This window comes from Salmo salar, chromosome 19, assembly GCF_965601325.2.
Source record: "Salmo salar chromosome 19, fSalSal1, whole genome shotgun sequence".
Lineage (NCBI taxonomy): Eukaryota > Metazoa > Chordata > Actinopteri > Salmoniformes > Salmonidae > Salmo > Salmo salar.
In genome coordinates, this window is record NC_138309.1 from 4,435,524 (window position 1) to 4,507,612 (window position 72,089).

The 72,089-nt window shown below is 41.7% G+C and overlaps 1 protein-coding gene and 1 pseudogene across 1 annotated transcript in view; one reads left to right on the forward strand and one right to left on the reverse strand.

Moving 5' to 3' along the window:
- The window catches only part of LOC106578297 (V-type proton ATPase 16 kDa proteolipid subunit c), a 22,152-nt gene extending 16,763 nt beyond the window's left edge, over positions 1–5,389 (forward strand). The window contains exons 2-3 of the mRNA XM_014156968.3: positions 4,001–4,184; positions 4,502–5,389. Of these exons, the coding sequence (XP_014012443.1) occupies positions 4,001–4,184; positions 4,502–4,706 (389 nt within the window). The 3' untranslated portion in view covers positions 4,707–5,389. The remainder of the gene's footprint in view (positions 1–4,000; positions 4,185–4,501) is intronic.
- A 9,240-nt stretch (positions 5,390–14,629) lies between these two features.
- On the reverse strand, positions 14,630–44,791 carry LOC106578318 (TBC1 domain family member 24-like; annotated as a pseudogene).
- Positions 44,792–72,089: the final 27,298 nt, after the last annotated feature.

Below are 72,089 nucleotides of genomic sequence, written 5' to 3' on the forward strand. Positions count from 1 at the left end.
CGAAGTCCACGATTACCTCCTTTTTTCTTTTGTTGAGTGAGGTTGTTTTCCTGACACCACTCCGAGGGCCCTCACCACCTCCCTGTAGACTGTCTCGTCGTTGTTGGTAATCAAGCTTACTACTGTTGTCTGCGAACTTGACGATTGAGTTGGAGGCGCGCATGGCCACGCAGTCATGGGTGAACAGGGAGTACAGGGTGGGGATTGAGCACTCAGACCCAGGGCCTTGATCTTAATGATGAGCTTGGAGGGTACTATGGTGTTGAATGCTGAGCTATCGTCAATGAACAGGATTCTTACATGGGTATTCCTCTTGTCCAGATGGGATTGTGCAGTGTGAAGGTGATTGCATCAAATGTGAACCTATTTGGGTGGTAAGCAAATTGAAGTGGGTCTAGGGTGACGGGTAATGTGGAGGTGATATGATCCTTGACTAGTCTCTCTCAAAGCACTTCATGATGACAGTGAGTACTATGGAGCAATAGTCATTTAGTTCAGTTACCTTTGCATTCTTGGGTAAAGGAACAATGGTGGCCATCTTCAAGCATGATGGGACAGCAGACTGAGATAGAGATTGAATATGTCAGTAAACACACCAGCCAACTGGTCTGCACATGCTCTGAGTACGCGGCTAGGGATGTCGTCTGGGGCGGCAGCCTTGCGAGGGTTAACACATTTAAATATCTTACATCGGCTACGGAGCAGGAGAGCCCACAGTCCTTGGTAGTAGGCCGCCTCGGTGACACTTATCCTCAAAGCAGGCAAAAAAGGTGTTTAGCTTGTCCGGAAGTAAGACGTCAGTGTCCGACGTGGCTGGTTTTCCTTTTGTAGTCCGTGATTTGTCTGTAGACCCTGTCACATATGTCTCGTATCTGAGCCGTTGAATTGTGACTCCACTTTGTCTCTATACTGATGTTTTGATTGCCTTGTGGAGGGAATGACTACTGTTTTTGTATTTTGCCATATTCCCAGTCACCTTGCCGTGGTTAACCTCTCTGGGCTAGGCGGGACGAATTCGTCCCACCTACGTAACAGCCACTTGCAGCCTGTGGCGCGATTTTCAAAACATTAAATCCTATTACTTCAATTTCTCAAACATATGACTATTTTACAGCTATTTAAAGACAAGACTCTCGTTAATCTAACCACACTGTCCGATTTCAAAAAGGCTTTACAACGAAAGCAAAACATTAGATTATGTCAGCAGAGTACCAAGCCAGAAATAATCAGACACCCATTTTTCAAGCCAGCATATAATGTCACCAAAACCCAGAAGACAGCTAAATGCAGCACTCACCTTTGATGATCTTCATCAGATGACAACCCTAGGACATTATGTTATACAATGCATGCATGTTTTGTTCAATCAAGTTCATATTTATATCAAAAACCAGCTTTTTACATTAGCATGTGACGTTCAGAACTAGCATACCCCCCGCAAACTTCCGGGGAATTCGCTAACATTTTACTAAATTACTCACGATAAACGTTCACAAAAAGCATAACAATTATTTTAAGAATTATAGATACAGACCTCCTCTATGCACTCTATGTCCGATTTTAAAATAGCTTTTTGGTGAAAGCACATTTTGCAATATTCTAAGTACATAGCCCAGGCATCACGGGCTCGCTATTTAGACACCCGGCAAGTTTAGCACTCACCATAATCATATTTAGTATTATAAAAGTTTGATTACCTTTTGTTGTCTTCGTCAGAATGCACTCCCAGGACGTCTACTTCAATAACAAATGTTGGTTTGGTCCAAAATAATCCATCGATATATCCGAATAGTGGCGTTTTGTTCGTGCGTTCCAGACACTATCCGAAATGGTAAAGAAGTGTCGCGCGCATGGCGCAATTCGTGACAATAAAATTCTAAATATTCCATTACCGTACTTCGAAGCATGTCAACCGCTGTTTAAAATCAATTTTTACGCCATTTTTCTCGTAGAAAAGCGATAATATTCCGACAGGGAATCTCCTTTTCGGCAAACAGAGGAAAAAATCACAAAGGCGGGGGCGGTCGGGTCACGCGCATAAGCCCAGAGTCCCTTGATCGGCCACTTGAGAAAGGCGATAATGTGTTTCAGCCTGGGGCTGGAATGACGACATTCTGTTTTTTCCCGGGCTCTGAGCGCCTATGGACGACGTGGGAAGTGTCACGTTAGAGCAGAGATCCTTAGTAAAAGATAGAGATGGAAAAGAAGTTCAAGAAATGGTCAGACAGGCCACTTCCTGTAAAGGAATCTCTCAGGTTTTGACCTGCCATTTGAGTTCTGTTATACTCACAGACACCATTCAAACAGTTTTAGAAACTTTAGGGTGTTTTCTATCCATATGTAATAAGTATATGCATATTCTAGTTACTGGGTAGGAGTGGTAACCAGATTAAATCGGGTATGTTTTTTATCCAGCCGTGTCAATACTGCCCCCTAGCCCTAACAGGTTAAATGCGGTGGTTCACGCTTTCAGTTTTGCCATCTATCCACAGTTTCTGGTTAGGATAGGTTTTAATAGTCGCAGTGGTTACATCTCCTATACACTTTCTGATAAAACTCGGTCACCGTCTGTATTCGTCAATATTATTTTTGGAAGCTACCCAGAACATATCCCAGTCCACGTGATCAAAACAATCTTGAAGTGTGGATAACGATTGGTCAGACCAGCATTGACTAGTCCTTAGCAAGGGTACTTTCCTGTTTTCAGTTTCTGCCTATAGGAAGGGAGGAGCAAAATGGAGTCATGGTTTGATTTGCTGAAAGGAGGGTGAGGGAGGGCCTTGTATGCATCCCGGAAGTTGGAGTAACGGTGATCGGGTGTTTTTCCAGCACGAGCACTACAGTCGATATGCTGATAGAATTTAGGCAGCCTTTTCCTCATTTGCTTTGTTAAAATCCCCAGCTACAATAAATGCAGCCTCAGGGTAAATGTTTTCCAGTGAGGGCCATCGTTGTTTCGGATTGGGAGGTGTAATACACGGCCTTGACTATAACCAAAGAAAATGTCTCTTGGGAGGTAATACGGTCGGCATTTGATTGTGAGGAATTCTAGGTCAGGGGAACAAAAGGGGGGGGGTGGTGTATTGTCATGCTGAAACAGGAAAGGGCCTTCCCCAAAGCACAGAATCGTCAAGATTGACATTGTATGGCATTGGCCATGGTGATCTTAGGTTTGTGTGCGGCTGCTCAGCCATGGAAACCCATTTCATGATGCTCCCGATGAACAGTTCTTATGCTGACATTGCTTCCAGAGGCATTGTGGAACTCTGTAGTGAGTGCTGCAACCGAGTAGTTTTACGTGCTCCAGTACTCAACTGTCCTGTTCTGTGAGCTTGTGTGGCCTACAAGTTCGTGGCTGAGACGTTGTTGCTTCTAGACGTTTCCACTTCATAATAATGTCACTTACAGTTTACCGGGGCAGCTCTAGCAGAGCAGAAATCTGAAGGACTGACTTGTTAAGGTGGCATCTTATGATGGTGCCATGTTGAAAGTCACTGAGCTCTTCAGTAAGACCATTCTACTGCCAATGTTTGTCTATGGAGACTGCATGGCAGTGCGCTCGATTTTTATACAACTGTCAGTGGCTGAAATAGCCGTATCCACATTTGAAGGGGTCTCCATACTTTTGTGTGTATATGTGTGTGTGTGTGTGTGTGTGTGTGTGTGTATATATATATATACACACACACCTGTCTGTACTTCAGTGGATGTTAAACATTTCCACTGTCAAATTAACTAATTTCTAGTGGCGAATGTGTTAAATTATAGCCATTGTATGACGGGGGATAATCAACTCGGGGCTCTGTGTTCTTTGGAAAATGTAACTCCTTGGAAGGTCAGTTCCACTCGGTTAGTGCATCGTGGAACACACCTTCCACATCGTTCATTATTTTCCATAGAACGCATAGCCCCTTGTTGATTATCCCTTGTGTTTAATTATTTACTTAGAATTAGATCCATAGAGATACAATCTTTCTTTTTTCTCTTCTCCCCCCACCAGCCTTGGGAGCAGCCTATGGCACGGCTAAGAGTGGAACAGGGATTGCTGCCATGTCAGTGATGAGGCCAGAGCTCATCATGAAGTCCATCATTCCCGTGGTCATGGCGGGTATTATAGCCATCTACGGCCTGGTAGTAGCAGTGCTCATCGCTAACAACATCTCTGAGAAGGTCACCCTCTACAAGTGAGTCTGACATTTCCCACGTCCCTTTATTTCTAGAAATTGGCTCTATTTGCATTTCCCCTCGATTCCTATTACTTCAAGGTGAGGAACTTCTATCAGGCTCTGAGGCAACTGGTCCATCAGTCCATTACGCCTGACATTAATATTAGATCAAATCTATATACCATTAAAAAAAAAAGTTTTGTTGCCCAATATTTTGTTCGTTTTTAATTGAAAACATCTCATCTTACTATTGTCATTGTTCATTCGGTATCACATAGTAACCCTGTCCACTGTATTGATACTATGGTAATCCTCTGTCCCTCTCTGTGTTGTAGGAGTTTCCTCCATCTTGGTGCTGGGCTGAGTGTGGGCTTGAGCGGGTTGGCAGCTGGCTTTGCAATTGGTATTGTAGGTGACGCAGGGGTTAGGGGCACGGCCCAGCAGCCCCGGCTGTTCGTGGGCATGATCCTCATCTTAATCTTCGCCGAGGTCCTTGGGCTCTACGGTCTCATCGTGGCCCTCATCCTATCCACGAAATAAACCACCAACCTCTCCACCAAAATCTGTCTTTTTATGTTGCTGAAGGAGAAATAAAAAATGTACGGAATACTGGATAAAAAATAAAGCGAATGAGAATAAAAAATGGCTCCATAAATATGGTCTTCTCTACAATGTGTACAGTTGTCCCAATTTCATAGTCAAATGCAATGTAGTGATTTGTCTGTCCTGTGTGTTGTAAAATGTATGAAGATCCGCTTTCCCCCCCACTGGTTTTACAGCCTCCAGGCTTGCCAGGTTTCTTGCTGGTTTCTGCCTCTGGTCTTAGAGAGCTGACCAAAGGGCCCCACTGCTTTTTCTCCTCCTGCATTGATTTGGCTGTTTACATGATTTCTGTATTTAATGTCTGAGGATCTATTTGTAAAGAAAAAAATGTATGGACAAGTTTTATTTTTTCATTTTATTTATAAATGTTTAAATGGGGCATAAATCTTTAATTCCCCATGAATTCTATAGATTTAATGCACTGTGGGTTAATTGTGATGTGGTTGGAGTTCCTCTGGACGTATTATTTGGTTTAAAATTAAGGTTGCCTTTAGTGTGGGAGTTGTGTGTAACTGTATTTGTCAGAATGAAAACATTGAAATGTTTTGATGTAGTACCGCTGTTTGATTGCATTAAAGGTTGTTGCCCAGTGTTGGGTCTCACAAGTGTAACTTTGAAAACATCTCTCCCTCCAGCTTCTTCATCCCCGCTCATCTGTAGATTTTCCACCACACATCGCTTCCAGTAAACATGCCTGGAGTTAGTTTTTGGTTGCAAGTTCCTTGTACTTTGCCATAGTGTAATTCAAATAGGTAGCCAGGTGATGTTTTGGTGTAGGAATTTGTTTTCACAGGTAATTTGCTTGAGATATGGGTTATTTTCAAGGTGAAGTTGGTTTTTAAAAGGGTACCATTTAGCTCAATTCATTGTTTAGAAATGTTCTTTATTTTTTTTAATAACCTTTGAATTAGAATAAATTAATTGTCTCACATTGATCAATCCATTAAAGGATGTGGCTGTTTTATTGTATTATAAGTATGATTTAAAACTAACGTTCAGCATCCAAAGAAAGCCTCTGTCATCAAATATTCACCTCTGGAGAGGACACCGGAGAGCAACTGACAGCTGAGTGTACTTTAAAGCAACAGGTGGCAGTCCTCTTGCCTCTGACCAGAAGATCGGTGGTCACTTTCAAATCATTTCCCAACGATTCTACATGTTGAATCGTCACCGTTTGACATGCGTACACAACAAATATTGGATTTAAGTAATTATTTGGTGGCTCAACCGGGAGAAATCAAATCGGAAGTCTGGAATTTTGTAAAACGATTTGCAGCTGTATAGATACTGTTCAGCTACCCATTTGTTTATAACGGGTGTCAAAGTCATTTCCATGGAGAGTCTAGTGCCAGCTGGTTTTTCCTTTCAATTAAGACCTAGACAACCAGGTGAGGGGAGTTCCTTAATCTATCACGTACAGGGGAGGAGTGAAAAGCCACAGAATCTCGGCCCTCCGTAGAATGAGTTTTACACGTGGTTTATACAGTAACATAACCTGAATGTGCTGGCAGTTGGGTTGTGGTGAAGCAGATTGCACTGACAGTTCTGCTCTCTATTCAATATCAGCAGTTTCTCAGACTTGAAGTGTTATGTGGGTAGATTTCTGAAGTACATACCAGTCTTATGACCAGATCCAATGTAAAAATGTATTGTGAAGTTGTACAAAGGCTCAATGCTACAATGTATTGCTATTGAATCTGCAATGTCCATTGCATGCTCAGGGATTCTGTATGCTTGTCAGGAGGGTCTGTGTAATGCTGTTGATGGCACTGAAGGTGGCACTGTCTGGATTAACTCTTTGCTCTCCTTTATACTGGTATTGAGAAGAGGGTACAGGGGAGCGCACACTCTTAACCTGAGGCCTCCCAACCACACATTAGCAGTGAACACACTGGCCTATTTTACAAAACACCAACGTATGTCTTAATATTTTCAGGTGCTGACTTCTAAGCGCTTTTAATATTGCATGTATAGTCTACTACATATGTCTACCCAATAGTCTTCACACAGTCAACATTAGCCAGTCAATAGTACACAGTTCTAACAACCTCTCCGTCAACAGTCATAGCAATGCTATAGTTGGCTGGGAACAAGGCTGCTGCAGAAGATATGGCTTACCGCTCTGGGAATTAGTTCAATTAGCAGCTTCGTTACTCAGTGATAGCTTTCAACTCGTATAAAGCAGATGATCGTTAAGTGTTAATGGTGAAATGGTCAATAATCTACCGCTTACTTTGACCTCTATCGCTTTGACTGAAATGTATCATTTCTTCTCCCATCTCTTCCCCTGGGGTGGCAGGTAGCCTAGTGGTTAGAGCAGTGGACTAGTAACTGAAAGGTTGCAAGATTGAATCCCTGAGCTGACAAGGTAAAAATCTGTCGTTCTGAACAAGGCAGTTAACCCACTGTTCCTAGGCTGTCATTGAAAATAAGAATTTGTTCTTAACTGACTTGCCTAGTTAAATAAAGGTAAATAAAATCTTACAAGCACTCCACTGCAATGAAGACCAACCATTTTATCAGTGTAGCGCTACTGTAAAATGCCTGCTAAATGATAACAAGGGCTGGAGTCAGTTGGATTGTGCAAGGTTCCAAAACTGGACACATGCAGGATGAATTTGGCCCATGGGTGATAGTCTAACCATGGCCCTTCTCCCCCAGTTGCTCAGTTTGGCCGGGTGGCCAGCTCTAGGAAGAGTCTTGGTGGTTCCAAACTTCTTCCATTTAAGATTGATTGAGGCCACTGTGTTCTTGGGGACCTTCAATGATGCAGACATTTTTTGGTACCCTTCCCCAGATCTGTGCCTCGACACAATCCTGTCTCGGAGCTCTACGGACAATTCCTTCGACCTCATGGCTTGGTTTTTGCTCTGACATGCACTTTCAACTGTGGGACCTTATATAGACAGATGTGTGCCTTTCCAAATCATGTCCAATCAATTGAGTTTACCACAGGTGGACTCCAATAAAATGTAGAAACATCTCAAGGATGATCAATGGAAACCGGATGCATCTGAGCTCAATTTTGAGTCTCAATAGCAAAGGGTCTGAATACTTATGTAAATAAGCAATAAAAAAAAATACAATTTCAAAGATTTCTTAAAACCTGTTTTCACTTTGTCATTATGGAGTATTGTGTGTAGATTGATGGGGGGGGGGAATAATTTAATTCACTTTAGAATAAGGCTGTAATGTAACAAAATGCTGAACAATCAACACCTTTTTTGTGTGTGAATTTTTATTGTATTTATTTTTTATTCAGATTTCTATCTTAAAAAAAATCATCAAAACAAAAAATGTGGATTGTTCTCCATCCTCCCTTGATTTTGAATACTGAATATCCAATATAAAGCTAACTTTATCTCAGTGCCGAACCGAATCATCTACTACTGGCTCTCTAAAAAGTTTGGTAGACTATACTTTCCTGTGGATATTTTGTCTCAAATTTTGAGCAACTGAAGCACAAACTGCATAGACAACCGGTAGAGTAAGTTTAAATGTAATTTGATAAAAAAATTCTGGCTTGGACATGTAAAATCAGCTAATCCCTCCATTTAGATATTATGACATTTACAAATTATGTCCATTAAACCTCTCATTACTGTGTGTTCATTGACACAGATAGATTCTAAGGGCCAAGTCACGTTTTATCATATGACCCTGGCCTGAGGCAACTGTTCAAGTTCACTATTTTTAAGTAGTCAAGTGCAAGTATTGCATTGCCAGATCATGACTTACACTAGCCTAGCCAAAAATGTAGTTTACAAACGTTCAATCAAAAAAAAAAAAACTATACCTTATTTACAATAGGCAGGGTGGGGCTCAACAGGAGGTGTGCATCCAAAGGGCACCCTATTACCTATAACTTTTCCCTGTATAATGTACTACTTTTGACCAGAGCTCTATGAACCCTGGTCAAAATTAGTGCACTATGTAAGGGGAATAGGGTGCAATTTGGGACACATTCCATCTGTTGATGAAGCCACCTGAAATCAATGGCTGCATACCAATTGTCCATCCCTCTCCTCATGGATATCCAAGTATTGAATAGGTGTAAGAATTGGCTTGAGCTAAATCCCTAAGATGAGAAGAAATGTGCAAGTCCACACTTTGGGAGAAGGACAATGTATATGCAGCCAATGTTAATAGTTACACACATTTGAGGGGCAAATAATTGAGAAGTTGTTGCAGTAGTAGGTAAGACAATGGAGCCAGAGTACAGGTTAATTATGGATATTTCCAGAAAATTGCAGTAAACAGCGACACACTCAGGCAGGAAGCCAGGCTCATCTTTTCAAAGAAAACACCATTTAATTATACCTCTATTTGTATTTTTTATGTATTCCAAATACAGGTGGTAACCAGATGGTCCCAATAATATAGGTAGGCTAGTAAACGATGTCCCCCTCTGGTATGTTCTATTGTGAACTGCCTGGGACTCATCGTTTGGGCCTACTACTCAAAGATCTTAAGTAAAAGACAAAATTAACTGCAATTTCTTTTTATTTACTAGGCAAGTCAGTTAAGAACAAATTCTTATTTTCAATGACAGCCTACAAACAGTGGGTTAACTGCCTTGTTCAGGGGCAGAACGACAGATTTTTACCTTGTCAGCTCAGGGATTCAATCTTGCAACCTTTCAGTTACTAGTCCAATGCTCTAACCACTAGGCTACGCTGCCGCCGCAATAGACTGGCCGCAAATAAACTCAGCAAAAAAAGAAACGTCCCTTTTTCAGGACCCTGTCTTTCAAAGATAATTCGTAAAAATCAAAATAACTTCACAGATCTTCATTGTAAAGGGTTTAAACACTGTTTCCCATGCTTGTTCAATGACCCATAAACAATTAATGAACATGCACCTGTGGAACGGTCGTTAAGACACTAACAGCTTACAGACGGTAGGCAATTAAGGTCACAGTTATGAAAACTTAGCACACTAAAGAGGCCTTTCTACTGACTCTGTAAAACACCAAAAGAAAGTAGCCCAGGGTCCCTGCTCATCTGCGTGAAAATGCCGTAGGCAGGACTGCAGATGTGGCCAGGGCAATAAATTGTAATGTCTGTACTATGAGACGCCTAAGACAGCGGTACAGGGAGATAGGACGGACAGCTGATCGTCCTCGCAGTGGCAGACCTCGTGTAACAACACCTGCACAGGATCGGTACATCCGAACATCACACCTGCGGGACAGGTACAGGATGGCAAGAAACACTGCCCGAGTTACACCAGGAACGCACAATCGCTCCATCACTGCTCAGACTGTCCGCAGTAGGCTGAGAGAGGCTGGACTGAGGGCTTGTAGGCCTGTTGTAAGGCAGGTCCTCACCAGACATTACCGGCAACAATGTCACCTATGGGCACAAACCCACCGTCGCTGGACCAGACAGGACTGGCAAAAAGTGCTCTTCACTGACGAGCCACAGTTTTGTCTCACCAGGGATGATGGTCGGATTTGCGTTTATCGTCGAAGGAATGAGTGTTACACCGAGGCCTGTACTCAGGAGCGGGATCGATTTGGAGGTGGAGGGTTCGTCATGGTCTGGGTCGGTGTGTCACAGCATCATCGGACTGAGCTTGTTGTCATTGCAGGCAATCTCAAAGCTGTGCATTACAGGGAAGACATCCTCCTCCCTCATGTGATACCCTTCCTGCAGGCTCATCCTGACATGACCCTCCAGCATGACAATGCCACCAGCCATACTGCTCGTTCTGTGTGTGATTTCCCGCAAGACAGGAATGTCAGTGTTCTGCCATGGCCAGCGAAGAGCCCGGATCTCAATCCCATTGAGCACGTCTGGGACCTGTTGGATCAGAGGGTGAGGGCTAGGGCCATTCCCCCCAGAAATGTCCAGGAACTTGCAGGTGCCTTGGTGGAAGAGTGAGGTTACATCTCACAGCAAGAACTGGCAAATCAGCTACAGTCCATGAGGAGGAGATGCACTGCAGTACTTAATACAGCTTGTGGCCACACCAGATACTGACTTTTACTTATGATTTTTACACCCCCTTGTTCAGGGACACATTATTCCACTTCTGTTAGTCACATGTCTGTGGAACTAGTTCATGTTAATGTCTCAGTTGTTGAATCTTATGTTCATACAAATATTTACACATGTTAAGTTTGCTGAAAATAAACACAGTTGACAGTGAGAGGACATCTCTATTTTTATTGAGCTCATGTTGTGACAGAATAGTGCCTGTTTTAGCAATGGAACCAAAATAAGCTCTTTGCTCTCCTTGTATCAATCTCATTAAAACTGCAGACCGGGCAACATGCAAGTTTATGGTATATTAAAAGCATACAACATGTTAAATAAAAATGTACCCACGGTTTGTCCAAACAGAATTAACCCAAGGTCACGCCTCCAACAAGCCACACCTAGATCTGCTAATAGGCTGCTACCACTACATTACCCCCACCTAAGGGGTCAGTCATCCCCAACAACCCCCGAAATCCAACATAAAGTCCTGAAATATGCTCAGGGGTCTTCGGTGATGAAATATCATTAAGTCTGGTTAAGAAGATTGTAACAATAGATGTGGAAAACAGCTTTTACATTGCAGAACCAGGTTATTGGTTGTTAATTGCCAATTGGGTAATTGAATGGTCCTGGGAGGGACCAAGCACTTATACAGTTGAAGTCGGAAGTTTACATACACCTTAGCCAAATACATTTAAACTCAGTTTTTCATTGCTGACATTTAATCCTTGTAAAAATTCCCTGCCTTAGGTCAGTTAGGATCACCACTTTATTTTACCGAGTGAGTCTGCCTACAGTCCGGAACCGAGTGAGTCTGCCTACAGTCCGGAACCGAGGGAGTCGGCCTACAGTCCGGAACCGAGTGAGTCTGCCTACAGTCCGGAACCGAGTGAGTCTGCCTACAGTCCGGAACCGAGGGAGTCGGCCTACAGTCCGGAACCGAGTGAGTCTGCCTACAGTCCGGAGATCCCAGAGTCGGCCTACAGTCCGGAGATCCCAGAGTCGGCCTACAGTCCAGAGATCCCAGAGTCGGCCTACAGTCCGGAGATCCCAGAGTCGGCCTACAGTCCAGAGCTCCCAGAGCCCAGTCCAGGGTCTTCAGTGACTGGCCTCTGGCAAAGGTATGCAGTGGGGGTGGTTTGGTCAGGTAGGGGATTAAGGCCTGAGCCTAAGCCACCTCCACTGTAGGAGGTTTGGGGAGGGGGGGGTGTAACACAGGAGCCATCGGTGACGGCAGCCACCCTCCCTGGGGTGTACTGTCACGTCCTGACCAGTAATAGGGGTTATTTGTTATTGTAGTTTGGTCAGGACGTGGCAGGGGGTGTTTGTTTTATGTGGTTCAGGGTGTGTTTTGTGTATGTGTTTAGGTAGAGGGGTATTTGATTTATTAGTCCGGGGTTTGTTAGTCTATGTTCTATGGTAGTATATTTCTATGTTCGATCTAGTCTTTCGTAGTTCTATGTTTAGTTAATTGGGGTTGGACCTTCAATTGGAGGCAGCTGGTTATTGTTGCCTCTGATTGAGGGTCCTATAATTAGGAGTTTGTTTTTCATGGGTTTTGTGGGAGATTGTTTCTTGTTTAGCTGTGTGCCTGACGAGACTGTCTAGTTCGTTTGTTTTTTTGTAAACGTTGTTTGTGTTTTCCTTCTTCACCTAATAAAAAGAAGATGAGTATACATTATTCCCACTGCGTTTTGGTCTACACCCTACGACACCCGTGACAGATATAGATACTTATGTACCTGTTTCCTCCACCATCTTCACAAGGTCCTTTGCTGTTGTTCTGGGATTGATTTGCACTTTTCGCACCAAAGTATGTTCATCTCTAGGAGACAGAACTCGTCTCTTTCCTGAGCGGTATGACGGCTGCGTGGTCCCATGGTGTTTATACTTGCATACTATTGTTTGTACAGATGAACATGGTACCTTCAGGCGTTTGGAAACTGCTCCCAAGGATGAACCAGACTTGTGGAGGTCTACAATTTTTATTCTGAGGTCTTGGCAGATTTCTTTTGATTTTCCCATGATGTCAAGCAAAGAGGCACTGAGTTTGAAGGTAGGCCTTGAAATATATTCACAGGTACACCTCCAATTGACTCAAATGATGTCAATTAGCCCATCAGAAGTTTCTAAAGCCATGACATCATTTTCTGGAATTTTCCAAGCTGTTTAAAGGCACAGTCAACTTAGTGTATGTAAACTTCTTACCCACTGGAATTGTGATACAGTGAGTTAATTAAAAGTGAAATAATCTGTAAACAATTGTTGGAAAAATGACTTGTGTCATGCACAAAGTAGATGTCCTAACTGACTTGCCAAAACTATAGTTTGTTAACAAGAAATTTGTGGAGTGGTTGAAAAACGAGTTTTAATGACTCCAACCTAAGTGTATGTAAACTTCCAACTTCAACTATATCTACACACAATAACCCATAATGACAAAGTCAAAACATGTTTTTATAAATGTTTGCAAATGTATTGAAAATGAAAATTTAGAAACACCTGTGAGTGAATACATGTTTGAATACATGTCACCTTTGGCAGCTATTACAGCTAAGAGCTTTCCACACCAGGATTGTACAATATTTTCACATGCTCTGTCAAATTGGTTGTTGATCATTGCTAGACAGCCATTTTCAAGTCTTGCCATAGGTTTTCAAGCTAATTTAAATAAGTCAAAACTCTAACTAGGCCACTCAGGAACATTCAATGTCATCTTGGTGTCTTGTTTTGCACGCTTTGCACAAAATAATAAAATGCTGTACGACAGGGTCTTTCTAAACATAGCTCTTTATTAACTGGCATGTTCACTTGTCTCCGGCCATGATCAACTGAAAATTACCTCACGACTTGAGTGGTATTAACCAATCATAGCACAGTATGATACGATGGTAGAATGCAACCAATTACAATTCAGTATGTTGACACATATGAATATTACATCCCCCTTCTTTAAAAAAAGAAAAGTGTTCTACATGTTTTTAAGCGTTTCTTTTGAATTACACTTGGTATCAACTTTTGTGTATAGTTGGCCTTGTGTTTTAGGTTATTGTCCTGCCAAAAGATGAATTTGTCTCCCAGTGTCTGTTGGAAAGCAGACTGAACCAGGTTTCCCTCTAGGATTTGAACTGTGCTTAGCTCTATTCAATACATTTTTATCCTAAAATACTCCCTAGTCCTTGCCGATGACAAGCACACTGTAACGCAGACGCAGGGAGTCAGGAAGCAAGTGCAGTAGGAGTTTAATAACAAAGAACATAAAGAATATACAAAACAAGAGAAGCGTACTGGGCATGAAAAACAAAACCAATACTGCCTGAAGACTGAGGCTACTGAGGGCTAAATAAAGGGGAAGTAATCAAGGTACTGATGAAGTCCAGGTGTGAATAATGATGGGGAGCAGGTGTGCGTAATGATGGTTGCCATGTGTCAAGCGCCGGAAGCAGGAGAAGGCATGACACACATCCATTACATGATGCAGCCACTACCATGCTTGAAAATATGAAGGTTGGTACTCAGTGATGGGTTGAGTTGGATTTGCCCCAAACATAACACTTTGTATCATTAACACTTGAGGTAGGGTACGTCAGCATTCTGAAAAATCTTGTTTGAATTAAGGAAACAAATTGACTTGTCACTCACCTATACAGTGGTGGTTCTTATGGAAGGTTAGGGTTCCATGCCACGTCTCAAAGTGTAGCCCTATGATGGAGCCTTGGCCAAAACGGGACGAGAAATTCATCTTCTCCCTTTTATGCTGCAGGATATCTTGAATAGGAAATATATTAAAAACACATGTGAGTGGGGAAATAGGGAAATTAGTGAATTACTACAAAAGATCAACCTGTAGAAGTCTTTCATATCCATAAGCCATGCCTATTCATAACATTTCTGGGTTGCCTCCTCTTCTGTGTAGGAAGGTCCCCAGCTGTACTCGTCCTCCCCCAGCATACCACGAAAACTGTGTTTGAACTTGTCCAGGTTGACCTCCAAGGTCCTGATGGCTACCATCTACATAAGAGACAACACATACAATGTTACTTGGCCATTACCCCGGAGGTGACAGACGCCGTGCCTGTGACGGGGGAGTCTTATTGCCAGTGTGACCCCTAGGATGAACCCAGCCCCAGGGCTCTGCTGCAGGGCTTCCAGACCCTCAGTTAACCAGGTAAGTTGACTGAGAACACATTCTCATTTACAGCAATGACCTGGGGAATAGTTACAGGGGGAGGAGAGGGGATGAATGAGCCAGTTGGAAGCTGGGGGGGGATTAGGTAGCCATAATGGTATGAGGGCCAGATTGGAAATTTAGCCAGGACACCGGGGTTAACACCCCTACTCTTACGATAAGTGCCACAGGGTCTTTAGTGACCACAGAGAGTCAGGACACCCGTTTAACGTCCCATCCGAAACACGACAGGGAATTTTTACTAGGATTAAATGTCAGGAATTGTGAAAAACTGAGTTTAAATGTATTTGGCTAAGGTGTATGTAAACTTCCGACTTCAACTGTAGGTAAGAAAAACATTACATTTAATCAATTTTGAATTCAGGCTGTAACACAACAAAATGTGCAATAAGTCAAGGGGTATGAATACTTTCTGAAGGCACCGTACATGTTCCTGAGAGTCTTATCTTTCAATGATGGAGTCATAATATTTTGTAGCTTAAACTGGTCAAAAGATCAAATCACATTTGTAGAAAGAAAACAGAAACCGCTCTGTTTATTACAACCACATCTAGCGGCTACCGGAGGTTACTGGCAAAACCCCAATTCTATGAACCAAGCACGATTTTAGATTTCAGAGTTTCTCTCGAGACCCCATTTTCAAAACGGGCAACCCCTAGTTTGGGGAATGCTGATGTAAACCTAACACAAGGGAAGCCATGACCCAAAATGTAAAAGCAGTCAAATGCATTTTCACCATTGAGTGGCCTTGTGGTTAGAGTGTCTGCCCTGAAGTTGGAAGATTGTGAGTTCAATCCCTGGCTGAGTCATATCAAAGACTGTAAAAATGGGACTTGATGCATCTCTGCTTGGCATTAAGATTGAGGGTAAGGTCCTGCGATAGACTAGCGTATTGTCCAGGGGATATACTTGTACATCAAGCTGCCTAGCGCTACAGGGGCTGTTCTGGCTTGTGCAAGACTGCTTACTTACAGGCTGAAATGGCACTATATCAGGTTTTGCTCAGCGCAAACAATTACACAAGTGTGCCAATTTTCACGCTTAGATACCAAATCAAACAATACATGGTATTTTTGGGGAGCTTATCTACCGGACTAACATGTAATGCCAGTCCACACAAGATATTAAAAAAAATTGATTCAATACACTGTCAATCCTTTAACCTGTTAGGGCTAGGGGGCAGTATTTACACGGCCGGATAAAAAATGTACCTGATTTAATCTGGTTATTACTACTGCCCAGAAACTAGAATATGCATATAATTATTGGCTTTGGATAGAAAACACCCTAACGTTTCTAAAGCTGTTTGAATGGTGTCTGTGAGTATAACAGAACTCATATGGCAGGCAAAAACCTGAGAAGATTCTGTACAGGAATTACCCTCTCTGACCATTCCTTGGGCTTCTTGGCTCTGTTTATTGAACATTTAGGATCTTTGCTGTAACGTGACACTTCCATAGGCTCGCAGAACCCGGGAAAAAGCTGAATGATGTAATTCCAGCCGCTGACTGAAACACATTACCGCCTTTGGTAAGTGGCCGATCAGAGGACCATCAGACTGAGGCTCGTGCACGAGGGGATCCCATGTTTTTATTTTCTCTCTCTTTGAACGTAAACACGCTTTCCCGGTTGGAGTATTATCGCTTTTTTACGAGAAAAATGGCATAAAAATTGATTTTAAACAGCGGTTGACATGCTTCGAAGTACGGTAATGGAATATTTAGAAATATTTAGTCACGAAACGCGTCGGGCGCGTAACCCTTATTTACCCTTTCGGATAGTGTCTTGAACGCACGAACAAAACGCCGCTATTTGGATATAACTATGGATTATTTGGGACCAAACCAACATTTGTTATTGAAGTAGAAGTCCTGGGAGTGCATTCTGACAAATAACAGCAAAGGTAATAACATTTTTCTTATAGTAAATCTGACTTTGGTCAGGGCTAAAGTTGCTGGGTGTCTAAATAGCTAGCCCTGTGATGCCGGGCTATCTACTTAGAATATTGCAAAATGTGCTTTCACCGAAAAGCTATTTTAAAATCGGACATAGCGAGTGCATAGAGGAGTTCTGTATCTATAATTCTTAAAATAATTGTTATTTTTTTTGTGAATGTTTATAGTGAGTAATTTAGTAAATTCACCGGAAGTATGCTAGTTCTGAACGTCACATGCTAATGTAAAAAGCTGGTTTTTGATATAAATATGAACTTGATTGAACAAAACATGCATGTATTGTATAACATAATGTCCTAAGATTGTCATCTGATGAAGATCATCAAAGGTTAGTGCTGCATTTAGCTGTGGTTTGGGTTTATGTGACATTATATGCTAGCTTGAAAAATGGGTGTCTGATTATTTCTGGCTGGGTACTCTGCTGACATAATCTAATGTTTTGCTTTAGTTGTAAAGCCTTTTTGAAATCGGACAGTGTGGTTAGATTAACGAGAGTCTTGTCTTTAAAATGGTGTAAAATAGTCATATGTTTGAGAAATTGAAGTAATAGCATTTCTAAGGTATTTGAATAACGCGCCACAGGATTCCACCTGCTGTTACGTAGGTGGGACGAAATCGTCCCACTGGCCCTAGAGAAGATAACTGACTTTCTTATTTGTAGCCTACAATGTATGGTTTTGAAGCATTGCTTGACATCAAGAACCACATATTTTCTATTATGCTATTCCATTATGGTATTTATTGATAGACACGCCTACATGGATCATCACGTTATCAATTTGTAATAATATAGGGCCTGGGCTAGTGAGAATCATTAATTGACAATACTATATGCATATTGACCAAATTAAATATTTGGTCAATATAAAATACGAGTTGGAAATCATGTCACCTGTGCAGTGTCATCTCTATTATAAACTGTGCATTGGGAAATGTACACTTGCGGTTTGTAAATTAAAGATTTTCTTATACGTAAAAAGCAGGTGATGGATTTTCTTGTAAATGTAATGACTGTCATGTGGCTATTAGCCAAATCATTGCACACCACCATTATAATAGATACAATAAAATATCATCAAATAAAAAAAAATTAATTAAGAAGAATAACTAGATGTTCATTTTCCATGGAGAAAAATGTGGTGACTTGCTTCAGCTCTTTGAAAGTATTTTTGTGGTAGTGGAAGAAGTTTTTAAATGTTTTACTTATGTGAAGCGGTGAAATATAGTCAAAGTTAAATATATTAAAATATCTGATTACTTTGATAGACTACATCAACCTTATTACTTTGGACTGAGGGGCATATTTAATCCCAAATAACTATACTAAGATAACTATACTACACTTTTACTCATAGGGAATTAGAAAAGTTGTATCATTTAGGAAGAGAAATATGATGGAAAAAGTTTGGACGTTTGTTAGTTTTGATAAAATGTGTTAATTGAAGAAGTTAAAAAGTTTTACTTGAGTGAAGTAGTGAAATATAGTAACTTTTAAAGGTTGAGTAAGTTAGAATTTTTCCCACAAATGTACCCACATTTCTATTATATGTAAATCGTTTATGATTAGAGAATGCCAATATGTAGTTATTTTGTAAGATACTTCTCCCTGTTAACTGAAATAAAAAGATTTTTAATGCCATTTTAGCTGTTGCACTAGCTGTTCAGTCTGAACAGATTCTCAAATCATGGGAATTTGTTGTGCTATGCAGACATCTCCCTCCTAGGCACGTGTTTCCAGGCAACCCCCCTGCACTTGCCTGAGCAGGTCTGCTACCTCCGTGGCTAAAGCCAGTATGAGAAACGTGTAAACTAACATTTGTGCTATGAAACTAAGAATACTGCACTTTGGTACACCAAACGGCTTTGCTAGATTCATGCTAGTGTTAGACAAAGCTAGGAAAGTAAACTTAAAAAGTTATTGTAATTTGCAGCTGTTGTTGGTAAATAATGAATATGCTAGCTTCTGATATGACTGACTGCATCATTAAATATATAAAAATATCTGTCACGTCCTGACCAGCAGAGGGCGTAATTGTGTTAGTCTTGGTCAGGATGTTGCAGGGGGTTTGTGTTTGTTAAATGTTGTGTGGGTGATTGGACTCCCAATTGAAGGCAGGTGTGTTGAGTTGCCTTTGATTGGGAGTCCTATATAGGAGTGTGTGTTTTTCTTTGGGGTTGTGGGTAGTTGTCCTTGCACTGCGTTGTATGTGCCTGCAAGACTGTTGCTGTCGTCTTTATTGTTTTTGTCCAGTGGATACTTTACTCCTTTTTTTTTTTATAAAAAAAACATGAGTATCCACATACCTGCTGCGCCTTGGTCCATTCTTGACGACGGTTGTGACAATATCTGGTCTGATTACTTTGATAGAGTACTATACTACTATTCATCTCTTCCTTCAAAGACTCAATCATGGACCCTCTTACTGACAGTTGTGGCTGCTTCACGTGATGTATTGTTGTCTCTACCTTTGTGCTGTTGTTTGTGCCGAATAATGTTTGTGCAATGTTTTGTGCTGTTACCATGTAATGCTGCTACCATGTCGTGTTGCTACCATGTTGTTGTCATGTTGTGTTGCTGCCATGCTATGTTGTTCTCTTAAGTCTTTCTTTATGTAGTGCTGTCTCTCTTGTCGTGATGTATATTTTGTCCTATATTTGTATTTTATTTAAAAAATTTAATCCCAGCCCCCATCCCTGCAGGAGGCCTTTTGCCTTCTGGTAGGCCATAATTGTAAATAAGAATTTGTTTTTAACTGACTTGCCTAGTTAAATAAAATAAAATACACAGCTAAAAAAAATAAAGGGAACACTTAAACAACACAATGTAACTCCAAGTCAATCACACTTCTGTGAAATCAAACTGTCCACTTAGGAAGCAACACTGATTGACAATAAATTTCACATGCTGTTGTGCAAATGGAATAGACAACAGGTGGAAATTATAGGCAATTAGCAAGACACCCCCAATAAAGGACTGGTTCTGCAGGTGGTGACCACAGACCACTTCTCAGTTCCTATGCTTCCTGGCTGATGTTTTGGTCACTTTTGAATGCTGGCGGTGCTTTCGCTCTAGTGGTAGCATGAGACGGAGTCTACAACCCACACAAGTGGCTCAGGTAGTGCAGCTCATCCAGGATGGCACATCAATGCAAACTGTGGCAAGAAGGTTTGCTGTGTCTGTCAACGTAGTGTCCAGAGCATGGAGACGCTACCAGGAGACAGGCCAGTACATCAGGAGACGTGGAGGAGGCCGTAGGAGGGCAACAACCCAGCAGCAGGACTGCTACCTCCGCCTTTGTGCAAGGAGGAGCAGGAGGGGCACTGCCAGAGCCCTGCAAAATGACCTCCAGCAGGCCACAAATGTGCATGTGTCTGCTCAAACGGTCAGAAACAGACTCCATGAGGGTGGTATGAGGGCCCGACGTCCACAGGTGGGGGTTGTGCTTACAGCCCAACACTGTGCAGGACGTTTGGCATTTGCCAGAGAACACCAAGATTGGCAAATTCGCCACTGGCGCCCTGTGCTCTTCACAGATGAAAGCAGGTTCACACTGAGCACATGTGACAGACATGACAGAGTCTGGAGACGCCGTGGAGAATGTTCTGCTGCCTGCAACATCCTCCAGCATGACCGGTTTGGCGGTGGGTCAGTCATGGTGTGGGGTGGCATTTCTTTGGGGGGTGCACAGCCCTCCATGTGCTCGCCAGAGGTAGCCTGACTGCCATTAGGTACCGAGATTTGATCCTCAGACCCCTTGTGAGACCATATGCTGGTGCGGTTGGCCCTGGGTTCCTCCTAATGCAAGACAATGCTAGACCTCATGTGGCTGGAGTGTGTCAGCAGTTCCTGCAAGAGGAAGGCATTGATGCTATGGACTGGCCTGCCCGTTCCCCAGACCTGAATCCAATTGAGCACATCTGGGACATCATGTCTCGCTCCATCCACCAACGCCACCTTGCACCACAGACTGTCCAGGAGTTGGCGGATGCTTTAGTCCAGGTCTGGGAGGAGATCCCTCAGGAGACCATCCACCACCTCATCAGGAGCATGCCCAGGCGTTGTAGGGCGGTCATACAGGCATGTGGAGGCCACACACACTACTGAGCCTCATTTTGACTTGTTTTAATAATGACTTGGAGAAGATCTGCAAAGAGGAGTGGGACAAAATCCCTCCTGAGATGTGTGCAAACCTGGTGGCCAACTACAAGAAACGTCTGACCTCTGTGATTGCCAACAAGGGTTTCGCCACCAAGTACTAAGTCATGTTTTGCAGAGGGGTCAAATACTTATTTCCCTCATTAAAATGGACATAATTTTGTAACATTTTTGACATGCGTTTTTCTGGATTTTTTTGTTGTTATTCTGTCTCTCACTGTTCATATAAACCTACAATTAAAATTATAGACTGATCATTTCTTTGTAAGTGGACAAATGTACAAAATCAGCAGGGGATCAAATACTTTGTTCCCCCACTGTAAGTATTCAGACCATTTACTCAGTACTTTGTTGAATCACCTTTGGCTGTGATTACAGCCTCGAGTCTTCTTGGGTATGACGCTACAAGCTTGGCACACCTGTATTTAGGGAGTTTCAACCATTCTTCTCCTCAGATCCTCTCAAGCTCTGTCAGGTTGGATGGGGAGCGCCGCTGCACAGCTATTTCCAGGTCTCTCCAGAGATGTTCGATTGGCTTCAAGTCTGGGCTCTGGCTGGGCCACTCAAGGACATTAAGAGACTTGTCCCGAAGACCCTCCTGCGGTGTCTTGGCTGTGTGCTTAGGGTTGTTGTCCTGTTGGAAGGTGAACCTTCACACCAGTCTGAGGTCCTGAGCATTCTTGAGCAGGTTTTCATCAAGGATCTCTCCGTACTTTGCTCCGTTCATCTGTCCCCCGATCCTGACTAGTCTCCTAGTCCCTCCCGCTGTAAAACATCCCCACAGCATGATGCTGCCACCATGCTTCACCGTAGGGATGGTGCCAGGTTTCCTCCAGACGTGACGTTTGGCATTCAGGCCAAAGCGTTAAATCTTGGTTTCATCAGACCAAAGAATCTTGTTTCCAATGGTCTTGAGTCCTTTAGGTGCCGTATGGCAAACTCCAAGCGGGCTGTCATGTGCCTTTTAATGACGAGTGGCTTCCATCTGGCCACCTTACCACAAAGGCCTGATTGGTGGAGTGCTGCAGAGATGGTTGTCCTTCTGGAAGTTTCTTTCATCTCCAGAGAGGAACTCTAGAGCTCTGTCATGTTCTTGGTCACCTCTCTGACCAAGGCCCTTCTCCCCCAATTGCTCAGTTTGGCCAGGCGGCCAGCAATAGGAAGAGTCTTGGTGATTCCAAACTTCTTCCATTTAAGGATGATGGAGGCCACTGTGTTCTTGGGGACCTTCAGTGCTACAGACATTTCTTGGTACCCATCCCCAGATCTGTGCTTCGACAGAGTGCTGTCTCTGAGCTCTACGGACAATTCCTTCAACCTCATGGCTTTTTGCACTGTAAACTTTGGGACCTTATATAGACAGGTGTGTGCCTTTCCAAATTTGTCATTATGGGGTATTGTGTGTAGATTGATGAGGCTATTTTTTTATTTAATCCATTTTAGAATAAGGCTGTAACGTAACAAAATGTGGAAAATGTCAAGGGGTCTGAATACTTTCCGAATGCACTGTATACAGCTGAAAACAACAATGCAATGTAAAAACAAGTTGACATTGAGGTTAAAGAAAGTCTGCTTAATTTACAAAATGTTTCTAACCGTTACTTTAGACAAAATCCATACGTAAATATTATTGTAATGTTTTTGTAAGACAAATCTTAAAATTACAGAAAATCCTACGATTAACTCGATACATTTGTTTTATCATTTGACAGACCTAATAATATTATGTAATATCATGTAATTTGCATGGTTGATCTCTTTTGTCAGGTCTCCATGAGGTGTGAGTTACCAGAGGACCCTGTGTATCCCCACTGTGCACATCCAATAATAAGCACCGAGCTCAGGTTTCTAGTAACAACATTTGAGAATTTAACATTTTGTGGTCATTGTCTTCAAAGTTGTTTCTGGGGGTCTCAAAAATCAAAATTAGCATGACATGAGCTGAATTAAATATAAAAGGCTTTGAAAATGAAACGCTTGGTTTACGCTCAGTGCTCCATTGACATTTCACAGAAATATGCTTGTTTTTGTTAGAAATCTTGATAAAAGGACAGGAATTTGGAATTCATATGAAAATGGTATCCTAAAATATAGCAATACTACATGTCATGTCTCAAAATTGCTATCCATGTTACCTCTATATTGTCCATGTCCTGCGGATTCAAGAAGATGACGAGTTCAATGGGAATATGAGTCTGTCAGTAGCCTTAATTCTTGCACAGAACCCAGCCCAGCCATGATGCAATTTTCCAGATTTTTGACCCCTTTTTGTCTCTGGCCTCCTTTTGAATGGATTATGATAGAGACATGAGGTTTACAATTGGTCCAAAAAATTGTTTTTGATTAGACACCTTATATACTATATCAACCCTACTACTTAGTGTGTAGGGCAGGTAGGTCACATATTTCATTACAAATTACTAAACTCATCCTACCACCACAGAATATGTAAACTGTAATAATAGAGTACAGAAGACAAAGAGGCATTGGTGAAGTTTTAACCTGTTGGGGCTAGGGGGCAGTATTTTCACGGCCGGATAAAAAACGTACCCGATTTAAACTGGTTACTACTCTTGCCCAGAAACGAGAATAAGCATATTACTAGTAGATTTGGATAGAAAACACTCTAAAGTTTCTAAAACGGTTTGAATGGTGTCTGTGAGTATAACAGAACTCATATGGCAGGCAAAAACCTGAAAAGATTACAAGCAGGAAGTGCCCTGTCTGCGATTTTGTAGTTTTGCTTTTGCTTGTCTATCGAAACTACAGTATCCGTGGGGTTATGTTGCACTTTCTAAGGCTTCCATTGGCTCTCTAAAGCCGCCAGAAAGTGGATTGGGGGGTCACCTGTCTCTGGACAAAGTATAGGATCACTGCTTGTTAGTGGACTGCCTGAGGACAAAGGGAATGGAAATGCACGTTCACGCGAGATCACCATTTTTTCTTTCCCTCTTTGAATGAATACAACGTTGTTCGATTGGAATATTATCGCTATTTTACGAGAAAAAACGCATAAAAATGGATTTTAAACAGTGTTTGACATGCTTCTAAGTACGGTAAAGGAACATTTTGAATTTTTTTGTCACGAAATGTGCTCGCGCGTTACCCTTTGGATAGTGACCTGAATGCACAAACAAAACGGAGGTATTTGGATACAACTATGGATTATTTGGAACCAAAACAACATTTGTTGTTGAAGTAGAAGTCCTGGGAGTGCATTCTGACGAAGAACAGCAAAGGTAATCCAATTTTTCTAATAGTAATTCTGAGTTTACTGAGCCCCGACGTTGGCGGGTGTCTGAATAGCTAGCCTTGATGACCGAGCTATGTACTCAGAATATTGCAAAATGTGCTTTCGCCGAAAAGCTATTTTAAAATCTGACACTGCGATTGCATAAAGGAGTTCTGTATCTATAATTCTTAAAATAATTGTTATGTATTTTGTCAACGTTTATCATAAGTAATTTAGTAAATTCACCGGAAGTTTTCGGGGGGTATGCTAGTTCTGAACATCACATGCTAATGTAAAAAGCTGTTTTTTGATATAAATATGAACTTGATTGAACAAAACATGCATGTATTGTATAACATAATGTCCTAGGAGTGTCATCTGATGAAGATCATCAAAGGTTAGTGCTGCATTTAGCTGCGTTTTTGGTTTTTGGGACATATATGCTTGCTTGAAAAATGGCTGTGTGGTTATTTCTGGCTATGTACTCTCCTAACATAATCTAATGTTTTGCTTTCGCTGTAAAGCCTTTTTGAAATCGGACAATGTGGTTAGATTAACGAGAGTTATCTTTTGAAATGGTGTAAAATAGTTGTATGTTTGAAATATTGAAATTATAGCATTTCTGAGGTTTTGAATTTCGCAAACTTCCGGGGAATTTACAAAAAATGTACTAAATTACTCACGATAAACATTCACAAAAAGCATAACAATTATTTTAAGAATTATAGATACAGAACTCCTCTATGCACTCGATATGTCCGATTTTAAAATAGCTTTTCGGTGAAAGCACATTTTGCAATATTCTCAGTAGATAGCCCGGCATCACAGGGCTAGCTATTTAGACACCCAGCAAGTTTAGCACTCACCAAAGTCAGATTTACTATTAGAAAAGTTTGATTACCTTTGGTGTTCTTCGTCAGAATGCACTCCCAGGACTTCTACTTCAATAACAAATGTTGGTTTGGTCCCAAATAATCCATTGTTATATCCAAATAGCGGTGTTTTGTTCGTGCGTTCAAGACACTATCCGAAAGGGTAAATAAGGGTGACGAGCATGGCGCATTTCGTGACAAAAAAATGCTAAATATTCCATTACTGTACTTCGAAGCATGTCAACCGCTGTTTAAAATCAATTTTTATGCCATTTTTCTCGTAAAAAAGCGATAATATTCCGACCGGGAATATGCGTTTAGGTAAAAAGAGGAAAGAAAATAAAGCAAGGGGTCGACTCGTGCACGCGCCTAAGCCCATTGTCCTCTGATCGGCCACTTGCCAAAAGCGTAAATGTGTTTCAGCCTGGGCTGCCTCGATATCATTCAGCTTTTTCCCGGGCTCTGAGAGCCTATGGGAGCCGTAGGAAGTGTCACGTTACAGCAAAGATCCTCAGTCTTCAAAAAAAGAGCCAAGATGAACAACAACTTGTCAGACAGGCCACTTCCTGTAAGGAATCTTCTCAGGTTTTTGCCTGCCATATGAGTTATGTTATACTCACAGACACCATTCAAACAGTTTTAGAAACTTTAGGGTGTTTTCTATCCAAAGCCAATAATTATATGCATATTCTAGTTACTGGGCAGGAGTAGTAACCAGATTAAATCGGGTACGTTTTTTATCCGGCCGTGTCAATACTGCCCCCTACCCCCAACAGGTTAAAAGTATTTTTCTGGTAGTGGAAGAAGTTTAAAAGGTTTAAAACTTCTTCCAGCTAGTGTCTATTTTTCTCCTTTTCCGCCTGACTGACATGCCCAAAGTAAACTGCCTGTTGCTCAGGCCCTGAAGCCAGGATATGCATTTAATTGGTACCGTTGGAAAGAAAACACTCTGAAGTTTGTGGAAGTGTTAAAATAATGTAGGAGACTACAACACAATAGATATGGTAGGAGAAAATCCAAAGAAAAACCAACCTGAATCTTTTTTTGAGCCCATGCTCTTCCATTAGAACGTATACTGAAAAGATTTGATTCAGCTCCCAGTATGCAATTCCTATGGCTTCCACTGGATGTCAGTAGTCTATGTTCAAGGTTTCAGGCTTGTTTCTTCCCAAACGAGGAAGAATTATGAGTTTCAGTACTGGAATACACACTTGGAAATCAGTCTGCGCGCACGACGAAGAGGACGCGCACCTTTTAATATCGTTTTCCTATTGAACATACTTCTTTCCGTATGAAATATTATAGTTTACTTACATTTTAGGGTACCTGAGGATTAAATAGAAACATATTTTGACTTGTTTTAACAAAGTTTAGCAGTAGCTTTTTGGATTCATTTCTCTGCATGTTGAATGAGTGGATTACTCAAATCGATGGCGCCAACTAAACCGACCTTTTGGGATATAAAGAAGGATTTTATCTAACAAAACGACACTACATGTTGTAGCTGGGACACTTTGGATGACAAATCAGAGGAAGATTTTCGAAAAGTAAGTGAATATTTAATTGCTATTTGTGAATTTATGAAACCTGTGGTGGTGGAAAAATATTTTGATGTGGGGCGCCGTCCTGAAACAATTGCATGCTTTCGCTGTAAAGCCTACTGTAAATCGGACAGTGCAGTTAGATTAACAAGAATTTAAGCTTTTAAGTGATATAAGACCCTTGTATGTTCCTAAATGTTAAATATCCATAATTTGTATGATTATTTATTTGAATTGCGTGCCCTCCAGTTTCACCGGAAGTTGTCTTACTAGCAGGACGCCTAGCCTGAAGAAGTTTTTAAACTTTATTATTTAAAGGAAAGCAGTTACACGTAGTAAATTCAATTTGGTAATATAATTGGTCTGATTACTTTGGATTGTGGGGCAGTTGGATCACAAAAATGTCTAAACTACAGTTGTTGCGTGTGAAAATTTTAATAAAAAAGACAGTACAAAGTGAACTTCTGTCAGAAGATGGGAATAAAAGGCATGATCAGGTGGACAACACTCTTAGGAAGCAAAGCAACTCTGAATCTTTCATGCTGAATTAATAAGGAAACAGAACTTTTTAGGGTAATTTTTCGGGAAGAGAAATATGATTGTGCATCTAGTGATGACAGCTCTTTAAAATATTTTTGTGGTAGTTGAAGAAGTTCAAAAGGTTCAGACCCCTTCCCTTTTTCCACATTTTGTTACGTCACAGCCTTATTCTAAAATAGATTAAATTATTATTTTTCCTCATCAATCTACACACAATACCCCATTATGGCAAAGCAAAAAAAGGTTTTTAGAAATTTTGTCAAATGTATTAAAAATATGTATTCAAACACTTTGCTATGAGACTCGGAATTGAGCTCAGGGGCATCCTGTTTTCATTGATCATCCTTGAGATGTTTCTACACTTGATTGGAGTCCACCTGTGGTAAATTCAATTGATTGGACATGATTTGGAAAAGCACACACCTGTCTATATAAGGTCCCACAGTTGACAGTGCATGTCAGAGCAAAAACCAAGCCATGAGGTTGAAGGAATTGTCCGTAGACCTCCAAGACTGGATTGTGTCGAGGCACAGATCTGGGAAAGGGTACCAAAACATTTCTGCAGCATTGAAGGTCCCCAAGAACAGTGGCCTCCATCAATCTTAAATGGAAGAAGTTTGGAACCACCAAGATTCTTCCTAGAGCTGGGCTCCCAGCCAAACTGAGCAATCGGGGGAGAAGGGCTTTGTTCAGGGAGGTGACCCGATGGTCACTCTGACAGAGCTCTAGATTTCCTCTGTGGAGATGGGAGAAGCTTCCAGAAGGACAACCATCTCTGCAGTACTCCACCAATCAGGCATTATGGTAAAGTGGCCAGACGGAAGCCACTCCTCAGTAAAAGGCACGACAGCCCACTTGGAGTTTGCCAAAAGGCACCTAAAGACTCTCAGACCATGAGAAACAAGATTCTCTGGTCTGATGAAACTAAGATTGAACTCTTTGGCCTAAATGCCAAGTGTCACGTCTGGAGGAAATCTGGCACCATCCCTATGGTGAAGTATGGTGGAGGCAGCATCATGCTGTGGGGATGTTTTTCAGTGGCAGGGACTGGGACACTAGTCAGGATTGAGGCAAAGATGAACTGAGCAAAGTACAGAGATTCTTGATGAAAACCTTGCTCCAAAGCACTCAGGACCTCAGACTGGGGTGAAGGTTCTCCTTCCAACAGGACAACGACCCTAAGCACACTGCCAAGACAACGCAGGAGTGGCTTCGGGACAAGTCTCTTAATAAGATTATTTATTTCATTCAGATCTAGGATGTGATGTTTAAGTGTTCCCTTTATTTTTTTGAGCAGTATATTTCAAGGCCTACCTTCAAACTCAGTGCCTCTTTGCTTGACATCATGGGAAAACCAAAAGAAATCAGCCAAGACCTCAGAAAAGAAAATTGTAGACCTCCACATGTCTGGTTCATCCTTGGGAACAATTTCCAAATGCCTGAAGGTACCACGTTCATCTGTACAAACAATAGTACGCAAGTATAAACACCATGGGACCACGCAGCCGTCATACCGCTCAGGAAGGAGACGAGTTCTGTCTCCTAGAGATGAACGTACTTTGGTGCGAAAAGTGCAAATCAATCCCAGAACAACAGCAAAGGACCTTCTGAAGATGCTGGAGGAAACGGGTAGAAAAGTATCTATATCCACAGTAAAACGAGTCCCATATCGACATAAACTGAAAGGCCGCTCAGCAAAGAAGAAGCCACTGCTCAAAAACCGCCATAAAAAAGCCAGACTACGGTTTGCAACTGCACATGGATTAATGTCCTCTGGTCTGATGAAACAAAAATAGAACTGTTTGGCCATAATGACCATCGTTATGTTTGGAGGAAAAAGGTGGAGGCTTGCAAGCCGGAGAACACCATCCCAACCATGGCAGCATCATGTTGTGGGGGTGCTTTGCTGCAGGAAGGACTGGTACACTTCACAAAATAGATATGCATTATGAGGAGGGGAAAATTACGTGGATATATTGAAGCAAAATCTCAAGACGTCAGTCAGGAAGTTAAAGCTTGGTCGCAAATGGGTCTTCCAAATGGACAATGACCCCAAGCATACTTCCAAAGTTGTGGAAAAATGGTTTAAGGACAACAAAGTCAAGGTATTGGAGTGGCTATCACAAAGCCCTGACCTCAATCCTATAGAAAATGTGTAGGCAGAACTGAAAAAGCATGTGCGAGCAAGGAGGCCTACAAACCTGACTCAGTTACACCAGCTTTATCAGGAGGAATGGGAAAAAATGTAAAGAACTTATTGTGGGCAGCTTGTGGAAGGCTACCCGAAACGTTTGACCCAAGTTAAACAATTTATTTAACATTTGGCAATGCTACCAAATACTAATCGAGTGTATGTAAACTTCTGACCAACTGGGAATGTGATGAAAAAAATAAAAGCTGAAATAAATCATTCTCTCTACTATTATTCTGACATTTCACATTCTTAAAATAAAGTGGTGATCCTAACTGACCTAAGACATGGCATTTTTACTAGGATTAAATGTCAAGAATTGTGAAAAACTGAGTTTAAATGTATTTGGCTAAGGTGCATGTAAACTTCCGACTTCGACTGTATGATGATCTGTAATTTTTCAATCAATACTTCACTGGAGGACTTTCTTCAATACAACAGATATTCAATGATATACAGTTGAGTCTCTGCACAAGAACGTACATATTCTGCAATTTCTTGGATGATATTGTTTGTAGGACAGATAGAGAAAGAGAGAGACAGATGAATACTGCATTACTTACACAGATAGCTTTACCACAGATTGTGCACCTAAATGATGAGGGACGTGAATATGGCCTTCATCTCACCAGATAACCCTTTCACACTATCAATAAAACACATTCAAATAACAATATTCACATACTTTACAAAGGGGCCTCTCTAATGAACTGCTGTGCTCAGAGCTAAGAGTACATCTGGTGAGAATATGGCCGCATAACAGCCACACTTCACGGTGAACAATTCATTTGAATAGACCCCAGTTCTGACAGCTGGGTAGACTGCATGTGTTCCATATAGTGAATACAGGCCTTATAGGCCTACTTACTACGATTTTGGCGGTTGGTTTGGTGCATAACCAGATTGCACAAATTAAGGAGTGGATATAAAGTGAATACAGAAATGAAGTTACTTGAGTGTGTAAAATGATGACAAGGCCTTTTTAACAACAGAGCTGCTTTTCGCCATCAAAATCCTCTGAATGATAGTCAACAAAAATAGTAATACAAGTAATAAAACATGTGTAAAAAAAGAATCACAAATAAAAATACTTTCAGAATATGATACTTGTTTTACATGAATAAATACAAATATTTCATATTTATATAGAATTCAATGGATAAATGAATTTGCTGGTTTGTTCTGATACTGCAGGTACCTTCATCAGGCCCTTGTGGGGTGGGAGTGTGTGCGAGTCTGCGAGAGCGTGTGTGTGTATCTGTCTATCGGAGGCCATGGTGTCCTTGAAGCCCCACACCTCCAGCAGGGCCACCTGGAAGCTCTCGGTGGAGCAGAGCGGTGGGTTGTCAAAGGTGGTGCAGTGGGCTGTGCGTCCGTGGTTTAGCTCACTGTCGATGTACAGTGCGTTGCCCTCGCCTCCCCCTGGCAGGAGACAGAACAGCAGGAGTTAAGACAGGAAAATTATCTTAATCTAGGTATGTGAAGTGGCCAATCGGATGTATCAATTAAGGAAGCGAGACAATGGTTGAGAGGAAGAAGAGGCACAGGCAAGGGCCACAAGGATCTTCAGTTAGTTTAATTGTGGTACTGTCCTTATCAATGACTGATATAGACTTGAGAACATCTTACTCACTCTGGCTAGTTTGATCGATTAAGAACAAGGAGGACTCCACTCACGCACTATGATGGAGTCAAAGTTGCCCGCCATGAACATGGAGGTGTTCCTGGAGTTGAGATGGAAGTGTCGGGTTGAGAGGAAGGGCGATCAGATGGGTCAGCGGCCGGCCTCTCCACGGGAAGGCTGTTGCCGTCCGAGTTCTGCTTGTCGGGGGAGCCTCGTCCTCGGCAGGGACCTCACTGCTCTGGGCCTTGATGGTGGAGGCCAGCTCCGGGTGACGGATCACCACCCACTCATACCTCTCCATCTCCGGCTTCAGCTACACCGACAAACCGGGAGGGATGCTCATCATTCAAATATAATTACTAGAACAGGAATACCCTTTCAAGTCAATGTTGTGTGATGGGTGGACTGACTGGTGGCCATATTCATTACATCTCTATGATCTTCATACTGGAGGGGTTACCTTGAATCTTTCAGATACAAGCTGGACACTGAATACTCTGTCAGAATTGGTGCTTTTTCATTCCCTTGATCCCTCTCCCCAGCCTCTCTCTCTCTCCATGCATGTCTGATAGAACTCGATCCTTATCTTATTGTATGTGGTGTCAGGTGAGGGCCTTATCAGGTGGCATTGTACTGTTAGGCTCCAGTTACATGAGTTTCTGTTGAGTGTGCGTGTGTATGTATGTGGGGCATTGTCCACAGGCAGACCAACAGAGCACACAGCTGCGCATCATCCACACCACAATAGTTTTAATAATTCACGCTAGGACTTGGAATTGAAGCTATTTCTAGCTGAGGTACACTCAGCAAAACCTCTCTAAAGTTTACATAACATTTTGTTATATCACTTATTTTGGATCTGATATGCTTTTCTGTTCAGTGGGTGGAGGCCAGACTTGTGATAAGGAGGCTAATTATTGTGACGGGCTGAAAGAAACTATTTGTAAGTCTTGCCCCCTGGTTCCCACTCTTAGTCACTTCTTTGACAATTCTGAGGCGAAATTGCACTGAACAAAAATATAAAACATAACATGTAATGTTTCATGTTTCATGTTTCATGTTCCATACGCACAAAATGCTTCATTCTCTCAAATGTTGTGCACAAATATGTTTACATCCCTGTTAGTGAGCATTTCTCCTTTGCCAAGATAATCCATCCACCTGACAGGTGTGGAATATTAAGAAGCTGATCAAACAGCATGATCATTACACAGGTGCACCCTGTGCTGGGGACAATGAAAAGGCCACTCTAAAATGTGCAGTTTCGTCACACAACACAATGCCACAGATGTCTCAAGTTTTGAAGGAGCATGCAATTGGCATGTTGACTGCAGGAATGTCCACCAGAGCTGTTGCCAGAGAATGTAATGTTAATTTCTCTACCATAAGCCGCCTCCAACATTGTTTTAGAGAATTTGGCTGTACATCCAACTGGCCTCACAACCGCCGTTGTGTGGGCTAGCGGTTTTCTGATGTAAACTTTGTAAGCAGAGTGCCCAATGGTGGGGTTTTGGTATGGGCAGGCATAAGTTACTGACCACGAACACAATTGTATTTTATCGATTGCAATTTGAATGCACAAAAATACCGTAAGTGATCCATTGTGAGGCCCATTTTCTTTTAAGGTGTCTGTGACCAACAGATGCATATCTGTATTCTCAGTCATGTGAAATCCATAGATTAGGGCCTAATGAATTGATTTCAATTGACTGATTTCCTCATACGAACTGTAACTCAGTAAAATCAATGAAATTGTTGCATTTATATTTTTGTTCAGTATATATGGGACGCACCCAAAGGAATCCCCAAAACATGCTACTACTCAAAAATAATACATAAAAGCAAAGAATGGTGGGTTCACATAGCCTAATTGGATGAGAAAATGAAAGCGAATAGGGAAATAAACAACACCCTGAAGATGAAACATTCTCCAGTCCCAAAGAAGCTGAGTTTGTTCCCGCCTCGCATTGCGCTCCTCCCAATCTGTAGAGAGGAAGGCTCCACATACCTGGATAGACAATGCAGGGCATGGTGAGAGGGTGTATTACAGTAGCATCAATGGGAGAAGTGGGATAGAAAATAAAAGGATGGGACAATGTTAGAAGGCATAGGAGAATAGGAAAATAGGGACAGGACAGTTTGAGACAGGGTTGCACCCAAAAACTTGTTTTATTCAGTCACAATAAAATGGTTATTATAAGAAGTAGATACTGCATACTGTACATGTATCCATATATGTCATTAAAGGTCTTTACCATATCAATATGGTTGAAAAACTGACTCAACTGTGGATTTAAAACACTTGATCCTCCATGCCATAATCCTGTGAGCTCGATAGTTACTTGTCTATTGCTGTGGTTGTCATTATGTTGCTACATGAGGGGGTAAGGGCACACACAAGTTGTAAGGGTGTGTAAGGTCCCTACGTCAGATTCGCAGGTCCGGATGAGTAGCAGAGTGGGCTCATAGCCTTCGACATGAGCGTAGAACCTGGGACAAAAGGAATGGACAACCACGATTACATATCACATGACTTACACAATCTGGCCATGCATGCGTGCAAGTATCTATATGAAAACCACACAAGCTTCCCTTTATCAATCATGTTGTATCTTAAAGATGAAAAAGAAAAAAGGAAGGGGGACCTTTTCAACTGAAAATGCAACAAAATTACATTTAGCCTACAGCATGATACATTCCATAAGTGTTTTAAAGTCAGATTTAAATTAATAGTCAGATTCAGATATTTTTTTATAATCATACTGCAGTGTCTCTTTGGTCAATTATTTCTATGTAGCATTATTCAGAAAGTTAAACCATTCACTATTGAAAAACCAAATGTGTGAATTTGAGTCTGAAAGATCAGCATTTTTCACTAGCTGTAAAGTAGTCTTTATGGCCACTAGTGATGTACTTTGGGTAGCTCTGACTGACTCTACAATGACAAGGATAAGGGCATTGCTGATTCATAACTGAACCTTGCCTAATAAATCAGACTTTGATACCAATTCTTGGTAAACAATCTGAAAACAAAAAAGTACTGCAAAATCATGGATATTTTCCTTACAAGACATTCAAATTACAATTCAACTTACTCTACTGGTTGTCTGCTCGGTTGGTCCTTCAGCTGTTCCTAATTTGAGTGAAAATATCCACAGGAAAATATTGTTTACCCAAAGCACCGGTACTGAAGATAACATTTCTATCAACTGGCACAAAACCATGTGAACATCAGTTAGTATACATGCATCGCGAGCATGTACCGCCGTCTTGTGGTTGTACCTTCGGTCATGAGCAAACACATATTGATGGCCACACACAGAGCAGTGTTTTGAAGTCTGTTTAATAATACTTTCCTGTGGATATTTTGTCTCAAATTCCAACCAGCTGAAGCACCAACACCACAGATAATCTGCAGAGTAAGTTCAAATATATTTAACAATGGCAGGAAAATAGCCTACCAATTGCAGATTGCCCCTTTATGGTAAGGTAGGTATGGTAGCCGAGACTGTGGGTAAAGGTACAGAGTAAGATAAGTATGGTAAACTGGGCCCAATACAGGGTAAAGTAGGAAGTGAACCAATGGGTCGGGCTTGGCGACATTACAGCATAGCGACGATAATATTGCATATCTGCGGTGATATAGCCTATCGGTGATATGAAAATGTTGCTATAATCATGTAAATGTACCATGGCTTTATTAAAAAATAAATAAAGTAACCTTTATTTAACTAGGCACGTCAGTTAATGTTGAGGACAGACGTTCCGCGAGCGGAACCCCATTCCGCCAGCGGGACCCCTAGCCAACAGCCAATGGAATAGCAGGGCGCGAAATACGAAACAACAAAAATACCATAATTCAATTTTCTCAAATAATCATCTATTTTACACCATTTTAAAGATAAGACTCTCGTTAAACCAACCACGTTGTCCGATTTCAAAAAGGCTTTACAGCGAAGCATAACATTAAATTATGTTAGGACATCAACTTGACAAGAAAACCACACAGCCATTTTCCAAGCAAGGAGAGGCATCACAAAACCCAGAAATACAGCTAAAATGAATCACTAACCTTTGACGATCTTCATCAGATGACACTCCCAGGACTCAATGTTAAACAATACATGTATGTTTTGTTCGATCAAGTTCATATTTATATCCCAAAAAAACATTGTACATTGGCACGTGATGTTCAGAAAATATATTGCCTCCCAAAACTTCCGGTGAATGAGCACATCAATTTACAAAAATACTCATCATAAACGTTGATAAACTTTACAACAGTTATTGAAAGAATTATAGATACACTTCTCCTTAATGCAACCGCTGTGTCAGATTTCAAAATAGCTTTACGGCGAAAGCACATTTTTCAATATTCTGAGTACAGAGCTCAGCCATCAAAGCAAGCTAAACAGTTACCCGCCAAGTTCTGGAGTCAACTAAACTCAGAAAAGTATTATAAATCTTCCCTTACCTTTGCTGATCTTCGTCGGAATGCACTCCCAGGACTCCCACAAGAAATGTTATTTTTGTTCGAAATACTCCATATTTATGTCCAAATACCTCCTTTTGTTCGCACGTTCAGATCACTATCCAAAGGCATAACCCGCGAGTGTAAAAAAGTCAAAATGTTCCATTACCGTTCGTAGAAACATGTCCAACGATGTTTACAATCATTCCTTAGGGTCTTTTTATCATAAAACTTCGATAATATTCCAAACGGACAATAGCGTATTCATTACAGAGGAAAAAGAAGGAGCGGCGTGCCAGCGTGCTCGCGCAGTAAACAACTCACTGGTCCCAGGCAGTCCACTGATTGACTGAGCTCCTATTCTCTGCCCAGTAACAGTAGAAGGATGAAACAAGTTTCTAAAGGCTGTTGACAGCCAATGGAAGCCTTAGGAAGTGCAATATGACCCCACAGACACTGTAGTTTTGATAGATAGAGATTAGAAAGAAAAACTACAAGCCTCAGATTTCCCACTTCCTGGTTGGATTCTTCTCATGTTTTTGCCTGCCATATGAGTTCTGTTATACTCACAGACATCATTCAAACAGTTTTAGAAACTTCAGAGTGTTTTCTATCCAAATCCACTAATAATATGCAAATATTTGACTCTGGGCCCGAGTAGCAGGCAGTTTACTCTGGGCACGCTTTTCATCCGAACGTGAAAATACTGCCCCCTATAAGAACACATTCTTATTTACAATGTGTAATGGAAATTATATGATTAAAGGTTTGACTAAATGATTTCACTCAGAAACCCTATAACCTGTTGAAATGTATTCGAAATAAGGCTATAATAATGGGTTAAAAACTATATTCCAATACTGTGTGTGAGTAAGACACTGTTACCACTTCAAAATGAGCAGGGCAGAGTTGATAAGACGACCTTGGGAAAGGAACAGGAGAAGATGCCTCCCTAAGTTAGGGAGAGAAACAACGGCCTGGGAACGGCTAGTTGGCTGGAGATTAGAAGACAGGTGGCAAGGTTGATAAGGAATGTATGTGTACTGTGGAAAAATACAGCCGCCTAAAGCGGGGTGGAGTTCTCTACTGGTGTGTGTGTGTGTGTTAATATTAAAGGCTTTGTACATTGTAAGAATTTCAGAGCTCTCATAAATAAACGTTTTGACCCTTGTAGGCTGGCTATCCGTCTGCTTCATTTAACCAGAATCTTACACACTCTGGGGGGGCAGACTGAGTAGTTTAATTGAAGTTCGGTTTAAGAACATTGATAACTTAATTCTCGTAACACAATGACAGCCTACACCGGCCAAACCCGGACGACGCTGGGCCAATTGTGCGCCGCCCTATTGGACTCCCAATCACGACCGGTTGTGATACAACCTGGATTCAAACCAGGGTGTCTATAGTGATGCCTCTAGCACTGAGATGCAGTGCCTTAGACCGCTACGCCACTCAGGAGCTTTAGCCTTGAAGTATGATGGTACTACCATGGGTACTGCAGTTGTACCAAAATGTTATGATGGGATTGCACCATTTATACCATGGTATAGATCTGATACATGGAACTACCTTGGTTTTAACCTGCATTATACACTGAGTGTACATAACATTAAGAACACCTTCATAATATTGAGTCATGCTAGCGTGTTGTAGTCATGGTGACAGAGGGCTCCAACGAACATTCACACAGTGTAAAACAAAAGGAAACATTAACAGAAGTTACAAATGTAACTATGGTTCTACGAATACCTGGAAGACCGTCAATACGGTTGAAAGTGTGGATTATATCCCTCGTGCTCCGCGCAAGTCGCGTTACTCTGGACCATGATCTCTCTTTTGAAGAACATATCAAAACTGTTTCAAGGACAGCTTTTTCCATCTACGTAACATAGCAAAAATCAGAAACTTTGTCCAAAAATGATGCAGAAAAATGTATCCATGCTTTTGTCACTTCTAGATAATACTACTGCAATGCTCTACTTTCCAGCTACCCGGATAAAGCACTAAATACACTTCAGTTAGTGCTAAACATGGCTGCTGGAATCCCGTGGCGCGATATTCAAATACCTTAGAAATGCTATTAATTCAATTTCTCAAACATATGACTATTTTACACCATTTTAAAGACAAGACTCACGTTAATCTAACCACACTGTCCGATTTCAAAAAGGCTTTACAACGAAAGCAAAACATTAGATTATGTCAGCAGAGTACCCAGCCAGAAATAATCAGACACCCATTTTTCAAGCTAGCATATAATGTCACAAAAACCAAAACCACAGCTAAATGCAGCACTAACCTTTGATGATCTTCATCAGATGACACTCCTAGGACATTATGTTATACAATACATGCATGTTTTGTTCAATCAAGTTCATATTTATATAAAAAAACAGCTTTTTACATTAGCATGTGACTAGCATTCCCACCGAACACTTCCGGTGAATTTACTAAATTACTCACGATAAACGTTCACAAAAAACATAACAATTATTTTAAGAATTATAGAAACAGAACTCCTTTATGCAATCACGGTGTCCGATTTTAAAATAGCTTTTCGGTGAAAGCACATTTTGCAATATTCTGAGTAGATAGCCCGGCCATCACGGGCTAGCTATTTTGACACCCACCAAGTGTGGTACTCACCAAACTCAGATTTACTATTAGAAAAATTGGATTACCTTTGCTGTTCTTCGTCAGAATGCACTCCCAGGACTTCTACTTCAATAACAAATGTTGGTTTGGTTCCAAATAATCAATAGTTATATCCAAATAGCGGCGTTTTGTTCGTGCGTTCAAGACACTATCTGAAGGGTAAAGAAGGGTGACGCGCTCGGCGCGTTTCGTGACAAAAAAATTCAAAATATTCCATTACCGAACTTCGAAGCATGTCAAACGCTGTTTAAAATCTATTTTTATGCGATTTTTCTCGTAAAAAAGCGATAATATTCCGACCGGGAAACCCTGTTTTCGTTCAAAGACGAAAACATAAAAACATGGTGTCGGCTCGTACACTCGCCCCAGTCTCATTGTTCTCAGATCGACCACTATCCAAATGCGCTACTGTGTTTCAGCCATGGCCTGCAAAGTCACCATTCAACGTTCTGGCGCCTTCTGAGAGCCTATGGGAGCGTTAGAAAATGTCACGTTATGCCAGAGATCCCCTGTTTTGGATAGAGATGATCAAGAAGGCCAAGAAATAGTCAGAGAGAGCGCTTCCTGTTTGGAATCTTCTCAGGTTTTGGCCTGCCAAATGAGTTCTGTTATACTCACAGACACCATTCAAACAGTTTTAGAAACTTTAGGGTGTTTTCTATCCAAATCAAACAATTATATGCATATTCTAGTTACTGGGCAGGAGTAGTAACCAGATTAAATCGGGTACGTTTTTTATCCGGCCGTGCAAATACTGCCCCCTATCCCCCAGGTTAAAACAAGTCAAAATGAGGCTCCTTAGTGTGTGTGGCCTCCACGTGCCTGTATGACCTCCCTACAACGCCTGGGCATGCTCCTGATGAGGTGGCGGATGGTCTCCTGAGGGATCTCCTCCCAGACCTGAACTAAAGCAGCCGCCAACTCCTGGACAGTCTGTGGTGCAACGTGGCGTTTCTGACACACTCCAGCCACATGAGGTCTAGCATTCATCCAAGATGGCGTAGCAGTTCAGACGTCCTTTAGCCTCCTCTTGTCGTGTCCCGTGTATATATATATTTACATATTTTTCTTCGCATATCTTTTTACATTTTTTCATCTAAAAACTCTACCTCAAAGCACTCTCCTGCAACCCGCCTCAAGTATTATTTACCTCAAATCTGAAATCCACAACAGAAGCTAGCCAGAGGTTAGCCATTTTCACTGGCTAACGTTGGAGTTCAGCTAGCCACGGTTAGCTGTCCTCAGCTATCCATTAGCTCGAAAAGCTATCGCCAGTTTTTGTACAGCGCGACTCAGACCAGAGCATACCGGACCTATTCTCTCTCCTTTCCCCGATTTCTACCGCAGGCTCTGGACATTTACACCTGGATCTTGCAGCTAACTAGCTGCTACCTGAGTGACTATTAGCAACGTCGGTCCCGGAATTAACACACATTATTCCGGAACTAGCCAGCTGAAGAGTTCCGTCAGCCACTCGTGGGCTTTTCCTGAGCTAGCCAGCTGAAGTGTCTCCTGGGCTACAATCACCTATCCTGAACCGTTTTACTGCCGATGCGGAGCCTCATCGGGCCTTCACGACTGAACCACCGACGTTATCTGCCCGAGGGAGTTATCCAACTGGCCCCTCCGTCGCGACGTAACCTGATCGCCCATCTGCGGCCCACTAATCGTTAGCTGTCTTATCGACTGCGATCTGAATAGGTCTATCGGACACTTTTCTTGGGCCACTATAACTAACTATTTTGCCAACTTGGACTGGTCCCCCCTTCCACACGGAACCCCACTAACCCACAGACGGAAACGCACGAGGTGGCTAAAAACAGACCTCCCACCATCTTCCACCAGCTTGCTACCTATGGCCCGGCTAGCTGTCTGAATCTCACTGGACCCTTTGATCACTCGACTAAGCATGCCTCTCCTCAATGTCAATATGCAATGTCCATTGCTGTTCTGGTTAGTGTTTATTGGCTTATTTCACTGTAGAGCCTCTAGCCCTGCTCATTATACCTTATCCAACCTCTCAGTTCCTCCACCCACACATGCGATGACATCTTCTGGTTTCAATGTTTCTAGAGACAATATCTCTCTCATCATCACTAAATCATCATTATACCTTGAAGCTATTTTATCGCCCCCAGAAACCTGCTCCTTTTTCTCTCTATTCTGGACATCACGGACGACCAATTCTTATAGCTTTTAGCCGTACCCTCATACTAATTATTCTCTGCTCCTCTGGGGATGTAGAGGTGAATCCAGGCCCTGCAGTGCCTGGCTCCACTCCTACTCCCCAGGCGCTCTCTTTTGATGACTTCTGTAACCGTAATAGCCTTGGTTTCATGCATGTTAACATTAGAAGCCTCCTCCCTAAGTTTGTTTTGTTAACTGCTTTAGCACACTCTGCCAACCCGGATGTCCTAGCTGTGTCTGATTCTTGGCTTAGGAAGTCCACCAAAAACTCTGAAATCTTCATCCCTAACTACAACGTTTTCAGACAAGATAGAACGACCAAAGGGGGTGGTGTTGCAATCTACTGCAGAGATAGCCTGCAGAGCTCTGTCCTGCTATCCAGGTCTGTACCCAAACAATTTGAACTTCTACTTTTAAAAATCCACCTCTCCAAAAACAAGTCTCTCACCGTCGCGGCCTGCTATTGACCCCCCTCGGCCCCTAGCTGTGCTCTGGACACCATATGTGAACTGATTGCCCCCCATCTATCTTCAGAGCTTGTGCTACTAGGCGACCTAAACTGGGACATGCTTAACACCCCAGCCATCCTACAATCCAAGCTTGATGCCCTCAATCTCACACAAATTATTAATGAACCCACCAGGTACAACCCCAAAGCCGCAAACACTGGCACCCTCATAGATATCATCCTAACCAACGTGCCCTCTAAATACACCTCTGCTGTTTTCAACCAAGATCTCAGCGATCACTGCCTCATTGCCTGCACCCATAATGGGTCAGTGGTCAAACGACCTCCACTCATCACTGTCAAACGCTCCCTGAAACATTTCAACGAGCAAGCCTTTCTAATCGACCTGGCCCGGGTATCCTGGGAGGATGTTGACCTCATCCCGTCAATAGAGGATGCCTGGTTATTTTTTTTAAATGCCTTCCTCACCATCTTAACTTCTTGGGGCTATGTGGGACGCTAGCGTGCCACCCGTGGTGCACCCTATCAACAGCAGGTGCATTTCAAGAGCGGCAAATATGAAACCAAATAAATGTCAAAATTCAAATTTTTCAAACATACAACTATCTTACACCCTTTGAAAGATAAACATCTCCTTAATCTAACCACGTTGTCCGATTTCAAAAAGGTTTTACGGCGAAAGCATAAAGTTAGATTATGTTAGGAGAGTACATTGACAATAGCTGTGTGTAATGTTTTGTCAATTCAAAGCCAGGCGTCACCAAAACCATAAAACCAGCTAAAATGATGCACTAACCTTTTACAATCTCCATCAGATGACACTCCTAGGACATTATGTTAGACAATGCATGCATTTTTATTTCTATCAAGTTCATATTTATATCCAAAAACAGCGTTTTACTATGGCATTGATGTTGAGGAAATCGTTTCCCTCCAATAACCGGCAGTCAAGTCAGCACCACAAATTAAATAATTAAAATGAGAAAACATTGGTAAAATATTATATTGTCATTTAAAGAATTATAGATTTACATCTCTTGAACGCAATCAACTTGCCAGATTTAAAAATAACCTTACTGGGAAATCACACTTTGCAATAATCCTGAGCACTGCGCCCAGAAAAATATGCTTTGTCTGTATAGCAAACGGCCATGTTGGAGAGATCTAAAATCGAAAATACTATGTAAATAATCCATTACCTTTGATTCTCTTCATCAGATGTCACTTCCAGGAATTCCAGGTCCATAACGAATGTAGTTTTGTTCAAAAAAGCTCATCATTTATATCCAAAAAGCTCCGTGTTGTTAGCACATGATCTAAGCCAGCCGGACTTCTCGTCATGAACGAGGGGAAAAAATATATTTACGTTCGTTCAAACATGTCAAACGTTGTATAGCATAAATCATTAGTGCCTTTTTTAACCAGAACATGAATAATATTCAAGGTGGACGAATGCATTCTCTTTTATAACGTATTGGAACGAGGGTACCCAACATGAACTCGCGCGCCAGAGTCTAATCGGCCATCACCGTTCCATGGCTCTTGTTCGGTCAGATCTCACAGTAAAAGACTCAAAACACTTTGTAAAGGCTGGTGACATCTAGTGGAAGCAATAGGAAGTGCCAAAACATTAATCAACCCCTGTGTGTTTCAATGGCATAGGCTTAAAGGTAATTCAACACATCAGGTATCCACTTCCTGTCAGAAAATGTCTCAGGGTTTTGCCTGCCAAATGAGTTCTGTTATACTCACAGACACCATTCAAACAGTTTTAGAAACTTTAGGGTGTTTTCTATCCAAAGCCAATAATTATATGCATATTCTAGTTACTGGGCAGGAGTAGTAACCAGATTAAATCGGGTACGTTTTTTATCCAGCCGTGAAAATACTGCCCCCTAGCCATAACAGGTTAATAAGATTATTTCTTTCATTCAGATCTAGGATGTGTTGTTTAAGTGTTCCCTTTATTTTTTTGAGCAGTATATGTCAAGATATATACAAAAGCTATTTTTTTTTAATTGTATTGTTATAATCCATAACTGGGCTAGAATTGTGTTTCATTATTTTTGTCATCTATGAGAACTTTGTAATTTTTTTAAATAACCATGGAGTAGTCTTTGTGTCTCTGAACAACTGGTTATCAATATATAGTTTATCCACGACGAGAGCTACTCGTTTCCCTTTTAATCTATTTTCTTTGAAAATTGGATACAGAACTTTACACCGTTCTGCAATTTCCTTCGGAAACTGATCATTCATGCCAATTTTGGTCCCAGCAATTCTTTAACCCAGGCTTTTAACCATTATTTTATCTTTAAATGAAGCAAATTTGGAAACGATTGGGCGTTCATACATTTGGCCTCTCTGTCCGAAGCGGTGTACATGTTCAAGTTGGATTTTGTCGATAGCTTCACGTGGGATTTGAAGCGCTGTAAGGAGGAACTCTCTAACTACAGATTCAGGAACTTCCCCTTCTTTCTCCTGCATACCTGTAAGTACCAGATTCTCTCTCATGGTTCTAGTTTGTATGTCCAGTAAGGCTTCTCTCAAAACGGTGCTCTCCTTTTTAATTTCATTCACTTCAGTTTCAATCTTGTTGACTGTCCCTTTTAGCTTGTGTGTTTCCTTCTCCAATGTTGCATCTTTTTCATCACTCATCTCGAGGCTTGCCTTCAAGTCTTTTATATCCTTACTAACTAATTCAAGTATACCCAGTTTGTCATTTATTGATTTTAACAGATCGGTTTCGACCTTTACCATTCCCGGTGGTGAAAATATTAAATTGTCTGTGTCTGTAGAAGAGTCACGTTTTCGTTTTGAAATCGGTTCCCCTGTCTTACTCTCCGTCATGTTTGGGTGTTGCTTGTTTTTGTAATATTTGTCGATAAATGTCTCTAGTCTTAAGATTTGTTTTGTGTTATTATCCAGATTGAAGGTTATCACCCACCAGATTGTGAAGTGCTAATATTTTAGTCTAACTTACCGATAACTTTGTTCAGTCCACCATCTCTAGCTAGCTACATGTCTTCTACACCTCCACCATGTCCTGCGCTGTAGCCACTATGAGCTTGTGGGCTGCCGGGCAGTACTTGTTGGCCAGATCACCAAAGGTCATGAAGCTGGACTCATAGGCCAGGAAGGTCTGGTCTACAAAGCGTTGGCCCGGCTCATTGCAGGCCAGCAGACGGCTGACGCGCCTCTTTGGCTCTGAAGTGCAGCAGGAGGGCTGTCATCGCGGGCAGTGCGAGATGTCCGGGAACTGTCCCGCCAGACAGGAGATGACCCGTTGGACGGCGGTCACTGCGTCTGCCTTGAGGCAGTAGTGCGGCACAGCGCTGCCGTCCACAAAGTCTGGCAGTTGGATGGAGGACAAGGCTTTTTTACCTGTGTCGTCGCCCATTAGGTCGTGGTAGACCTCGGCGTCGGGTGTCACGGTTCGACAGGGGATTGCCTTAATGAGTTGCTGGTAGACCTGGGCACGGAGCTTGTGGTTCTTGGACCAGTGGCCCTGCCTGGCCAGCTTTTTGAGCTCCACGGGGTCCTTAACGTCCAATTTGGAGGTGCCACTGCTCTTGGCCAGGTCCCCCATTTGGGTCCAGTCCACAAAGCAGCCATAGGACAGTAGGAAGCCTGGCAAGGGCTACAAACCAGAGACATTGTATGACCTTCAAAAATGACCTTGCTTTTGCAAATTATTTGAACAGTTTCTATTGTAGGTTTGATGTGTGATTTGACATCACTGCAGAAAGTGGCCTTGGACAGTATAGACAGCATACCAGCTGTTGGTATACAGATCTCTGTGAATGACATCAAGCAATACTTTCAACATGTCAACCCAGGAAAATCATATGGTCCAGACGGCGTCAGCAGCAAGGCACTTCAGGCATGCGCAGACCAGCTCGCATTACCGTTCCTGAAGCTGTTCCAGCTGTCACTGAACAGTGGGATAATTCCATACTTATGGAAGAAGTCGCTGATTGTCCAAATACCTAAAAACAACAGGCCAAAAGAAAATAATGATTTACGCCCTGTAGCCCTGACATCTGTACCTATGAAATGTTTTGAAAACATTATTCAAAGACTAAATTATTTCTGGTCTCTCATCCCAATTAGACTCTAACCAATTCACCCACCGTGCCTCCAGGAGTGTTGATGATAAGTTACTGGTCATGCTGAACAATATCTACAAACATTTAGAAAAGGCAAATAGCCTCATGAAAATTGTATTCATTGACTTCAGTATCGCGTTTAACACCATTCAACCCCACCTACTGGTGATAAGCTGGTGAATTTGGGTGTCAACTCTCTACTGATCAAGTGGATTAATAGGTTCCTTGGGAACCGTACTCAACAAGTGAAGTTTAACTCCGCCATCTCTACATCTAGAACGGTGAATACGGGAGCCCCTCAAAGTTGCCTACTGTCACTGATATTGTACACAAACAATTGTCAAGCCTCTGACTCAAGCCACACATTTTTTTATATGTAGATGACACCACTGTTGTTGTGGGTTTCCTCCACCCAGACCAAGCCTCTCTTCAAGGTTTTGACAGAGAAACGGCAAAATTCATCCAGTGGTGTCAACCCACGAAAATCATATGGTCCGGATGGCGTCAGCAGCAAAGCACTTCAGGCAAGCTGTCCCAGCTGTCACTGAACAGTGGGATAATTCCAGACTTATTGAAGAAATTCAATGACTGTGCCTTTGGAAAGATAAAGAAATTGCAACAGAATTTTTACGCAAACTGAACCATTTGAATGTCGACCGCCATATCTTAAACATTTTCTATAAATCTTTTCAACGCCGATACCGATTATTGGAGGACCAAAAAAAGCCGATACCGATTAATCGACCAATTTTTATATATATATAATAATAATGACAATTACAACAATACTGAATGAACACTTATTTTAACTTAATATAATTCATAAATAAAAACAATTTAGTATCAAATAAATAATGAAACATGTTCAAGTTGGTTGAAATAATGGAAAAACACAGTGTTGGAGAAGAAACTAAAAGTGTAATATGTGCCACGTAAAAACGTTAACATTTAAGTTCCTTGCTCAGAACATGAGAACATATGAAAGCTGGTGGTTCCTTTAAATATGAGTCTTCAATATTCCAAGTTAAGAAGTTTTAGGTTGTAGTTATTATAGGAATTATAGGACTATTTCTCTCTATACCATTTGTATTTTATATTCCTTCGACTATTGGATGTTCTTATAGGCACTATAGTATTGCCAGCCTAATCTCGGGAGTTGATAGGCTTGAAGTCATAAACAGCACTGTGCATCAAGCATTGCGAAGAGCTGCTGGTAAACGCAGGAAAGTGCTGTTTGAATGAATGCTTACAAGCCTGCTGCAGCCTACCACTGCTCAGTCAGACTGCTCTATCAAATATCAAATCATAGACTTAATTATAATATAATAACACACAGAAATACGAGGCTTAGGTCATTAATATGGTCAAATCCGGAAACTATAATTTCGAAAACAAAGCGTTTATTCTTTCAGTGAAATACGGAACCATTCCGTATTTTATCTAACGGGTGGCATCCCTAAGTCTAAATATTGCTGTTACATTGTACAACCTTCAATGTTATGTCATAATTATGTACAATTCTGGCAAATTAATTACAGTCTTTGTTAGGAATAAATGGTCTTCACACAGTTCGCAACGAGCCAGGCGGCCCAAACTGCTGCATATACCCTGACTGCTTGCACGGAACGCAAGAGAAGTGACAATTTCCCTAGTTAATATTGCTTGCTAACATGAATTTCTAAATATGCAGGTTTTAAAAAATATACTTGTTTATTGATTTTAAGAAAGGCACTGATGTTTATGGTTAGATACATTGGTGCAACGATTGTGCTTTTTTCGTGAATGCGCTTTTGTTAAATCATCACCCGTTTGGTGAGGTAGGCTGTGATACGATGATAAATTAACAGGCACCACATTGATTATATGCAACGCAGGACAAGCTAGATAAACTAGTAATATCATCAACCATGTGTAGTTAACTAGTGATTATGTTAAGATTGATCGATTTTTATAAGATAGGTTTAATGCTAGCTAGCAGCTTACCTTGGCTCCTTGCTGCACTCGCGTAACAGGTGGTCAGCCTGCCACGCAGTCTCCTCGTGGATTGCAATGTAATCAGCCATAATCAGCATCCAAAAATGCAGATTACTGATTGTTATGAAAACTTGAAATCCGCCCTAATTAAATCGGCCATGCTGAATAATCGGTCGACCTCTACACAAAACTCATCCTCCTAAAACTTGAAAGTATTTTACAGGACAGTACTCACCCCCTTTACTAAAAATCAATAGATATGGGGACTTTTTTACTCCAACAGCCATTAGGCTGTATAATAGTCAGTTGGTCCCTCGAGTATACAGCATATTGCACTTTCACTTTAAAATGTGTAGCTATAGCACTTTGAATGAATAATTTTGTGTATTTTCTGTGTTTTCATGTTTTATATACCGTCTTTTTAAGCACATGACCAAATGAATTTCCCCCTGGTGGGATAATAAAGTTGATCTGAATCTCTCTGAAGGTCTTGTTGTCTGCAGTCAAACACCATTAGCACAAATTAGACTTGTTCTTGTAACAATCTTTTGAGAGGACATGGCTGGGCTCCCTCCAAAAGGCATGGACATTCTTGTCATGTCTTCCATTGTTATGCATTGTTAGCCTGTATGAAGCCACAAAGCTATTTCACAATGACATTTGATGTAGGCTACAAATATGCAACCCACACTGGCTATATAGGTTAAGTTTGCCCAGAGGTGAGACATGGCTATTGACTCAGATGGAGTCTCATGACATCTACACAGCCATGTCTCAGGGCAAAGGCTAAGTGAACCATTGGTGGAAAAACATTGTTTAAAAGTTTATGGTTCCAAGCAGAAAAATATATCTTGTATGACAGATGATTAACACTGGCCATCCTTTACCGAAACTGATAAAATTGTTGAACTGAACAACACTAGCTATTGCTAATATGGGATCAAATTGGCTCAGATGCAGATGAGAACTAGCTAAAAATAAATTGGCTATACATTTCAGCTTTATTGTAGAAATGCATTTGTATGCATAGCTATTGCAATGTCTTGCAGAACCAATAAAAACAGCCATATTTCAGCACACCTTTCTGTATGGGGAGTTTGTAGGGTCAGCCAGCAAGGGACTGATGATACTGATTACCTTAACGTTAACTAGCTGGCGTGATCGCATTATCTGGCGAATTAATGTGAGAGGCGAATGGAATTTACGGCAAGCTCAACGGCACGACACCACACTTCTGTATAGCAACCTGGCTATGTGGCCGGGTAAGCAATTGCCAAGTACCTCAACTCCACGATTAGGAACTTTGAAATCATAGTGGAGTTGAATGCGCTTATTTGGTCAGCTAATTCTTGCAAAGCAAAGGTGACAGCTAGAGCAGCTCGCAATGGGGACAGCTAGCGCGCGCATGCAAGGCGGTTTCTTTCATTCACGTTTTTAGCCATTGCATTGGTCCATTGTCTTGTTAGTGTTTTCACCAGGTCAAGCCATAACATAACATTAGCTAGCATAGCTAGCTATATCATGTCAAAGAATTAGCTACGACCATGCATAGTTAGCAAAACGCAAAGCTTTTCCTTCAGAGGCAGAGATAGTTAGCTAGCACCTAGCTAACTAACGCGGTTGAGACAAATTCTGCTTCTCACTCTATCAAAATTCGTTGATGTTGGGCGTTAAACTTGCATTGCGGGCTAACTAGCAAATATTATCATGATACATGAAGGCAAGATGACTGCTAATTTGTATTAATAACCGCTAAAGAAACATCAAGACATGAAATATACCTGTCAAGATATGAAATACTCCAACCTGGTTTGTTCATATTTGTCAGTTTCGGACATGCGCAGTATCCCTGCTCCTGTCACGTCACTGCGCCCAAGTGTCACGATCCATCTGGCAGAGAGTGAAGAATGTAATGCAATGTTATGTATGCCTTTTAACCCCTGTGCGGCCTCCGTCCCGTATGCGTTTTATAGATACACCTCTCCTGAATCGAACCACGTTGTCCGATTTCAAAAAGGCTTTACAGCAAAAGCAAAACATTAGATTATGTTAGAGGAGTATATCGTAAAAGTAGCCACATAGCCATTTTCCGACCAACCACATGCATCACAAATAACCAAAAAACAGCTAAATGCAGCACTAACCTTTGACAATCTTCATCAGATGACACACCTAGGACATCATGTTACACAATACATGCATTCTTTTGTTCGATAAAGTTCATATTTATATATAAAAACAGCATTTTACATCGGTGCGTAACGTTGACTAACTATTTTCCTTCAAATGCATCCGATGAAACAGAGCTACAATTTACTAAATTACTATTCGAAAACATTTTTAAAATGTAATATTGTCATTCTAAGATTTATAGATGAATATCTCTTGAAAGCACCTGTAATGCCAGATTTAAAATTAACTTTACTGGGTAATCATACTTTGCGATGAAAGGGGATGCGATACTCTGAAAAATAGGCTAACGTTACAGGTCAGCGCCATCTTGGAACAATCGCATATCACATCTAGTCTTGTATACTATTGTCAATAATCCCTTACCTTTGGTTGTCTTCATCAGAAAGCACTTCCAGGAATCCCAGGTCCACAACAAATGTATTTTCGTTCGAAAAAAATACTCCTTTATGTTCCAAGAGCTTGTTCTTGTTAGCGCGTCTGAAGGCTGCTCCAAAACTTCGTCGGCCGTCGGCCACGGGACAGCCATTTCGAGAAAATGCATTCTTTCCCCATTTAGGTTCATTCAAACATGTCAAACGTTGTATAACATAAATCTTCACTGCGTTTTTCAACAAGAGAGACAATAAGATTCGAGGGGGACGATTGCATTGTGTTTCAAAACGTCATTCATTCAGTTTTCACAGTAGGAGTCTCAAATCACTTTGTAAAGACTGGGTACATCTAGTGGAAGCAATAGGAAGTGCTCAATGAACCATAGCTCACGGTGTGATTAATAGGCAACGTGATGAAGTTGAGTTCGCAATTCAGAATTCCACTTCCTGTTTCGATCTGTCTCGGGGTTTTGACTGCCATATGCGTTCTGTTATACTCACAGACACCATTCAAACAGTTTTAGAAACTTTAGGGTATTTTCTATCCACAAGTATTAATTATATGCATATCCTAGCTTCTGAGTTTGAGTAGGAGGCCGTTTAAAATGAGCACGAATTGTTTTCAAAAATCGCTTTAGCGCCCCCTATCCTAGGGGAACGCCAAGAGGTGTGGAAGGATAGTGAAACAACCATTAGCCTAAAATGTAAATCTGATTACCAAAAATTATAGTGCAAAAAATGTCTGATGATTTTGAAAAACAAGATGCACCACTGCTGTTCCAGGCACCTCCAGAGTTACTGTGAGGGAGCCAGTTGGGAGTGGTGGAATAGAGGCAATATCATCTGATTAATCAAGCCATGTTTACAGGCCTGGATGTCTGTCAAAGTAATTAAGTGCACTGGAAAAGGCCAGAAGCCACCCAGGCAACTTTAACAACACCATGCTTTGTCCTCCTACTCAAAGCACCCGCCCAAAAACCACAGCCTAGCACATGACAGTTATTACAGATAACTCAATTAGGCCATCATTAGCCCTCCAGTATGATTCTGGGCTTTTTGCTTCGTGTGTTCCCCCATTTCGTGTTCTATGTAGTTCATGTCTTCATTTGGTGTTCTTGCAGCAACAGTAAGCTGACCCATCGGCCTATGTGTGTGGGGAGACTTTAAAACAAATAGCCAAATGTCCATGCCATAGAAAGAGACTCCATCATGTTTTTTATCTGAGAACCTTAGTTATACTGTATTTTGTGAAGGATGATAACCCACTCATATGACTCACAATGATGACATAAACAACACTGTCCACAACAGTACTCCCTACCTGCTCTTTGTATAAGTATTTCACTGTTAGTCTACACCTGTTGTTTACAAAGCATCTGATGAATACAATTTGATTTGATGTGTGTTTGCCTGTCTTTTCAGGTCTACCCTGTCCTGTCTGTCTCAAAACCAGACCTACTATGGCCATGGATTTGTTTAATGAAACCTTTGTTACATGTCAGCTGCTGTCATCGGTCCAACAGACATGACTGTAGGCGTGGACAGCATTCATATCATGTGAGGTACACTAATCCATAGGACACTGACTATATGGTGCTCAGGGTACATTTAGTGCTGTATACAGTGCCTTGCAAAAGTATTAATCCCCCTTGGCATTTTTCCTATTTTGTTGCGTTACAACCTGTCATTTAAATGGATTTTTATTTGTATTTTATGTAATGGACATACACAAAATAGTCCAAATTGGTGAAGTGAAATTGAAATAATAACTTGTTTCAAAAAACTCAAAAAAATGTAAATGGAAAACTGGTGCGTGCATAAGTATTCACCCCCTTTGGTATGAAGCCCGTAAATAAGATCTGGTGCAACCAATTACCTTCAGAAGTCACACAATTAGTTAAATAAAGTCCACCTGTGTGCAATCTAAGTGTCACATGATCTCAGTATATAGACACCTGTCCTGAAAGGCCCCAGAGTCTGCAAAACCACTAAGTAAGGGGCACCACCAAGTAAGCGGCACCATGAAGACCAAAGAGCTCTCCAAACAGGTCCGGGACAAAGTTGTGGAGAAGTACAGATCAGGCTTGGGTTATTAAAAAATATCAGAAACTTTGAACATCCCACAGAGCACCATTAAATCCATTATTAAAAAATGGAAAGAATATGGCACCACAACAAACCTGCCAAGAGAGGGCCGCCCACCAAAACTCACGGACCAGGCAAGGAGGGCATTAATCGGAGAGGCAACAAAGAGCCCAAAGAGAACCCTGAAGGATCTGCAAAGCTCCACAGCGGAGATTGGAGTATCTGTCCATAGGACCACTGTAAGCCGTACACTCCACAGAGCTGGGCTTTATGGAAGAGTGGCCAGGAAAAAGCCATTGCTTAAAGAAAAAAATAAGCAAACACATTTGGTGTTTGCCAAAAGGCATGTGGGAGACTCCTCAAACATGAAGGAAGGTACTCTGGTCAGATGAGACTAATATTGAGCTTTATGGCCATCAAGGAAAACGCTATGTCTGTCGCAAACACAACACCTCTTATCACCACGAGAACACCATCCCCAGCATGGTGGTGGCAGCATCATGCTGTGGGGATGTTTTTCATCGGCAGGGACTGGGAAACTGGTCAGAATTGAAGTAATGATGGATGGTGCTAAATACAGGGAAATTCTTGAGGGAAACCTGTTTTAGTCTTCCAGAGATTTGAGACTGGAACGGAGGTTCACCTTCCAGCTGGACAATGACCCTAAGCATACTGCTAAAGCAACACTTGAGTGGTTTAAGGGGAAACATTTAAATGTCTTGGAATGGCCTAGTCAAAGCCCAGACCATCTGTGGTATGACTTAAAGATTGCTGTACACCAGCTGAACCCATCCAACTTGAAGGAGCTGGAGCAGTTTTGCCTTGAAGAATGGGCAAAAATCCTAGTGGCTAGATGTGCCAACCTTATAGAGACATACCCCAAGAGAATTGCAGCTGTAATTGCTGCAAAAGGTGGCTCTACAAAGTATTGAGGGGGTGAATAGTTATGCACGCTCAAGTTTTCCATTTTTTTTGTCTTATTTCTTATTTGTTTCACAATAAAAACATATTTTGCATCTTCAAAGTGGTAGGCATGTTGTGTAAATCAAATGATACAAACCCCCCAAAAATCAATTTTAATTCCAGGTTGTAAGGCAACAAAATAGAAAAAATACAGAGGGGTGTGAATACTTTCGCAAGCCACTGTACTAGCACAACAAACACTGAGCCTCAGCCTGTAGCATGCTCTAACCTCTGAGCTATTTGATTGGAAAGGGAATACCACTGTTTGGTGAGATATTCTAGTAGAGGCAGGGCTGTTCCTGGCCGTTCTGCCGCCCCTATTAGAATAGTCACAGTAGGCAAAATTATGTTGAAAAGATGTCTAAAATATGTCTTTTTTTACAGACATTGAAATCAGATTCATTTTTGCTTCTGAATGAAAATTGAAAAGACATCATTAATAGACGTCTATGTTTGGGCCAAGTCAAGGCTGGTCCAGACTGGACAAAAATCTTAACCAAACATTGACGTCTTTGATTGGTTCAGATTTGGTCCGGACGGGACCAAAAACCAACATCTGTGGACATGGAAATCAAGGCCGGTCCAGACTGCACCAAAAAAAGATATCCATTCCAGACAGGACCAACAAAAGACATCCAAAAGGCGTCAGCGTTGGTCCATGCTTACAGAGGTATAGCCTACAGTGCCGCCTGAAATTGAATTTTAGGAATGCCCATCTATGTGGTAGACCTACCATTTGTAAAAAGCATTGGCTTTATTAGTCCTGATTCCTAATTTGACCGGGCAATGGCTGGTCTGGAGTTCGTCTGAAATGTACCATTATATTTCAAACTACTGTCATGACTTTTCACAAAAAATGTATGTTACACAGATAAGAGACGATTACCTTCAAGTAGATCGTTTTGGTTTTATTCACCTCACCCTCTCTTGCTCATGTGGGCAGCTACTTCCTGAGATTGGATTGATGGAACAATTCAGCCAATAGTTAGGCAGCTATGGTTTTGGTCAAGAGTAAAAGGTCCTGCCCCCAGAGCAGCTCAAATTGAATTTTTACATGACAACAGTGACAGAATTCTGAGTGTGTGCAAATTCTAAATCTGCAAGTGTATTTTTGATTCACAGCAAAATATTCATAGTCATAAATAGAATTGTAATAATTCTGAAAATAAATGATGCTTACAAATCTTATTGAATGTATTGAAATGTGAAGTTACAAGTTTGCGACAGCTGTAAAATCTTTCACACATCATGATACAAGCTTGCAAAATTAAATTACGCATTTGCAAATCGTACTTGCAACCACGAATCTCAATGTGCGACCACAAAATAAAAAATACAAACTCATGTAGTTCTGGCAAAATGTGTACAATTGCAGGAAATTAGCTCTTAAAACTGCCAAAAATCTTCCTACCCCATGCCAATATGTGTAAAACTGCAACAACAAAAAAGTTATGTAAAGCAAACGTATTTCTTTACCTTTTTGTTAATACTTTTTTTATTCTGCAAACATATCCCTCTGTACATTAATGTGAGGTAATGTGTAGAAGCTAATTGTATAGCTAATAGGCTATGTGTTTGTAGATCGACTGAGGTGAATGAAGCTACAGCAACCAATGTGATAATGGCTGGGGTAATTTTTGCTTGTTTTTGCTGTTCTCCAAATATAATTCAGAGTTTTTAAATTGTATAGAAATACATTAGATGAGTTTCAACTTTCTTAAAATGTTTTGGATAAAAAGTGTGTGTGTGTGTTATTTATTAGGATCTCCATTAGCTGACACCAATAGCAACACCTAGTCTTACTGGGGTCCAACACAACTAAAAAGACATTACAGACAAAAAGACAATTTACATACATTTAAAAAAATGAACATGTAGTGTATGTATCAGATACACGTACATTTTAGTACGTACACACAACAAGTAAGTCACATGGGGGAGAGGCATTGGGACGTGAGGTGTTGCTTTATTTGTTTTTTCAAACCAGGTTTGCTGTTCACTTGCGCTATATGAGATGGAAGGGAGTTCCATGCATTCATGGCTCTGTATAATACTGTACGTTTCCTTGATTTTGTTCTGGACCTGGGGACTGTGAAAAAAAAACCTGGTGGCATGGTGGGGTAAGTGTATGTGTCAGTGTTGTGTGTAAGTTGACTATGCAAACAATTTGGAATTTCCAACACATTAATGTCTCTTATAAAACAATAAGTGACGCAGTCAGTCTTTCCTCAACTCTTAGCCAAGAGAGACTGGCATGCATAGTATTAATATTAGCCCTCTGATTACAATGAAGAGCAAGACGTGCCGCTCTGTTCTGGGCCAGCTGCAGCTTAACTAGGTCTTTCTTTGCGGCAGTTGACCATATGACTGGACAAAAATCAAGATAAGATAAAACTAGAGCCTGCAGGACTTGCTTTGTGGAGTGTGGTGTCAAAAAAGCAGAGCAGATCTCTTTATTACGGACAGACCTCTCCCCATCTTTACAACCATTGAATCTATATGTTTTGACCGTGACAGTTTACAATCTAGGGTAACACCAAGTAATTTAATCTCCTCAACTTGTTCAACAGCCACCCCATTCAATACCAGATTCAGCTGCGGTTCTGCATTTAGGGAAAGATTTGTACCAAATATAATGCTTTTAGTTTTAAAGATGTTCAGGACCAGTTTATTACTGGCCACCCATTCCAAAACAGAATGCAAATCTTTGTTAAGGGTTTAAGTGACTTCCTTAGCTGTGGTTGCTGATGCGAATATAGTTGAATCATCAGCATACAAGGACCCACATGCATTGTTTAATGCCAGTGGCAGGTCATTGGTAAAAAATAGAAAAGAGTAGAGGGCCTACAGAGCTGCCCGGCGGTACACCACACTTTACATGTTTGACATTAGCCTGTTGGGGCTAGGGGGCAGTATTTGCACGGCCGGATAAAAAAAGTACCCAATTTAATCTGGTTACTACTCCTGCCCAGTAACTAGAATATGCATATAATTAGTAGATTTGGATAGAAAACACCCTAAAGTTTCCAAAACTGTTTGAATTGGTGTCTGTGAGTATAACAACTCATATGGCAGTCAAAACCCTGAGACAAATCCTGACAGGAAACTGAAATCTGATGTGTGGATATCACTTCAAACATTTGCCATTGAAACACACAGGGGCTTATTAATCATTTAGCACTTCCTATGGCGTCCACTAGATGTCCCCAGTCGTTACAAAGTGGTTTGAGTCTTCTCCAGTGAAAACTAACCCAAAGAGAGGCTGTGGAGCTTGGTCACAGGTGGAGGGCCATTACTACAATGACGCGGCAGCCCATGGCTACCCTCCCCTTTCGAAACGTTTAGTAAGACAATGCATTCGTCCGCCTTGAATATTATTGAAGCTCTGGTTGAAAAAGGCCCTAAAGATTTATGTTATACAACGTTTGACATGTTTGAACGAACGTAAATATATATTTTTTGCACATTCGTGATGACAAGTTCCACGCACCACGGTACATTTTGAGTAGCTTTCGGAACGCGCTACCAAGAAGGAACTATTGGGACATAAATTATTAACTTTTTCGAACAAAACTACATTTGTTATGGACCTGGGATTCCTGGAAGTGCCTTCTGATGAAGATAATCAAAGGCAAGGGAATATTTACAATAGTATTTTTGATGGTTGATGGTTCCAAGATGGCTCGAACATGTATAGCCTAGCCTATTTTTCTGGGCATACCACGTCGTTTATTGCAAAGTGTGATTTCCCAGTAAAGTTATTTTTAAATCTGGCAAAGCGGTGGCATTCACGAGATGTTAATCTATAATTCTTTGAATGACAATATTAAATTTTAACAATGTTTTCGAATAGTAATTTTGTAAATTGTAGCCCTGATCCACCGGAAGCATTTGAGGGAAAAGATTTTCTGAACGTCACGCGCCGATGTAAAATGCTGTTTTTATATATAAATATGAACTTTATTGAACAAAAAATGCATGTATTGTGTAACATGATGTCCTAGGAGTGTCATCTGATGAAGATTGTCAAAGGTTAGTGCTGCATTTAGCTGTGTTTTGGGTATTTGTGATGCGTCTAGTTGCTTTGAAAATGGCTGTGTGATTATTTCTGGCTGGGTTCTCTCCTAACATAATCTAATGTTTTGCTTTTTCTGTAAAGCCTTTTTGAAATCGGACAACGTGGTTCGATTCAGGAGAGGTCTATCTATAAAACGGTGTAAAATAGTCATATGTTTGAGAAATTGAAGTTATAGCATTTATGAGGTTTTGCATTTCGCGCGACCCGATTCCACTGGCTGTTGATTAGGGTGGGACGCAAGCGTCCCACTGGCCCAGAGAGGTTAGAGAAGCTTCTATTTAAAAAACCCTCTGAGTTCTATTACATAGATAGCTCTAAATCCACGATATGTCAGAGGTTGAAAAGCCATAACACATACATTTTCTCAACAACAGGTTATGGTCAATGATATCAAAGGCTGCACTGAAATCTAACAGTACAGCTCCCACAATCTTCTTATTATGCGTTTCTTTCAGCCAATCATCAGTCAAATGATTGCCCTATTGAGTACACTTGGCTGTTCAAATGGCTTAATAACCTTTTTAATATAACACTTAATAGGAGTCTACACAGAGTAACAAAACAAAAAGACTAAAGGATGGGGAGAGAGGGACTGGAATATTGCTGGAGTTTGTTACCTTTATCAGTTTCATTAACTTTCAATAGGAAACACAAAGCCATATGTTGAGCCAGTTTATGCCTTGTCAAAATTGTGACTATCAATATGGAAGGAGGTCAACATTTTCCCATCAGTGTAAATGGAAAGTATGATCAAACTATCCATGATGTTGTGTTTTGGACTGAGTGGTGACAAAGTTCTGGTGGGCTTGTACACAAGGAAAACAATTATTTGATCCTATCTCATTTTCACTTTTGAAAACAGTGAAGAAAAACAATTACTAGATGTAACATCTCTGCGTTTCTTTCTCCCAATTATTGCACTATTGACTGATAATAACTCTTATTTATTCAATTGTATGTTCTTCTGTTTTGACAGTCAGGCTCACCTCTTGACTCTGTACGATGCGGTTTGCACTGCGACCCTGGAGGTAAGGGCTAACAATTGATCCCAAAAGCCGAACAACTGATTAAGACTATATATTCTGTGTAGGACTACGGTTGACTCCTTATAAGTGCACACATCTGATAAGTGTATTCTCTGTGTAAGTGCATTGTATCTCTGGATATCTGCATGTGTTTATTGCATCTTTGTCATGCCAGTTACATTTATCAGGAGTTGACTGAATGTACAGTATATCCTCCACTGAATGTACAATACGTACATTTACATTTTAATCATTTAGCAGATGCTCTTTTCCAGAGCGACTTACAGAAGCAATTAGGGTTGTGTGCCTTGCTCAAGGTCAAAACAACAGATTTTTCAGCTAGTTGCCTCAGGATTCAAACCAGCGACATTTCGGTTACTGGCCCAACGCTCCTAACCGCTAGGCTGCCTGCCATCCTATGAATGGACTATGATGTAGAGTTGACTGACTGGTGTACCCACAACCTATGGACTAAGTGTTCTATTACATGGTTTCAAACCATTATCTTTTAGTTTTTCTTTGTCGCTGACAGCCCTATAGTGGATGTTGTTTCTCAAAGACTGGGCTAGTCGTTGAGTGTTCTTTGACTGATGTTTCTGTATGGAGACCTTTTTCTAAGAGTGTATAGCAGGGGTGTCAAACTCATTCCATGGAGGGCCTAATGTCTGCAGATTTTTGTTTTTTCCTTTCAATTAAGCCCTAGACAACCAGGTGTGGGGAGTTCCTTAATAATTTGTGACCTTAATTCATTAATCAAGTACAAGGGAGGCGCGAAAACCCTCAGACACTCGGCCCTCCGTGGAATGAGTTAGGCACCTATGTTGTATAGGATGTAGGTGTGTAGCCTGAAAAGAAATGCTTGTAAAAGGAAGTAGTTATAGTTTATTCAATATAGTTATTTTGGTGTTCTTGCTAAATCGCCTATTAATTGTGCCATAACAAATAGTTTATTTACTTTCTCACTCTTTTTTTACTTTCTCTAAACTCTTTTTACTCTATGTTGAGAGCATAAGTCATCCACAAATCAATTTGATAGTTTCATACAAGGTATCACTTGTAATGTGTTTTGGCATACACTAAAGCAGTGTTTCCCAACCCTGGTCCTCGAGTACCCCCAACAGTACACATTTTTATTGTTGCCCTGGACAAACATCTCATTCAGCCCATTGAGGGCTTGATGATTAGTTGACAAGTTGAATCAGTTGTGCTTGTCCAGGGCTACAATAAAAATACGTACTGTTGGGGGGGTACTCAAGGACCAAGGTTGGGATACAATGCACTAGAGCACAGTGTACAAAGAGTGAAGCACTACACATGATGATGTCTTACAGTAAAAGTTGTCCCTCTGACTAATATGAAAGGGCAGTGTTTGGGAGAGAATGTTGAAATCTGACCTCAATATGACTTTAGAACTGGAGGTGATGTCATCAAGTTTAGTCAAGGGCAACGCGTTATAGTTTCTGTGTAAACATTCACGTATGTCTAGGATTGTGCGTGTATGTGTGCGTTTGTGTCTATCTGTGTGTATGTGTTTGTGAGAATGTTAGTCCTGCGGGTGTGTGTGTGTGTGTGTGTGTGTGTGTGTGTGTGTGTGTGTGTGTGTGTGTGTGTGTGTGTGTGTGTGTGTGTGTGTGTGTGTGTGTGTGTGTGTGGGCCCTTTAAATGATTATTCCTCGCACGAGGTGCATGTTTTATGGGAAATGAATGACCATAATCACTCTAGCCAACTAGAATAGATGTCATTATGTAATCTGTGTATGATGCAATCTGGTATTTTATCGTAGGACAGAGCCTAATTGGCTATGCCATTTACAATATAATGTGTGTACAGGTGATCCATACAGGGGTCTTCATTTGGAATGTTTGCTGGATGACATTATGTATTCATGTCTCAGAATTTAGTGTATTTCTCACTGTGCCATATAACATAGACTGCATGGACTGTGAAAAAGGACATGAATATTATAATTCAAAGGGTATGCACTATTTTACTGTGCAATACAATATGTTACCAGGACAGGGCCGGGATTTCCCCCTGAGCATATGACCTGACCAAAAAAACAGAGACTCAGGTCACATGGTTACGGAATACACCTTGACTCTACATATATAATATCAACTTCCTGTACTGTCAATTATCCCCCAGGTAACTATGGTCACAGCGTGTGCAGACTGGCTCTATGTTTGGAGGCTCTGAGCTCTCAGGTGCAGTGGCTAACGAGGGAGTGAGACGCTCCCCAACGTGCTAAAAAGGCCCTCACCATCCTTCTGCAGAGGTACACCTACACTCCTAAAAGAGTGTTTCAGTGTGGCTGTGTGACAAACTAGTTAAAATAATCTTATTTGATATAATAATTTCACCCAGTTGGTGCGGTCCGTGGAGAGAGAGATACAAAGAATGGCCCAGAAACAGCCTCGGTCATCAGCCCCACACACTGTGAGCACAAGAGGACCACAGACAGGTAGGACAGCAAGGACCACAACCAGGCCTGTCTCTAACTAACAATAATACAATATGGTTGTTTAGAAGACACACATTTAGTGTCAAAAGCAACTTACAGTACATGCAGGAATCAAACCCCAAACTTGGAACCACATTGGAACTACAAATGTTTTAGAACACCTACTCATTCAAGTGTTTATTTTTATTTTTACTATTTTCTACATTGTAGAATAATAGTGAAGACATCAAAACTATGAAATAACACATATGGAATCACATAGTAAGCAAAAAATATTTAAACATTCTTCAAATAGCTACCATTTGCCTTAATGACAGCTTTGCACACTCTTGGCATTCTCTCAACCAGCTTCATGAGGTAGTCACTTGGAATGCATTTCAATTAACAGGTGTGCCATCTTAAAAGTTAATCTGTGGAATTTCTTTCCTTCTTTATGCGTTTGAGCCAATCAGTTGTGTTGTGACAAGGTAGAGGGTATACAGAAGATAGCCCTATTTGGTAAAAGACCAAGTCCATATTATGGCAAGAACAGCTCAAATAAGCAAAGCGAAACGACAGTCCATTATTACTTTAAGACATGAAGGTCAGTCAATACGGAAAATTAAGAACTTTGAAAGTTTTCAAGTGTACTCGCAAAAACCATCAAGCGCTATGATGAAACTGGCTCTCATGAGGACCGCCACAGCAATGGAAGACCCAGAGTTGCCTCTGCTGCAGAGGATAAGTTCGTTAGAGTTACCAGTCTCAGAAATTGCAGCCCAAATAAATGTAGTAACAGACACATCTCAACATCAACTGTTCAGAGGAGACTCTGTGTATCAGGCCTTCATGGTTGAATTGCTGCAAAGAAACCACTACTAAAGGACACCAACAACAAAAAGAGACTTGCTTGGGCCAAAAAACACAAGTAATGGACATTAAACCGGTGGAAAGTTGTCTTTTGGTCTGGAGTTCAAATTACAGATTTTTGGTTCCAACCGCCGTGTCCTTTTGAGCCACAGTGTGGGTGAACGGATGATCTCCGCATGTGTACTTTCCACCGTAAAGCATGGAGGAGGAAGTGTTATGGTGTGGGGGTGCTTAGCTGGTGACACTGTCTGTGATTTATTTAGAATTCAAGGCACACTTGACCAGCATGGCTACCACAGCATTCTGCAGCGATACGCCATCCCATCTGGTTTGTGCTTAGTAGGACTATAACTTGTTTTTCAACAGGACAATGACCCAACACAGCTCCAGGCTGTGTAAGGGCTATTTTACCAAGAAGGAGAGTGATGGAGTGCTGCATCAATGACCGGGCTTCCACAATCCCTCGACCTCAACCAAATTGAGATGGTTTGGGATGAGTCAGGCCTCAGAGTGAAGGAGAAGCAGCCACCAAGTGCTCAGCATGTGTGGGAACTCCTTCAAGACTGTTGGAAAAGTATTCCCGGTGAAGCTGGTTGAGAGAATGCCAAGAGTGTGCAAAGCTGTCTTTAAGGCAAAGGGTTTCTATTTGAAGAATCTCAAATATAAAATATATTGTAATTTGTTGAACACTTTTTTTGTTACTACATGATTCTATATGTGTGATTTCATAGTTTTGATGTCTTCACTATTATTCTGCAATGTAGAAAATAGTACAAATAAAGTAAAACCTTTGAATGAGTAGGTGTTCTAAAATGTTTGACTGGTAGTGTACATCATATAGCTACCGCATCATGTAGCTACAGAGGCCTCTAGTTACAGTCAGATCCTGTGTTCCTCAGTTGGTAGAGCATGGCGCTTGCAACACCAAGGGTTACCCATATACAGTTGAAGTACAGCTTAGCCAAATACATTTAACCTCTCTTCGGTAGGGGGCAGTATTTTGACGTCCAGATGAAAAGTGTGCCCATAGTAAACTGCCTGCTACTCTGGCCCAGAAGCTAAGATATGCATATTATTAGTAGATTTGGATAGAAAACACTTGGAAGTTTCTAAAACTGTTTGAATGATGTCTGTGAGTATAACAGAACTCATATGGCAGGCAAAAACCTGAGAACACATCCAACCAGGAAGTGTGGAAATTTGAGGTTTGTAGTTTTTCAAGTGATTGCCTATCTAATATACAGTGTCTGTGGGGTAATTTTGCACTTCCTAAGGCTTCCACTAGATGTCAACAGTCTTTTAGAACGTTGTTTCATGCTTCTACTGTGAATGGGGAGAGAATAAGAGCGCTTGGAATCAGATGACTGAGAAAATGACATGAGCTCAATCACGCACACTCCCGTGAGAGTTAGGCATGTTCCTTTTCATTTCTGAAGACAAAGGAATCATCCGGTTGGATTATTATGGAAGATTTATGATAAAAACATCCTAAAGATTGATTCTATCTATCGTTTGACATGTTTCTACGGACTGAAATATAACTTTTTTGACTTTTCGTCTGAACTTAATGCGTGAGCACAGTGCATTTGGATTACTCGTCTGAACGCGCGAACAAAAAGGAGGTATTTGGAAATAAATATGGACGTTATCGAAACAAAACAAACATTTATTGTAGAACTGGGATTCCTGGGAGTGCATTCCGATGAAGATCATCAAAGGAAAGTGAATATTTATAATGCTATTTGTTGACTCCAAAATGGCGGGTATCTGTATGGCTTGTTTTGACGTCTGTGCGCTGTACTCAGATTATTGCAAAGTTTGCTTTCGCCGTAAAGCTTTTTTGAAATCTGACACAGCAGTAGCATTAAGGAGAAGTTTATCTATAATTCTGTGCATAACACTTGTATCTTTTATCAAAGTTTATGATGAGTATTTCTGTAAATTGATGTGCTCATTCACCGGAGGTTTGGAGGCAAAACATTTCTGAACATTACATGCCAATGTAAAATTTTTTTTTTTTATATATAAATATGAACTTTATCGAGCAAAACATACATGTATTGTGTAACATGAAGTCCTATGAGTGCCATCTGATGAAGATCATCAAAGGTTAGTGATTAATTGTAGCTGTATTTCTGTTTTTTGTGACGCCTCTCCTTGCTTGGAAAATGGCTGTGTGGTTTTTCATGTCCAGGTGCTGTCCTAACATAATCTAATAATATGCTTTCGCCGTAAAGCCTTTTTGAAATGGGACACTGTGGTTGGATTAACGAGAAGATTATCTTTAAAATTGTGTATAATACTTGTATGTGTGAGAAATTTGAATTATGAGATTTTTGTTGTTTTGAATTTGGCGCTCTGCTATTTCACTGGCTGTTGGCGAGGTGGGACGCTACCGTCCCACATACCCTAGAGAGGTTTTAAACTCAGTTTTTCACTATTCCTGACATTTAATCCTAGTAAAAAATTCCCTGTTTTAGGTCAGTTAGGATCACCACTTTATTTTAAGAATGTGAAATGTCAGAATAATAGTAGAGAGAATGATTTATTTCAGCTTTTATTTTTTCATCACATTCCCAGTTGGTCAGAAGTTTACATACACTCGATTAGTATTTGGTAGCATTGCCTTTAAATTGTTTAACTTGGGTGTAACGTTTCGGGTAGCCTTCCACAAGCTTCCCACAATAAGTTGGGTGAATTTTGGCCCATTCCTCCTGACAGAGCTGGTGTAACTGAGTCAGATTTGTAGGCCTTCTTGTTCGCACACGCTTTTTCAGACCTGCCTACAAATTTTCTATAGGATGGAGGTCAGGGCTTTGTGATGGCGACTCCAATACCTTGACTTTGTTGTCCTTAAGCCATTTTGCCACAACTTTGGAAGTATGCTTGGGGTCATTGTCCATTTGGAAGACCCATTTGCGACCAAGCTTTAACTTCCTGACTGATGTCTAGAGATGTTGCTTCAATATATCCACATAATTTCCCCTTCTCATGATGCCATCTATTTTATGAAGTGCACCAGTCCCTCCTGCAGCAAAGCACCCCCACAACCATGCTTCACGGTTGGGATGGTGTTCTTCGGCTTGCAAGCGTCCACCTTTTTTCTCCAAACATAACGATGGTCATTAAAGCCAAACAGTTCTATTTTTGTTTCATAAACCAGAGGACATTTCTCCAAAAAGTATGATCTTTGTCCCCATGTGCAGTTGCAAACCGTAGTCTGGCTTTTTTTATGGCGGTTTAGTAGCAATGGCTTCTTCCTTGCTGAGCAGCATTTTAGGTTGTGTCGATATAGGACTTGTTTTACTGTGGATATAGTTACTTTTGTACCTGTTTCCTCCAGCATCTTCACAAGGTCCTTTGCTGTTGTTCTGGGATTGATTTGCACTTTTCGCACCAATGTACATTCATCTCTAGGAGACAGAACGTGTCTCCTTCCTGAGCGGTATGACGGCTGCGTGGTCCCATGGTGTTTATACTTGTGTACTATTGTTTGCACAGATGAACGTGGTACCTTCAGGCGTTTGTAAATTGCTCCCAAGGATGAACCAGACTTGTGGAGGTCTACAATTTCTTTTCTGAGGTCTTGGCTGATTTCTTTTGATTTTCCCATGATGTCAAGCATAGAGTCATTGAGTTTGAAGGTAGACCTTGAAATACATCCACAGGTACACTTCCTATTGACTCAAATGATGTCAATTAGCCTTTCAGAAGCTTCTAAAGCCATGCCATACTTTTCTGGAATTTTCCAAGCTGTTTAAAGGCACAGTCAACTTAGCGTATGTAAACTTCTGACCCACTGAAATTGTGATACAGTGAATTATAAGTGAAATAATCTGTCTGTAAACAATTGTTGGAAAAATTACTTTTGTCATGCACAAAGTATATGTCCTAACCAACTTGCCAAAACTATAGTTTGTTAACAAGACATTTGTGGAGTGGTTGAAAAACGAGTTTTAATGACTCCAACCTAAGTATATGTAAACTTCCGACTTCAACTGTATAAAACGTATGCACGTATGACTAAGTTGTGTTTGGATTAAAGTGTCTGCTAAATGGCATATATTATTATATAATATCATAGAACATCGTACTATAGTAACGTATAGTATATTATATTGTATGCTATTCGTTACAGATTAGTAGATATGCAATGACTACATACTTTTGTTGGAGTTGGCACCTGGTATGGCCATTGGCCAGTAAGCCAATGCAGCCAGTCTCCCCATTATACCGCAATAAAAGCATTGGTCTACTCTAGTGTTTTAGTGACCGGCTGAAGCGGCTTTGATATTCTTACTCGAGGCCACAGTTCAGGGCTGTGCAATAGTTCAAGGGTTTATAACACAGTGAAGTTAACAACCTGGGATTCTAGAAGGGGTGGCCGTGGGCCAGTGAGAGTCAAAGGTGAGAAACTACAGGTGAATATGAGGGAGGGAGTCCTTAAGGCCGATAAATGAGGGGTTTAACGAGTCCCAGAAAGCTAGCTATCCTGGCAGAGTGTTTGTGTGGGAGTGTTTGTGTGTGTGCGTGGCGCAGCCGCCAGGAGGAAAAGCTTTACGTCTCCCCTAACAACCCCCCAAAGAGGTGTCAGGTGGGAGTCAGGCTACAGGGAAGAGAGGGAGGGAGAGTGTGGGGAACGGAGGGAGGGAGGGAGAGAGCGGGGAACGGAGGGAGGGAGGGAGAGAGCGAGCGAGAACGCTCACAACCCCTGAAGAATGTGATTCATAAAATGCAGGCCACACAGACGACCCACCCCCCACACACGCGCTTCTCACCACAAGCAGCTCATCCTCCCTCCCTTATCGGCCTGTCGACTCATACGCGTGTTTTCTCAGATGCAGGGTTTTTTCCCACCTTTTCATTGCCATTTTCGGGCTTCGCACCGTGGCTGTGACTGAGAGTTCCTCTCTCTTGCCCGTTTTACAAGGCTGTTTTACACAGCTAAGGCTTGTGTGTTTTGGCACGGTCTGCAATGTAAAGGAGAATGTTTGGGGCGGAGGAGGCAGGTGGGTCAGGTGTGTGTGTGTGAGTGTGTGTGTTTGATTAACACCATGGGGAAGAAGGCGGAGTGCTTACAGGAAGGGGCCTCTTTGGGAACACAATGGGGTTCCTCTCATGCTATAGAATGCTAGGAATAGATTGCTTATTCAAGTTTATTTTGTAATATGCTTTTTTTAACCTGGTATTTACTATACAAATCATATGGTGATAATGATCACAAAATATAATTTATTACCCACTGAGTACTCTGAGCAGCACAGAGTACCATTGTGCCAAAATAATTGCCAAGGTTGTTAGTAAAATAAAGGATAATTTTTTGACCTGTCAGAGTTAATCAGTTAACTACAAGTTTTAATTTCAGTGCACTAATTATTTTATATCGTGATTAATCGCATTGTCTGAAAGTGTTCAAAATATACTGAAAATATCCCAAATACATATACAGTGCATTCAGAAAGTATTTAGACCCCTTCCCCTTTTCCAAATTTTATTCTAAAATGGATGGTGGTGGCAGCATCATGCTGTGGCATGTTTTTAAGAGGCAGGGACTGGAAGACTAGTCAGGATCAAGGGAAAGATGAATGGAGGAAAGTACAGAGAGATCCTTGATGAAAACCTGATCCTGTCACGTGTGCTATCTTCGTATTCCCTGTCATAAATTAGCCAAGGCGCAGCGTGCCGGTCGTTCCACATCTTTTATTTGTGAACTCGAACAAAAACAAGAAAACTGAAGGGTCCGGGTGGGCATCTATAATTGGCGGCGGCTCTGGTTCCGAGCGTAGAAACCCCCCGCCCACTGATCCCCCCCGCTTCTGTGTGTTCGGAGGTACCAGACCGTGGATCATCGCCGGAGGCTCTGGAACGCCAACCGCCGCTGAAGACTCTGGGCTGAAGGCCGCCGCTGAAGACTCTGGACTGCAGACCACCGGTGAAGACTCTGGACTGCAGACCGCCGGTGAAGACTCTGGGCTGCAGACCGCCGGTGAAGACTCTGGGCTGCAGACCGCCGCTGAAGACTCTGGGCTGCAGACCGCCGTTGAAGGCTCCGGGCTGCAGACCGCCGTTGAAGGCTCCGGGCTGGAGAGCGTCGTTGTAGGTTCCGGACTAGGGACCGTTATTGCAGGCTCCATGCCTTGGATCATCAATACAGGTTCCGTGCCCTGGATTATCACCTGGAGGCTTCGTGCCATGGATCATCTCTACAGGTGCCGGGCCATGGATTACCTCTGGAGGCTCCGGGCCATGGAACATCCCTACAGGCTCCGGGCCATGGATCATCACTAGAGGCTTCGTGCCATGGATCATCTCTACAGGCTTCGGACCGTAGATTATCACTGGAGGCTTTATTCGTGGAGCTGGAACAGGTCTCACCGGACTGGGGAGATGCACTGAGGACCGAGTGCTCAAAGCAGGCACCGGCCATACTGGGCTATGGAGGCGTACTGGAGGAAGAGTGCGAGGAGCAGGCACAGTACGTACTGGGCTATGGTAGCGCACTGGAGGGAGAGTGCGTGGAGCAGGCACAGGACGTACTGTGCTCTGGAGGCGCACTGGAGGGCAGGAATGCTGAGCGGGCATACTCCAAGCTGGCTGAGTGCCAACCTTAGCACGACAACGGTGAGGAGCTTGCACCGAGCGCATGGGCGACACAGTGCGCATGGGCGACACCGTGCGCACCACCGAATAACACGATGCTTGTACAGTGACTCGCTCCCCACGGTAAGCACGGGGAGTTGGCTCAGGTCTTAAACCCGCCTTAGCCAATCTACCCGTGTGCCCACCCCCACATTTTTTTTTTACGATGCCTCTCGGGCTCCTGTAGCTCTCTTAGACGTTCTTCCTAGTATCGCCGTTCCGCCTTCGCTGCCTCTATCTCATCCGGCGGGCGGCGATACTCTCCCGGCCTTGTCCAAGGTCCTGCCCCATCCAGGATCTCTTCCCAGGTCTATTCCTCTGAACCACACTGCTTGGTCCTGCTCGTCTTCCTGGTGAGTGCATGCTGCTTGGCTTTCTTTTGGTGGGAATCTTCTGTCACGTGTGCTATCTTCGTATTCCCTGTCATAAATTAGCCGGTAGTTCCACATCTTTTATTTGTGAACTCGAACAAAAACAAGAAAACAGGTGAAAACTGAAACAAACGTGACGTTCTGGGGCTGCTCACACACAGCTGCACAAAAACAAGATCCCACAAAAACAAAGGGAAAAACAGGCTGCCTAAGTATGGCTTCCAATCAGAGACAATGATAGACAGCTGCCTCTGATTGGAAACCATACCCAGCCAAAACATAGAAAACAAAACATAGAATGCCCACCCACCTATCACACCCTGACCTAACTAAACAGAGAAAACACAGCTCTCCTAGGTCAGAGCATGACAGCTCCAGAGGGCTCAGGACCTCAGACTGGGGCGAAGGCTTGCCTTCCAACAGGAAAACGTGTCACATCTGCTCCCACTAAATCAAATCAAATTCAAATCAAATTTATTTATATAGCCCTTCTTACATCAGCTGATATCTCAAAGTGCTGTACAGAAACCCAGCCTAAAACCCCAAACAGCAAGCAATGCAGGCGTAGAAGCACGGTGGCTAGGAAAAACTCCCTAGAAAGGCCAAAACCTAGCAAGAAACCTAGAGAGGAACCAGGCTATGAGGGGTGGCCAGTCCTCTTCTGGCTGTGCCGGGTGGAGATTATAACAGCACATGGCTAAGATGTTCAAATGTTCATAAATGACCAGCATGGTCAAATAATAATATTCACAGTTGTCGAGGGTGTATCAAGTCAGCACCTCAAGAGTAAATGTCAGTTGGCTTTTGATAGCCGATCATTGAGAGTATCTCTACCGCTCCTGCTGTCTCTAGAGAGTTGAAAACAGCAGGTCTGGGACAGGTAGCACGTCCGGTGAACAGGTCAGGGTTCCACAGCCGCAGGCAGAACAGATGAAAATGGAGCAGCAGCACGGCCAGGTGGACTGGGGACAGCAAGGAGTCATCATGTCAGGTAGTCCTGAGGCATGGTCCTAGGGCTCAGGTCCTCCGAGAGAGAGAAAGAGAGAAAGAGAGAATTAGAGAGAGCATACTTAAATTCACACAGGACACCGGATAAGACAGGAGAAATACTCCAGATATAACAGACTGACCCTAGCCCCCCGACACATAAACTACTGCAGCATAAATACTGGAGGCTGAGACAGGAGGGGTCAGGAGAAACTGTGGCCCCATCCGACGATACCCCCGGACAGGGCCAAACACGGTTGGAATATTATTGCTATTTTACGAGAAAAATAGCATAAACATTTATTTTAAACAGCGTTTGACATTCTTCGAAGTACGGTAATGGAATATTTAGACATTTTTTGTCACGAAATGCGCCGGCGCATCACCCTTTGGATAGTGACTTGAACGCACAAACAAAACGGAGGTATTTGGATATAACTATGGATTATTTCGAAACAAAACAACATTTGTTGTTGAAGTAGAAGTCCTGGGACTGCATTCTGACGAAGAACAGGAAAGGTAATCCAATTTTTCTTATAGTAAATCTGAGTTTGGTGAGGGCCAAACTTGGTGGGTGTCAAATTAGCCAGCCGTGATGGCCGGGCTATGTACTCAGAATATTGCAAAATGTGCTTTCACCGAAAATCTATTTTAAAATCTGACACCGCGATTCCATAAAGGAGTTCTGTATCTATAATTCTTAAAATAATTGTTATGTTTTTTGTGAACGTTTATCGTGAGTAATTTAGTAAATTCACCGGAAGTTTGCGGTGGGTATGCTAGTTCTGAACATCACATGCTAATGTAAAAAGCTGTTTTTTGATATAAATATGAACTTGATTGAACAAAACATGCATGTATTGTATAACATAATGTCCTAGGAGTGTCATCTGATGAAGATCATCAAAGGTTAATGCTGCATTTAGCTGTGGTTTGTTTTTTTGTGACATATATGCTTGCTTTGAAAATGGCTGTGTGATTATTTCTGGCTGTGTACTCTCCTAACATAATCTAATGTTTTGCTTTCGCTGTAAAGCCTTTTTGAAATCGGACAATGTGTTTAGATTAACGAGAGTCTTATCTTTAAAATGGTGTAAAATAGTTGATTGTTTGAGAAAATTGAATTGTGGTATTTTAGTGGTATTTTAGTTGGTTTTGAATTTCGCGCGGTGCGATGCTTTTGGCTAGGGGTTCCGCAGGCGGAACGGGGTTCCGCTAGTGGAACGTCTGTCCTTAAGAAGTTAACAGCGAGTCTTATCTTTAAAATTGTGTAAAATAGTCGTATGTTTGAGAAATTTAAATTATTGCATTTTTGAGGTATTTGTATTTCACGCCACACTGTTCCACTTGCTGTTGAATAGAGTGGTACGGTGACGTCCCACTAGCCCAGACAGGTTAAATAGCTTGGAAAATTCCCGAAGCTGATGTCATGGCTTTAGAAGTTTCTGATAGGCTAATTTACATAATTTGAGTCAATTGAACGTGTACCTGTGGATGTATTTCAAGGCCTACCTTCAAACTTCAAACAGTGCCTCTTTGCTTGACATCATGGGAAAATCAAAAGAAATCAAGTATCCACGTTCATCTGTCCGAACAATAGTACGCAAGTATAAACACCATGGGACTACGCAGTCATACCGCTCAGGAAGGAGATGTGTTCTGTCTCCTAGAGATGAATGTACTTTGATGCGAAAAGTGCAAATCAATCCCAGAATAACAGCAAATTACCTTGTGAAGATGCTGGAGGAGACAGTGTCACGACTTCCGCCGAGGTCGGTCCCTCTCCTTGTTCGGGCGGCGTTAGGCAGAATCACACACCTAACCATATGGAGTCAGCAGGAGCAGACAAACCCGGATTAGGGGTCGAGGAACGCGTCCAGCAGCATGCGGCCATTTTACAACATCTCGGCATCGCCATGGATCGCGTCCTGCAGAATCTGGACCACTGGGAGAGAAGAGGAGTTCCTCCAGTGCCTCCACCATCACCACCAAGGACATCACTACTCACCTCTGCTTCACCCGGTCCCAGTGGGATTCAGCTCGATCTTCCGAAGGAGTATGATGGGATGGCTGCGGGATGTCAGGGGTTCCTACTCCAGCTGGAGCTCTACCTAGTTACCGTCCACCCGGCTCCTTCAGGCCGTGAGAGCGTGTCCGCCCTCTTCTCCTGTCTCTCAGGGAAAGCCCTGGAGTGGGCCAACACCGTATGGGAGGAAGGAGAAGCGGTGTTGGACCAATTCGAAGATTTCACCCACCGCGTCCGGGCAGTTTTCGACCACCCACCTGAGGGTAGAGCAGCGGGTGAACGGCTCGTCCAACTTAGGCAGGGGACGAGGAGCGCACAGGAGTTCTCTCTGGAATTTTGGACCCTGGCCGCCAGCGTGGGATGGAACGATCACTACCGTTGTAGTTTGAGTGAGGACGTTCATCAGGAGTTGGGCTGCAGGGACACCACTCCCACCTTTGACCAGCTGGTGGACCTGTCCATCCTTTTGGATAACCTGCTGGCTACCCGCGGACGTCCAGATCGGGGTCTGCTATACAACGTTTGACATGTTTGAACGAACGTAAACATATTTTTTCCCCTCGTTCATGAAGTGAAGTCCGGCGGGCTGAGATCATGTGCTAACAACACAGAGCTTTTTGGACATAAATGATGAGCTTTTTTGAACAAAACTACATTCGTTATGGACCTGGGATTCCTGGAAGTGACATCTGATGAAGAGAATCAAAGGTAATGGATTATTTACATACTATTTTCGATTTTAGATCTCTCCAACATGGCGCCTAGTCTGTATCGCAAAGCGTATTTTTCTGGGCGCAGTGCTCAGATTATTGCAAAGTGTGATTTCCCAGTAAGGTTATTTTTAAATCTGGCAAGTTGATTGCGTTCAAGAGATGTAAATCTATAATTCTTTAAATGACAATATAATATTTTACCAATGTTTTCTAATTTGAATTATTTAATTTGTGGTGCTGACTTGACTGCCGGTTATTGGAGGGAAACGATTTCCTGAACATCAACGCCATAGTAAAACGCTGTTTTTGGATATAAATATGAACTTGATAGAACTAAAAATGCATGTATTGTCTAACATAATGTCCTAGGAGTGTCATCTGATGGAGATTGTCAAAGGTTAGTGCATAA